The following is a 71,284-nucleotide window of genomic DNA, read 5'->3' as shown; positions in this document are numbered from 1 at the left end:
TTATATGAACTAGAAGATTCTAACAAGGAACAACAGTTAACTAATATCAAATTGATAAGACCAATACGAACTGATGATCATTTCTATACGATCAATTCAAATCCTGGTATCCCTACTTAGCTGATTTTTCGCATTGATGGCACACCAAACTCTACCATTCCAATCATTAGTGAAAACAGATAATTTGTTTGGTAGACATGTTTAAAATGGTGGTAGTGGTAATGAATTTTTATACCAAGTACATATGATAGTCTAATAAGTCCGTAAATTTTCATTACCATCTATTACCACTTTAAAAGATGGTGGAGATTTAAAAATTACAAGTTACAAGATATCGTGACAAAAAATTCTTACAAAATCAAATATATTCTTAGTATCATTCATTAAAGTCTACCAAAATTGAAAGTTACAATTAAAATTCACATCTTCAAAATTAACAAAAGTGGTCAATAATATAAAATTAGTTATAGAAGAAGATTAAACATAGAATTTAAACGAGAATATAATTATTAATGAGAAAAAGTAACAAAGTTGAGAAACAAACCTTGAGGCCAGGTAGGCAATGGAGCTGGCAATAAGAAACTAGTGAAAGAAGGAGAAAGATTGATTGAATAATTCCCATTCATGCGCTGACATCCAAACATCTTCACAAATTTATCTTCAAGATTTCACCTTTAGATCATACCCCATTTTTCCCTAGCATTTTAATTAGGTTCTAAATCTTTGATTTTGCGCTACTTTTCTAGGAGTTTATTGTAGGAAATTCCATGAATTTGGAATGTAGGGTTTAATTTTATTCCTTTCAAATTGGGCTTGTTTGATAAAAGTATGATTTTTGTTGTTCATAGTTTTTTTTAGGTTTATTCAATTGCACTTGGGAGATGGTTAAGGAGGATCGAAATGGTTAATTATCTAATTCTCTTGACATTTTAATGTACTTTTTTTGTATGCGGATTAAATATTTTTTTTTGTGACGAGGAGAGATCATAGAGTTATGAGGATATGATAAAGATAGAAAATTGATGAATGAGTTGGATGTCGAAAATGAATGAGAAGTTTTTAGAATATCCTTACTAAGCAATTTCATCCTTCTTTCATCTACATTTGTATTCCCTTTTGTACCACCTATGTGATGAATGATGATATGTGGAATATGTAAGGGATTTTAAATTTTTAATCACTTTATCCCTAACTCCATCCTTAGTTCAATATAGTTCTAGAAAACATCCCTAAATCCATCCCAAGTGAGAATTTCTACAACTATATTAAAAAGAAAAAAAAAAAAAATACTATTTGAATTATAATTGAACAAATTATAACAACCTATGCTCAAAGTGTGCTTCAAAAACTTTGGCATCCCACCAGGGAAACACCAAGTGGTATACCATTGAGTTCCAGATATGAAGTTTTGTTGCATTTGAATTATTATTGTATGTATCGTTTAGGTACTTCATAACATATTCGGGCTTGTTCTCATACGAATTTTCAATTCAGTTCAGCTCAACTCTAATAAGTTCAGTTCCTCCGCTCCTAATTTCCTTCTCTTATAAAATATTCATTTCAATTCAGCTCTAATAAGTTCAGTTCAGTTCAGCTCTAATAAATCCAGTTCAGCTGAGTTCAATCAATGAGAACAAGCCCGAAGTAGATAAAGGCAACAAAATTAGAGCAAAGAAATTTTGTATTGTGCATCCAAGATTGTATAACATAATATGGTGCATACGAGACCACAATAGGGCTTGCTCCCACCACTATATATTGAGCTCATAAACCTAGGTGCACATTGCCAACATATATGGGGCATAAATTCGTAAACCTAAGTGCACAATGTCAACATGGGTGCTACCGTGCTAGATGCATTCGATTTTGCCACAAACAAAAAATGGATACTTACCATAATTTCTTTTATAATTACCATACATCAAACCTCTAACAAAATAAAACCACACTAGTACAAGAAGTGCTCTTTATTGAAATCCCAGACAATAGTTTACACCCTTGCATGATTACAATGGCGTTTTCATGAGTTGCCAAATCAAGATAAGATAATGTACAGGATTGACCAAAATCTATAGTACATTGGTCTTCATCAGAAAAGCAAAGGGACTGAAGCTAAATATCAAAGCCTACCCATGAAAAGAATGATCACACGCACAACTGTATACAAACGGAGCCTATGCTTCCCTATTTACAGAGATTCATATAAATCACTTAAATTCCCCAATCACTTAACTTAAGCTGCTAACCTAACAAAACTGAGCCACGGCTAGCTAAGTTCCCCAGCTCAAGTGGGAGATTCGGCTAGTAAGAGTGTATGCCACCAGCCACAAGCCGCGTTTTTTGCCACACAACCGTCAATCTTTACTTGGGATGGAATGTTGCGATCAATTGCATCCCCCAATCCAAGCTACATAACATTATCAAGAAGTTAATTTAAGGAGTAAGTGATGGCCAGTGTTCATCCTATGGTAAGCTACAATGACAAGATTTCCTACCTGTCCATACTTGTTCCAGCCCCAACAGAAAACTTTCCCGTCCTCTAAACAAAAGAAGCATAATATTAGCAATTATAATTATCAGTAACTATATCAAAACTGTTACTATACCACTAGAAACATATACAGCCCCTTGGTCTTATAACTCTTATAGTCTTATTATTTCATTCCAAGATATAAATGCAGCATGGGTAAACAATAAACGCATAGGCAGCTTGACCAAGTCACTCTTGACTAGCCATCCCAGATGAAACAGATCAAAATAAATGTTCAAGAAGTCCTTGTGAACAGGGTATGCAAAAAAAGGCATTAGATCTTTACGGATTTTTTCTACAGAAATTTCCTACAGGCGTCCAAGCTATAACATAAATAATGTTCCAAAATTCACAACTTTCTGGTACCTTAAGAGCTATAAACATCGCATCGCTGACTATAAGCTAATGAATAAATGCAAATTGGCATGCGGCAAGACTGACAGTAGAGATGCAAAAAAATAGACACCAACTTGATAAATACCTGTAACTACGGCACTATGACGTGCCCCACAAGATACTATTTTTGCATTAACACTTTCTATGCTTGGTGCATCCAACAGCCTTGGGAGAGTCTGAAAGAAACAAATGCTATCATAAGAAACATGCTAAACAAACAGGTTCAGAAGAGATGTTAAATAGATACAGAATCTTGCGGCATAGCACATCTGAAAGGAATGAATATATTGAACATGAAGAAATATATCATCAATCTGAGAAGGATATACCTCAGCTTGGTCAGAACCAGTTCCCAGCTGCCCAAATTGGTTCCCTCCAAAGGCATAAACATCGCCCTCTGTAGATATACAGAGTGTGTGCCATAATCCTGCCGCAGCTGCCTCAATTCGAATACCAAGCAACGAGGATACACAAGTAGGGCTTAGCACATCATCAGTGGCACCTTGCCCACACTGCAATAGCACAGTCATGATTTGTTAAGAATGTCTCGAGAGAGGCAGTCGATTATTCCATTGACTTCCCTTCCCTTTAACAATAAATACAAAGGTAAAGCAATAAAGTTAGAAGAATATAATCATCTGATCCCTTGCTAGAGAGTGCTTCATCTTGAACATCTACTTTGCTTTTTTCTCCACCAAATCTATTTACCTACATAATCATACAAAATGCAGTTGATGCAACGGATAATAAAAAATGAAAGCAAAACTTGATACGTTATATGCTTTCTTGAATTAACAAAGAGTTGATAACCATTAACAAAATGACACATTAATTACCCACTTAACTATTTAAGATTACAGTTCTGTAGCTTTTGTTCAGGCAAGGCTTAGCTAGTCAAATTGGATTCAAGGCGACAGTTTTAGAACATTAGTTTTTCAAGAATAACCAGGATCTAACTTTCAACTGGTGACTACAAGTTTGATAACAAATAAAGTATCTGTTTGTAACAGATTCCAAAGTGGTTTCCCCATTCTTAGTTTCTTTCGCAACGCTTATTTTTTTTATATATCTCCAAAGCATATTTGTTACTATCCCTCATAACTCTAAAACAATCACATCTAATACTTAAACCAAAATCTATTCAGTTCATTTCATAGAGCATTTAATTCTAATTGTTACTTATTCCACAACTACATTCTACACCAAACATGCTCATAAATGTACAAGAGCTTTGTAAGGTTTCTATCGCTCCACTAATCAAAGCAATATCTTGACAGCTAAAATGAATTATCGAACTAACAAACCATAATCTTTCTAGAGAAGTTAAAGAATAGTATGCCCTACTACAAGAAGGCACCAACACAAGGGCTTTCAAAATAAGTAAAACTCTAATTTTCACCATAGCAACTTTCAAAATTGAGCTTTTTGACGCTAGGTACATGTACATCACCCCAACATAAAATCCAAATAATTCAACGCTTCTGAAGAAAAAATTCTAACCCAGTAACAAGCATAAGGAAAATAGTAGGCGTCTTTTACATACCTGTCCATAGAGGCCCCAACCAAAGGCTAGGATTGCTCCAGCATCTATTCAACATAACCGGAAAAAAAATATTCAGTACATAGCTAGAAAACGAAACTATACAGATAAACTGCTGCTCTCCACTGTGCAGTTCGGCTAGAAATAATGTTTAAAAAGTTACAAGACTAGATATGTAAATATGAAATTAGTAGAACGCTTATGTCATTGTATAGACATTGACTTATACACTCATTGCATATTTATGATGACAATAATTGTGAATTATATGACCCTCACCTGTTATTGCCGCACTGTGTCGTCCCCCACAAGCAATTCCCTTGATGTAAGATCCAGGAACTCTAAATCCATGGCCATCCGAGTTTAAGCCACCTTGAGAAAACCCTGAATGTCTGTCCTTCCTATATGAAGACTCTATACATGGTACAGGGTGTGGAGATGATACCATTCGAATCCTTGAACCCAAGCCCAGTTGTCCTTCTCCTCCATAGCCCCAACCCCACACTTGTCCTACATCTGAAGCTTCAGGGAAATAAGATCCATCAGCAGTCTCATCACATAGCATACTTTGAGGTATAAGTTTGAAAAGGTATAAAACTAACAACAAGCAAAGTGCCTAACTAGTCGATCATCATTCAATCCGGTTACATCAGTATATTTATCTATATTCGAAGACTGAAATGAACAAAAACAAGCTAACTTTTCAATTTTGGTTACTGTAATGACACCCAAAAATGTAGAAGCAAGATCAAGCTCGAATTTTACCTGACAATGCTAGAGTATGCCTGCCCCCAGCAGCAACAGTTGATATTCTCACTCCTGGGCTAAGTGTAACTAGACAGGGCAATGCCGAGAGAGTTTCTTCACTAGTTGTGGAGCTTTCAGCAGCTTGTTTAGCTGATGAAACTCGTCTTCGCTTTGCAGTTTCTTCTCCTGCTCCTTTATTGTCAAAACCGGTTCCTGACCCACTACCACTAGCATTTTTTGACCCTCGGGGGCTAACTGCCAAAAATCATCTATGAAGCAAATCTGATAATTCAACCAGCAAAAGAGCATGATCTCTTCTTTACACTATAAATAATTGAACCATCCATAGTTACCTTGTTCGGGAAACATCGAAACTTGTTTTTCAAGTGCATCCTTCTCTAAACTTCCTCCAGAAGAAGAATCTCCAAAAACCTTCCCCGAGGGAACACACTCCTTCCATCCCCAAGTATAAACTTCTCCGCCGTCTGAAAATCCATTAAGGCCAAAACTTAAACAACAATCTATTCAATAAGAGATTCAACAAGAACCCGAAAACACGAATGAATAGTAATACCTGTAATTGAAACACAATGTGCCCAACCAGCAGCTGCCCTTACAATGGGAGCTTCTGTAGGAAGTGGAAAAGCCTCTGGCGTTTCCTTGAAAAATACATTTTTACACCCATTTAATACAAATTCTTAATCTTAATAGAAAATGTAGCATTTAGGGCATCAGAAACTTGTGCATTACCCCATGTTTTCCAGAAGTCACATAACTCTGCCCTAAATCATCAGTAGATCCCCAAGTTATCAGCTTCCCAGTATCTGGATTCAATACACAGCTCAACAGTTAAAATGAAACATACAATTACCTACATTGCCAAATTAAACCATCAAGATATGCTATTTAACTTTATTGCATCTCAAATCAAATCTCATTTTTCCCCCCCTTAAAACATCAAATTCACTTAACCATTCGCCAATCACAATCAAAATTAACTAACCCAAATCAAATAAATGATTCCTCACTAACCCAGAAGCTAAATTTGATCATATAAAGTCTATTATAATAACCCAAATGATCAATCCTATCATTTTCCCACCATCTTAAATCACATTTTACCCAAAACCAGAACAAATTCAAACTCAAAAACCCTAACTCTACAATCGAGATCAAAATAGAGTGGCTCAACATCATCAGAAAGCAGAATCACTCAACTTCAATCAAATCCAATCACATCAAATTCCAACAAAGAAAAAACAGAGAAAGAAAGAAGAGAGAGAAAAGTGCACCAGAAATGGCCATAGCGAAACCACAACCACCACCACAAACATCCTTCCAGAAAGTTCCAATCGACGGCGGAAGCTTCACAATAGTCGGAGACTGTAACGGTGTTCTCTGCGGCAATGCTCCCGGTAAATACCCCCACATATACACCCTTCTTTCTCTCTCCTCCTCCCCCATTTCTACCTCCATTTGCATCTCACTTTCTCCTCCTTCTCCCTCCCCACCATTCATGGCACCCTTCCTCCTCCTTCCCTCAAATCGATAACAGAGAAAATCCCAACTAAAAAAATTTATAAACAGAATATCCAGCCAAAAATCAAATTAAAAAAACCCCAAAAAAATTAAGCAAAACCCCACCAAAAATCCAGCAAAAACCTCAGTTTCTTTGTAGTTTGCGATTTACAGGAGCAAAAATAAATATTTCAGACGAGAGAGAAAGTGTGCCCTAATTTAGGAGAAATTGAAATTGGGGGTGGGGGAGACGAATTAAAAGGGGGGCGTATCATTATCGGAGCAACCCGTGTGCCACGTAGGATAGTGATGTGGAATATTAGGACAAGTGGCAAAATCTGAGCCACTACATTGTTCGATGAATAATAGCCAGGAGTTTCCCAGAAGTTTCTGGAAGAGTGGGTGGAGTACCTTCTAGAGTTACTACTACTTTACTGACTGCCGACCTGCTTAGTTTAGCTAAGATCTTGACACGTGTCGAATGTTCACAAGCTGATTCCAATCATTATTTTTGTTTAATGTGCTTTTTGTTGTGTTATTTACTGTTATTTTTTGAAATTAGTTAATTTGCTAAATTGGAGGGCTCAACAATCGACACGTGTAAAATGATGGATTAATTGGTCAATTGATGAGTTGGTGGTGGTGAATTAATCTTGTTTTTGGGTAAGACTTTGATGGGTTTTTGGGGTATAAAGACTTTTGTGGGTGTGACACCTTGCTCTTACAAAGTTATTCTTTTGCCCAATTTGGTGATGGGAAAAAGTACAATAGTAAGAAATTATATTCTCAATTAGATAAGCTAAATTCCATGGTCAAATAATTAAATGTGAGTTAGATTCATAATACTAGACAGTAGATAAGATGTGGGCTGAACATATATGTTACTATAAAGCTAATATTTACGGAGTAAACAAAATATGTGTAGGACATCTTTAAAATGTATAGTAATTAAAACACAATGTTTAAGAAAATTAACTTGACTAGAACATAGTCACATGTTCTTTGTTTTAGATGAGTATCTTGTTAAGATTATATATGATAATTTTCTTTTAGTAAGCATTCTTTAGAGTTGAAAATTGATACTTGTTACTTGTTGTGAAGGGTCAAGTAAGTTTTGTATTATCTTAGACCAATGAGTTATCCTTTAAAATAAGGGCATGTTCACATTTACGGAGCTAAACTGAACTAATTATATTGGAGCTAAACTGAACTGAATAGAGTTGAAATGAATATTTTATGAGAGAAGAAAATTGGGAGCTGAACTGAACTGAACTAAACTGATTGGAGATGAATTGAACTGAACTAAATTGATTGGAGCTAAACTGAACTGAAATCAAGCTTAAGTGAGCAGACTCTAAAAGGAAAAATCTTTTATATACCCTATTATATCCATTTTTCTTATCTTACTTCTTATAACTCAATAATTATACATTTGCACCCTTTTTGAAAATATTTTGTTTACCTTTTTTTTAATATATATATATTGAACCTCCTTTTAATTTTTTTCTTACTTTATCCTATCATATCTTATACTCACTCACTTTTTTATAAAATTTTAAATTATGTGTCTATGGTAAATTGGTAATCAATCAAGGCATAAACCTAGAGGGAGTTTTTTTTTTTTTTTTTTTTTTTTTTTTTTTTGACACAGACAATTGTTCTTAAAGCAAGGGAATTTACCACTTTTACTAAAAAAAATAAATAAATAAATAAATAAATAAATAATAAAAATAAAACCTAATTGAGAAATGATGGTCCAAGACCATACAATAACTTCTTGTGTAGCAGTGTATAAATGTGCCTGTAATTGGGATTTTGGCAAGGCTATATCACTCCAAAAGAGACAGAAATTTACTCCAAAAGGGGAGTATATCAAACAACAAATCTTCATAGATAATCAAAGTACCAGAAGTAGCCAGAAGTCTTAAATAGTGAGAAAAAGATATCATATATTCATATGTACTTAGTAAATAACATTATTAGTAGCCCAGTAGTCCAATATCATCACACACACATAAGTATCACCCTTAAAAGTTTAACCTCCTAAGATAATTGACCTTCTCTTTTTAAACTAATTTTAGTACTTGTTTGATTTGGAGACTTGACTTAGAATATTTTCTTAAAAGGGGTAAAATATACACACCCTAAACTTGGATGTACTACTAATAATGCAACATAATTTCAAAATAGCCAAATAAATGAACAAAACTCATCATTTGAACCCCAAAATTAGGCATCCTTTACGACCTCGATATTTTTTGTTAGCAGGTCTCATAACTTTTGTAATTGGTCTAATTTTGAGTATTATAAATTTTAGACAATTTTAGACATTTCTGAACCTTTAACACCTCGAGTGGTCAAATTAAATCATCCGCTTTGCATTTAAATCGTCAATTTAGTCATTTTCGTACACACCTTCTTTACTCTTATCTAAGTTAAAGGCACCAAATGCCAATATATGACAAACTACTGTCCATATATAGTTTTAAACAACATTATATGACCATAGGATGTATTCCCTGTAATGCTGAGATTATTTGACAACGGGTCACAAAACCTCCGAAATTAGTCCAAACGTATGGATTATTACCTTATTTTTAGGCTTTATATCACCAATTTGATTGGTCTTTATCCAACTCTTCTAACAACCTAAATGGGTCCCTTTAGCCCAACCTGAAAAGTTTGTAGTCACATTCACTAACTTATTTATGCATTCAATCATTTCCATGGATCATCATCAACCCACAAAAATATGGAATTAGTTAATTGAAATTGAGAGAGTGGGGACTAGAAAAAAAAAAAAAAAAAAGTGAACCACACCTTAAAGCTAAAGTCTGAAATTTGCACAGTTAGACCTCGAGAAACATGTAAATATATTGGGAGCCACTCATTATCAAGTGGTTACCTTTGGTAACAAAAGTAGAACCATTTAGCCACTTATTTTCACAACTTCCTGTTTTTCCGACGCGTTTGTGTCTTTCATACCGTTTAACCCTCAACTAAAAGGCCAACCATTAAAAGTACAGAGTAGTATTATTCTGATTCGTATTATTATTGAATGGAGTTGCAACAATAGCAAAGCACAATAATCTAAAAGAGATTCAGAGTTCCCAGTGTTCTCCTCCTTAGATTTGTAGCAAAGTATTATATGGGGATTAAATTTCATGGGGCTCATTTACAGGATTTTCCTTAGCTCCACATTTAGAATCGGCAAACTAAACATAAGTTTATCTAATCAGACCCCTCTCGATCATTCATACATTACCAATATCTTTAATTATGATCATAGAGTAAATTATTTGCAAACTCATGCATAAATTAATAAATATTACGACCAATATTAACATAATATAAGAAAAGTAAAATATTCGCTTTGTTGTATTCTCTATTTTGACCAACACATATGCTAACATAAAATTTTGATCAATAATATATCTAATTATCAATAAATTTAAGTTATAAAAAATTATATTCGGAAACTATATATTGAAACGAATTTTACAAGTAACCATACGATTAAGTGTAATTTTATGGATGAACTACAAACATTGATTAAAGTGATGTATGCCAACTCTCCAAATTTGAACTATTTTTACAAAAACCGAGAGAGTACTTTTTTAGATAATAAATTGACCCTAATCATTACATGAAGGGTTACCTAATTTTGCATTTTACGTACATGCTTGTACGAATAATTTCCTTAGGCCCATGCATACATGGTTTGGTAAAGAGATCATGTACGTGGCTCAAATATTTTGGTACAAGAATGTGTACGAACAATTTCAATAACTAACAGTACTATAGCCCCTTAAAACATAACGTGTTCATAAATTTTATCATTCGATTTCAAGGAAGCATTTCTTTGGCCCATATATAATTTGGTAAAGAGTTCTTGTGGTTCAAATAAGGGTTTCAATGATTGAAAGTTCTAACTAAATTTCAAGCAATGTAACATTATTTTTTGTGGTGAAATAACATAACATATAGTTTATGGCTCTCAATTCTCATATTTCATGTATGTCCATGTTTGGAACAGTTATTTTATCTTGTCCATTTATATACTGAAGAAATAAGCTAAGGTCCCATATAATTATTATTAATCATGCAATAATAATAAATTTCTTGTCTATTTTCTATGATGATGTAATTTTCTCATATAACATTGTTGTCATCAAATATGAATTATATGATATATGATTATGAATTGCCAAATTTCTGTTAAATTTGTGATGGAAACACCACGATAATGCAGGCATTAAGTGGCGACGTTTTGTACCTCTCTGTTTGATACTTCGTAATGAATTTTGTAGGTCATGTTGTGATGCTTACTATTGCATAAATTATTGTAGGACACAAATTATTGTGTGACTCATATTAAGATGGAGTAGGAGTTGTATAACTTGTGTGTTAGAGATAATGTGATGTATTCAATACCCAAAAATATTCAATAATAGAGGGTTCAAATATTAATTTATTTTCTTTTTTTAAAAAAATAGGTGGAAGGGAGAGATGAAGAATTGTGTTTTCGAACCAGAAATCTATTTGCAAAATATTTTATCAGGCAAGAACCCTTAGAGGAGAGGGGTCGGAGAATAAGAGAATTATTTCCACTCCAAAGCGCATTTGTTAAGGTATGAGTTGTAGTGTTGTACACACAACGTTACTACTAGAAACGCTTATGGAACCTACCAATCTAAATCTACTATATAGCTTAGTACAAGTATGTAGCCGTATGTTGTATAAGTGCATGTAATACGTACTGATTGTGTGTACTTTTGTTGATGTATGTTGCACAGACAACTGTAGTTAAACTTGAAATATTCAATCCAAATTTCAAAATATTAAAAATAATTAAATATATATATATAAAATAAACCTAGTTGGTACTAACTGGATCAAAGAAGATTAGAAATGGTCCAAACCGTCCAATCTAAAGGTTGCCGATATACAACATTCAAATTTTGGAAAGAAGATCAAACTCAATATTTATAGGCAATAATGCACAAGTTTGATGAGTATTACCTCAATATCACATTAAAAAAGCTTAAACAAAAGACTAAGTACATGATTGTCCTAGAAAATCAAATGAATACTACGTAAGACTTATATTTCCCACACACAAATGTACACTTCTTCTCTCGCTCCAAATGTTACGTGCATGTGTGTGTTCGAGAAGGTAACAAAACATAAAATTTGCATGAAATGGTACAACACATGTAGCACCTAAGAGCTAGGTAGAGATATATGGTACACCACCCATTCTTTGTGACAAAACTTCATGCATTTTGAGCCTTTTACACATTCGTTCATGCATGGTTATAGAGACCAATAAACCACTTTATTATATATAATAATTATCAATAAGCTGACTAATGATAATTTAAATTGTGATCATTTCATAAACAAAAGAGAGAAAGGGGGAAAAAAATTAAGGCGGTAAGCTGAAATTGAGAAGAGAACATGGAAAGCAAAAGGCAGAAGAATAATGGGGTAAAGAACTACTTCTTCCAAATGCCACTTCACTACCCAAGGTACACCAAAGATGACTACCAACACATGCCTGAAACAACTCTTGATCGGCTTTTTGCTGAGTATGGACTCTCCGTGAAAGGCGATGTCGCTTTTAAGAGAGAGTTTGCAATGGGCACCTTCCTTTGGTCTAACTATGGCGAAAGCAAGAAATACAACTAGCTAGGTAGCTTTGGCAAAATGTGTTGCATCATTGTGTGTATTCCATAATCTCCATGGAAAGACATCAAAAAGGTTTTTTTTTTTTTTTTTTTTTTTTTGGTTCATCTGTATTTACTTATATAAACATGGCGGAATATAATAGGTTATGGTTCAACTTCCTTGCCAATGCTGGTTCTTTTCAATTAACATGTTGCCATTGCTACAAGTACTTGAACATTTACATTCATCAAGTCACTGGCAAAAAAGGGTTAGTCGAGTCATCGTTGATATGTTCCATTGATAACATTAGTAAGAACAACAAAAAGAGGAGATGATAATAGTAAAAATATTTGACAGAACCAAAAGTATTCATATATGGTAAACAGAGAAGCTGCGAGCAATATTTTCTCATCTATGCTTCATCAAGTCAACAGTCAGAAACCGTCATCTTTGCTATCTACAACAAAAATATAAAACATTATCCTACTTTTACCCAAGGAACAAAAAAAAAAAAAAAAAAAAAAAACTGCAACAAAATAAAATAAAAAAGAAGAAACATCTATACTGAAACCAGGGCACTGGGTAAATTAGTGACCCCATGCATTAACATGACATCATCCAAGTTAACCTGCTATTAACACCACCTTAATTTTCATTGCTATAGATGGTAAGGAAAGCACTAAAAGTTACTAAAATATGTGCCCTATTACGACAGGGTTTGTACTACAGGCGTCTCCTGAAACGTCTGCCATTCACTGATTCTGCAGGAATTCCTCTATCTGCAGCAGCTAGATCTAGCGCGAACACGCTGCTGATGCTCCTTTTCTTGCTCAAGGGCAAACCAGTATCATCCACGTAGGCGACGGTCTGCAACAGTTCTGAAAGCAGTGAAGGACAGCTCTCCTCCAGATACCTGAACCCTTCTGAATGCATCACCGCTGAAAAAAGACAAAATATATAAACAGCATGTTTGAAAATAATACTAGGGCCTTTAAAAAGAAAGAAACAGTAGGAACACAACTTAAGGCTCTGTACCACTCTCCTTATTTTTAATAATTTTAGGTCTTAACTATTCAAATCATATTAGTTTGGGGCAGTAGGCTTAGGGCTAACCACTTCACAACTCCATTCTCCACACCTTATTTTCACTTACTTCAGATAACTGCGGCTTCTATGCAAAAAAAAATTCTTAATGAAAAAGTCTATTGAACCCTAAATGATCACCAAGTTCCCCACCACACCTTATCTTCTTCCAGCAGAGCTCCATCTCCAACCATTATAACAAACCTAAATGATTTCACAGTTCTATATTCCCACAAATAAGCAACCTCTAAATCAAAATATCCATGGAACCTTAAATAATCACCCCCAGCCCCTGCCCTGTCATCCCCTCTCATCTGTCAGCTGAGCACCATCTCCAAATAATATAACAACCAATATGAGCAAAACTTCAAAAAGTAGCACTTGGTCTCTTTGAAGCAGCATTCCTCAATTTGAACTGATCCAGGCAAGTATAATGACAAAGAAATGAGAACCACATTCAGAGAGCACTGCACAAAGCTTAGATATATTATCAAAACCATCATGACAAAAGGTGTTTTACCATAGTTTCCAGCTTGGCTTGTTCAGTTCAAAATAATCAGAAGACTAGGGGGCACCTTCCCAAGCCAGGAAGCTCCCAGTATTAAATATGGGCTGCTAAGTTACAAACAAGAGCTACTTCACTAGCTCAATTCTCCTTTCTTTGAGGAGGGGGGGGGGGGGGGGGGGGGGGGGGGGATGTACTATAAACTCTTCACTGAATGAGCATATTCAGCCACCAAACCCCTCTGACCACAATTCCACCAGGCATTCGAACTCATAAATCAATACAACCCCTGACTTTAGAGGGGTTGATAACATCAATTCCCAGGCTCCAGCACTACAATATCAAATAAAAGAAGTAAAAAAGAAAAATAAAGAACTACGCCGTTGGAAGACTTGTAGGAGAACCAGTTAAACAGCTTCAGGGGCCAGCTGAGAAGAATACAAGGTCATTTCAATCCAACAATGGAGAATTCACACATTAATAGCATGGTCCTAATATCTAGCATCACTTATACACATAACTCTTCACCACTAATGGCAACCATATCCTAGTTTGAATGCCACTCAATCATAATGTGCCAACCAGCCAACCACCATCCTTATCTTCTATTTTTCACATCCTCCAACATGACATCTCCCCTGCCGTTGGATTTGGCATTTCAAAATATCTACCCAGTTACATCAACTCAGAATTGATAAAATTATATCAACCTTTGTAGAACTTGTTTACTGATCCAAGAGAAACCTAACATCTGGATGAATATACTGCCAACAGCCTATTATACTTCTATTGTACTCTCAAGGAACAGGAACTCTAGCTAGTAAAAAAAAACCTGGAACCGTGATTGTTTACCTGTACAGGATCCCAGGGCAATTCACAACCACACTATATAAACCCAATGGAAATCCAAAAATCCAACCTCTCTAGTGCAATTCAGTTTCCTTTACAGGATGTATTACAGTAAACCATCACCGAATATTAACGTTGAAAATCTTCACTCAGATCTGTTTGTTCACTTTGGTGCAAACCATTGAATAAATAATTAAAGCAATCTAAAAAGATTTAACCTGACACAAGATCATCAGATTCTACAGGGTAGACGCACCATTCAAATTTGCTGCAGCAAATTTTAAACAGGCTCTCTTCAGCTGCACACATCTGTGCTGCTCCGCCAGCGATAGAGTTGTAGTCACTGTTTCAACAGTAATTTCATCAGATAATTTGTGTTCACATAACATTTTCAATCTGTCTAGACCAAAACGATCAGCAGCAGCCAACAAATGTTGCACCATGATGGCAAACGAGCAAGATGAATTTGAGCCCATTATATCAAAAACATCAGGAAGGCAGTCAGAGTATATGTACATAAGCATGGCCTGCAAAACAGATGACGAATCAAGTTAAAGAGAGTTAAATGGACCAGTTTCAAGATGGCACAGCCCTGGGAAAAAAAATTATGTGCACAATAAACACAAAATAAGAATAATTGACATTTCAAAATAAAACAAAAAAAAAGGGATATCTTAGCTCAGTCATCCATGGCATTTTCCCCCTACCAATTCAAGTCCATATTAATCATTTCCTTTCTATATGAGGCTACAAATAATTCAATTAAAAAAACACATGAATAACTACACATACAATCCTGATAACAGAGGCTCAATTCCACATCCACCAAAAGCAAATTCCTAAGAACATCATTATCAGCACTAATTTCTTCTATTTCATACTCTCCATATCCATTCCATGATATTAAAATTCAACAAAACCACATTATGTTTCTAAAGCCGAAAAGCATAGTAATACTGGGAACACACGCGCCGCGCGCACACACACGCACACACACATTGTACTGACATAAGTCAAAATTGACACTTCATCATCACCATTGACCTACTTAGGCAACAATGTGGCGCAACATAGCTACTACCAAACAGCCCCCAGATGAGGAATATAGTAAGGCCTTCCTGTGTAGTAAATACAGAGTAATAATCTTAGTATCTTACCTTACTTTTGCAAGTTCTAAAAATACTTGAAGGAAAACTAAAGTAGGCAGATTAAGCACTGAAGCTGCCGATCACATATTCCCTCATTTTGTTTTAAATGGAAATAAATCTGAATGACTGTTAACAACTATACAATTTAGATTTAAATGTGAGCCATACTTAACAAGATAAAAAGAAGTGAAAGTAAAAGTAAGAGTCAGGCTACCCAAAAATTGAGTGTGAAGAAAAGTTGAACTTGTGCAAAATGTACATTGGCTTGTGTTTTAGTAAAGATATGCAAATCCCACATAAGTACTTAATGTTCAAATTTTATAAACAAATTTTGATTACACATCGAGTCCATATCAAGTTCGATACCTATACTACTAAGCTGACAAAAAAACATTCCACACACGCATTAATTTAATGCTAAAGAGCAAGATACGATTCGGCAACCAACATGATAGAAACAAAAATGCACTAACTTTTGCACGCGGCAATAAAGAAAACAAAAGGGCTTATACAGTACACGTGCTTTTACTTTTTTGAAACATTGAAATGAAAATGATACACAAACATACCTTAAATATAGAAGGCTCAACATCTTCCACCTCCACTGTATCCATCTTTGGGTTCCCAACAAGTCCAAAAAACTGAGCTCTAAACACAGGAGAACGAGCAGCAAGCACCAATTTATGGGCATTGAATTTCTCATCCCCAACTTTGAAAACAATGTCACACCCAATTTCATTATCGAGTAAATCCTTAAAAGAACTACCCATATCAGATGGGGGCATGTTTATGCTATACTGTTTGGGTCTCTCCATCCGGCTTCTAACAACTCCAACAGTGCACTCCAATATCAGGCAATCTTCCAGCAAAAACTCAGACTGCTCTAAGGCAGCTCTCCTGAAGAAACGCTTGTACCCCCTGAAAATTGTGAAAATCCCACGACTGGTCAGGCAAGAAAACATGCCTCTGAACTGAGAGAAGGTATAAGCAGGACCCTATCATCAAGGTTCGAAATATTACAACCACAGGATTATTTGTTCATTTCCTAACTTTTGTAATCAAATTCAAAACAAACCCCACTCATCAAGCCACACATACAGATAATAAAACAATGCACCTACCAATCATCTTGAAGTGCAATAAGCTGTACATTAAACCAAAATTGAATTTATATATTGTTACTTGTTATGTCCATATTACTGCACCATACTTCCAAACATTATCTAATTCTCTACTCTAAATATTCAAAATTTTAGTGTAATGGGGCAACTAAGCAACTACTTGCAAAATTTCAGACCAACATTGTTTTGCCAAATATCAATCTTTCACAATCTTGACATCCAAGAACCAAAATTTCAGATTATACAACATTTTCTTCAATTTCCCACATCAATAGTAAACAATTTCCAAATTTGCAAAACTCGAAACACTAACAGAACAACTAAACCAAGAAAAGCCCAAAAACTAAAAAAATATAGCTAAGAATCAAGAGCAAACATACCACATACTCCCTTTATACTTCAAGGTATAAGGCCCGCCTTCGAGAGCACGATGAAAATGACTATGAACCTTGTGTTTCTTATTCCCACTTTGATCCTGCAATGTCAATTCAAACAACGCCCTAACATCCGTCCCTTCACTCGCTAACGCTATAAAAACCGAAACATAGGTTGAGCTATCTTCTGGGTTTTTCCCATCTGGGTAGAAATAAATCGCCCAATCATACCCACCAACCGTAAAAATGTCGCTCGAAACGTATTTTCCAGCACCCATGCCTTTGGCAAGAGAATACCCCTTGATTTCGAAACGATGGGAGCCATTAACGGTTTCAATTACCGACTTAGAGGAAGAGAGATCGGAGCTTTCCGTTCGTTTAAGGTCTGTAGGAGTAGTAACTTCGCCGGCATCAAAATTAACCATAATTTCATGGAAATTCTAGGGTTTCGATGGTAAAACCCTTTGATCAAACCCTAGCATACGAAATTGGGGAAAAGGGGGGAAAACAATTAAGGGTTTCTAGGGTTTAAGGAAGAAGATTGAATTGAAATCGTTGAATTGAGGAGAAATTAGGTGATCGACGGTGAATCGGATGAGAGAGAGGGAGAATTTGGGGGTTTTTGAAAAAGGTTGGAAAATGTGAATATATAACGAAAAAAGTAATCTAGAAAATACGAAAATTGTATTGTGAAAAATGTTGTTGTATTTATAGAAGAGAGAGGGGGCAGATGAGAATGAGATGAGATGATCCTGTGGGATTTATATACTACTCGTATTTGCATCCGCGTTGGTGTGGTGGGCACGATCCGTCGAACAATTATCTAATGGCTGTCCAAGTTCACATTATACATTTGGCAATGATGTACACGAGATTTGTAATTTGATTTTGTATTTTGTATCATTTCTTACCAATTAAGTATTAAATTAATTGACCTTCATTATTTATTTGTCTTTTGATTTGATTAATGTAATTATGATAGGAGTATTAAAGACAATGTTACTCCCTCCGTCTCTAAAACTTCGACCATTTTGAGTTGATTTTGCAGTTATTAAGAAACTTAAATAAAAAGAAATAAAAATCATATTAAAAAGATAAATTTACATGAGGTTTGTAAAAAAATAGAGAGATAAAGTATTAAATGAAAAAAAAAATAAAAAATTACATGGGTCGATCATTTTAATGCAAATGAGTCGATCATTTTGAAACTAAAATTAGGCCAAAATGGTCAAAATGTTGGGGACAAAGGGAGTATATATAATCTTTAGGGCTATATATAAGCATTAATTTAGGAAATCACGACAAAAATACACTGATTTACGTGTATTTTTGTCGTGAATTTCTAATTTATATAGTTTTTAGTTTTCAGGTTGAGCAATTTATTTTGAGTGAGGGTTATAAACGAAATTATTTTTTAAGAAGAATGCCCATTGTAGAAGGGATATGAGAGGGACATCCCTTTTACAATATACTCCGTATTTAGTGAGATTCGACCTCCGAACCTCTGGTCTCAAGACTAAAAGTCAGAAAACTAGCCAAATACTCTAGCACCTCAGTACTCCGCTTAGATTTCAGCGGTGCTTTTAAAAACACCACGTGCACGTGCCAGCATCATCTCTCCCAACTCCCAAGTCCCTCATTTTCTCTCTCCTCTTTGTTTATTAACTCTCCCACACTCTATTTGCCGTATAAATCAGATATAGAGTAGATCACACTCTTCTCTCCATCTCCAAACCTTTAACCATGAAAGGACCTCTTAACAATGGCGGCGACCTTCTCAAATCTCCATTATGCGTCAAGATCTCTGCTCTCTTCTTCATCTCCATCGCTTTCTTCTACATCGGTAAGCACTACTCTGATGTCGGCTACAATCAGCTTCTCTTCTTCTCTTCCACTTCTTCGTCTTCTCCTTCTGTTTCTCTCTCTCCTAATTTCAACAAATCGTTCGATGTTGTTTCCCTAATTAACTCGTCTTCTCCGTCTCCTTCCGCCGATTCGACGACGGTTCGCGGCGGTTCTGAGTCTCCGCCATTGTTGTTGCCTCCGCCGCCGCCGCCGGCGGAGGAGCCGGTGAAGAGGTTCGGGATCGTTGATGAGAATGGGACAATGACGGAGGATTTTGAGATCGGAGAGTATGATCCGAGTGTGGTTGAGAGTTGGGGGAATTCTAGTGATTCTGAGGTTGTGAAATCGGAAACTAGGGTTAGAGTTTCCAAGTTTCCGATTTGTAATGATAAACTGAAAGAATATATACCTTGTATGGATAATGAAGAGGCGATTAAACGATTGGTTTCGACGGAGAAAGGTGAGAAGTTTGAGCGGCATTGTCCGGAGAAAGGTAAGGAGTTGAATTGTTTGATTCCGGCGCCGAAGAATTACAAGATTCCGATCCCTTGGCCGAGAAGCCGTGATGAGGTTCGGTTTTTATCTCATTCAAATTCCGAAGATTTGCTTTTTTGATTAGTATTAAATTTATGTAGATTGCTGTTGTTAATTTGATTAGTCTACATTGCAATTTTGTTTGATGATATGCTTTAGGAATATCTAATTGCAGACTTGTGTTATTATGTCTTGGAATTTTAGTTGCAATTGATACAACTAGAAAACAGATTACAACGAATCATGTTTACGCGATATATCTTCTAAAGAATGCTGCGTCAGCTATTTGGTTCAAGTTTAGGATTAGGAAAAACATATTTGCAGCTTGTGTTTAGTCTGACTGAGTGAATAGAGATCGTCGGACTCGTTGGGAAGAACCAAACAAAGGTGATTAGACAGAAGAGTATGTTGTTATAAACTTCTATTTCTGAGCAGATATGATATGAGTACTTTTTTGGGGTGAATTAGGGTAGAAGACTAGAAGTGGTGGCATTCTCTACTGGAGGAAGGAAGAATGACGAGGGGATAATTGGATTAATTAGGTCATCTCAAGTGAGAATGGATTTTAGAAATTAAAAACCATGAAGGAAGGCTTATGATTAAAAGAGCTAGGAATTGTATTCTTTATGGATTCTGACATTATACCATGACTTACGACCAGTGTAGGCCTGTAGGGTGTGTTTGGGATACGATGGATTCAATCTTGTTGAAATATAGAATGCAATACTTAAACCTTACCTCTTTAGCTCATAGGGAGTCTCATGGCCCTGCTGAAAATAAAGCTCTGGCTCTTTCTCGCTGAAAATTACAACCCTCTTTTAGGGCCGTCCAATTGCTAATTGCTCTTGACCAATCAAGATAGTTTCTCAAGTAATATCTACCTTGATATTGACTTCATTAGCTTGAAGGGGTCTTGTGAAGAATTTTCTTAGGTTGCATTTGGTGTTGGTATCTAGGAATGCATAGAAATCATCAAGATTCAATTCCTTCAACACCTCTCATCTTATGTTAACTGATCTAATGATGGGTTGAATAAATAATCTATTTAGGAGAATACAAATAATAGATGGATACAGTAATTTTTTTTATTGAATATAACTAAGCCCTAAAGACTGTTAAAATGGAGTAACATATATAATCCGAAACTCCTAACTTTGATAGACTCTTGGTGTATCTGTTCATGGAGAAGGTACATTAGCGAAATAAATGTTTTCTAAGCACACTATGGACTTATTGTTTCCCGTCCATTCATCAAGTTTTATTTAGCGAGTCATTGATGCTTAATGGCTTGTTAATAAGCTCATAGGTACTTTTCTTCTTTTCTCTGAAACTTTAGGAGTTCTGATGTCTTATAATGAAGTCGTGCGTTACAATGCAGGTGTGGTATTTTAATGTTCCTCATACACGTCTTGTCGAAGATAAAGGCGGTCAAAACTGGATGATTAGAGATAAGGACAAATTTAAGTTTCCTGGAGGTGGAACACAATTTATACATGGTGCTGATCAATACTTGGATCAGATTTCTCAGGTGCTTTACTAGTCAGTTTTTGACATCCATTTGATGTAGTACAGTAGTGCTTTATTTAAACTAAAATTTAAAATTTCTCAGGTGCTTTACTTGTCAGTTTTTGACATCCATTTGATGTAGTACAGTAGTGCTTTATTTAAACTAAAATTTTAAAATAAAATAAAAATTCTGTCTTTTTGGTCTGATTCGGACTATGTACATGTAGATGATCCCTGAAATTACATTTGGCCAACATACCCGTGTTGTACTGGATGTTGGATGCGGTGTTGCAAGCTTTGGTGCTTACCTAATGTCACGAAATGTGACCACTTTATCAATTGCTCCTAAGGATGTCCACGAGAATCAAATTCAGTTTGCACTTGAGCGAGGAGTACCAGCAATGGTGGCTGCCTTTACTACTCGTCGCCTACCATATCCAAGTCAAGCTTATGATATGATACATTGCTCAAGATGCAGAATCAATTGGACTCGTGATGGTAATCTCTTTCCTCTCAGTACCTGGTTGACAGTTTTATGATCCATTACAAATACATTGCTTATGATTAGTTTTGCTGATTATCTGTCAAGCACACTAAGCCTTTAGTGACATGTTTTACACTGCTTGTATACAGTTTCATGGAATTCTTATAGGTGGTGCCATTCCCTAGTACCATTATGTGTAATGTCTCTGTGGCTACTTAGCCGTCAATGTGCAGCTTTTGTGAATCGTGTTAACTATTTTTCAAAAAATGCGACCTGCTTAGAATTTAAATGTGTCTGGCCCGGAACTTACCTGACCAACCTGTTTGGCAGGCCCACTGGGAAGTGTTTATATATGATTAGTTACGCAGTGCTGCAGCTGGTGCAATTGTGCAGATAGTATTGTGTTTCAATTGATTGTTTGGAAGAAGGCTTCAGGAAATTTCTAAGAATTGTCAATATGTAGTGGTTTTCTGGAAAGAAAATCTTTAATTGGATATATTTATGCTACTTGTATTTGAAATATTATGCATTCCTGATCAAAATATTAGACTGTGATTTTAAATAACTATTTACTACATCCCTTTTATATTTCCCCGTCACCCTCTTATTACTTGGAAATGTTGCCAACTTTTAGGGACAAACTAAAATGGAAAATGGATCAGTATTCTAGGCTAGTATTTTGAATGCATGACTACAATCACAAATATGCTGCAATCTTTATGTATATGTAATGTGTCAGCATGTTTGTGTGGGAGGTAGTCTTGTATGAAAGCATGATGGTATGCATTTCAGAAAATTTATATGCAACTATGGCTTATGACTCTTGTTGCAAAAGATTTTCCGTATGCAAGGACTTGCTTGAAGGCATGATGACATCATAGACCATTGAAGTGCTATTTTGGGTTATGGAGTATGACTCTTGTTGCAAAAGGTTTTCCAGGTTTGGATCCTCTTGGATGTTGAAATGCATTCTTTAACACAATGCTAATTGTTAGGAGAGGAGAAATGCGTGAACACTTTTGCATGGAAGTTGATAATTTAGTTTTACGTGAAACTGTTTCATGTAACATTTGATACTTTTGAATTTTGTCTCTAATTAGCCTGATTTTCTGTCAATGTGTGTGTTACAGATGGAATTCTTCTAATTGAAGTCAATAGGTTGTTGCGGGCTGGAGGCTACTTTGCATGGGCAGCACAACCGGTTTATAAGCATGAACCGATTTTAGAAGAACAATGGAAAGGTATAAGGCCTAAGGACCTAGAAATCCTTGTCTCTACAACGGTTCGAAATTTGCTGTTGTTGGTAAATAATTCATTGTATTCCGATGTCAGTGAGGCTTTCTATCAGTTAGATGGCACGAGGGTTTTATCTGATACAAATTAATACCAATCTCATCCAAAATAGTTTGTCTGACAGATGGAACTTTGTGTCTTATATCTATAGCAGTAATTTAGAATTGTACTCCTGAAAGTAGGAATCTGATATGACTGACAAAGTGGTCAAAATAATCATCATTATATATAACCTTTTTGTTAAATAATGCATGAGCAGCTTGCCTTTTAAATACACCTTATGTTTGCATTTTTACTATAGGAATGAGTCCCTTATTTCCATGAACTGAAGCCATTTTTTCCTTTTCCCCTTTCTCCAGAAATGGTTAACCTTACTACTCGTCTTTGCTGGGAGCTGGTGAAGAAGGAAGGATATATTGCAATATGGCAAAAGCCCTTGAACAACAGTTGCTATCTGAGCCGTGAAGTTGGAACTCTCCCTCCTCTCTGTGACAAAGATGATGATCCAGATAATGTTTGGTATGTACGGTTTAAATGGGATTTTGGTTTGATAATTTAGATAACGTTTGGTTCACTATTTCTAATGTGCAAATATAAGAGTTGTGGTTATTGTGGCATCTATACTGGCTCAACTGATGCTTTAGCCCCATCTCTAGGTCTTCTGTCAAATTCGTCAAAATGATGTACAAGAAATTTGTGGTTGACATCTGCAATATGTTTTGCATCTTGATTAAATGAATGAATGTTACCCCCTAGGCTACCTAGGCTATGAGACTTTACTTTATTCTTGAATCAGACTTTTTTGGCATGTTGCTTAGTCTATGATCAACAGGACAATTGGAGGGGCTCTCCAAGAATATTTTTACAAGTGAAACTCTTGATATCCTCGATATTGCCTGAAATGGGGTATATTGAGGAGCTCTTACAAAGACTCAGTGGTTTGAAGACAATTGTTATTTGTTCATTTGTCAAAATATTCTTGATGGTTAGATTGTTGTTTAGTTTTATTAGTATTCTGTGTCTGCATAACTTGCCAAATAAAAGTTGTATTATCTCTGTAGCCTTTTTTTTTTTTTTTTTTTTTTTTTTTTTTTTTTTTTTGTATCCTCCTCATATGGTATCCCCTGTAACCACTATTTGACAATGGTTCTTGTGATCATACTAGGTATGTAAATCTACAGCCATGCATCACTCGTCTTCCAGAGAATGGTTATGGTGGAAATGTAACTAACTGGCCTGAAAGATTGCACACCCCACCTGATAGACTGCAGAGTATCCAAATTGATGCCTACATATCTAGGAAAGAGCTCTTCAAGGCTGAATCAAAATATTGGAATGAAATTATAGGAAGCTATGTTCGTGCTTGGCATTGGAAGAGTTTGAAATTTAGAAATGTTTTGGACATGAGGGCCGGCTATGGAGGGTATCATCTCTCTCTCTCTCTCTCTCTCTAGGAACCCTAATCAACCTTTTGCTCTTTTTGATCTTAGATTGTAGCAATTTGATTCATATTGCATTTTCCTCTAATTTTTTCTCTTTTCTATGATTCTGGCAGATTTGCAGCTGCATTGATTGATTTTGGTATAGATTGCTGGGTTATGAATGTGATTCCTGTCAGTGGACCAAATACGTTGCCTGTTATCAATGACCGTGGACTGATTGGAGTCATGCATGACTGGTATGTATTATCGTTGCCGTTTGTATGTTATTGGTCCTAAAACTTCTAATGGGTATCTTAGTGCCAATGGCAATTTTGCTCCTTGTGGTACAAAAATAGAGTATGTTCTGGCCCTATTTCTGCGATTTTATGATTGTAATTTGCCATGTATAGATTTTCAGCTAGGAATAAATGGTTGCATTTTCTTAATTACATCCCCTTTTTATGAGGGGCAAAAGACTGTAGCACTGGTTATTAGCATTACTGGATCTGACATATCAGTGATGATACTGATACATAATGACTTGCATGATTCTTCTGCAGGTGTGAACCCTTTGACACATATCCAAGAACTTATGATCTACTACATGCCTCTGGTCTCTTTGCCATTGAACGGAAAAGGTATGCCCCATTTCCATCAGTTATTGGTCATTTGCTCAACTAGTACTGTAATTTGCTGTCGGCAATGAAACATATGCCCCAAATTCCTTTGCTTTCTAAGGCTCCTTACCTTTACAGCTCGTTTGGTACATGGACATAGATGAAAATGAATTTCGGCATATATTTTTCATTGTCCTGTGGTATAGTGTCCCTAGTGCCGAGTACCAAGTATGCATCTGTATTAATTGTTTTCTTATCAACAGTAATCACCCCAAGTAGTTGCATATCAATTACCCATCATATGATACCACTTATTCAATTTATGATATTGTGCCAAGCGAGCTGTTAAGATTCTTTAGACTTTCCAGCATGCAAGTAATTATTTTTCCTATGCAAGCAAATTGTTTCACCTCTTGCTTCTTTTTGTCTGATGGCTGTTAATATTCCCTTCTCAGCAGTTTTTGAGATCAATGCTTGTGTAGTTTATGTAGCTATGAGTTTGTCTGGTTTTCTCAGCCAATTGTTTGTTAAATGTCAGATGCAACGTTTCGAGCATCATGCTTGAGATGGATCGTATTCTAAGGCCTGGTGGTCGTGTATATATTCGTGACACTATCTCTGTTGTCCAAGAACTTCAAGAAATTGCTAAGGCAATGGGATGGCGAGCAGCTATCCATGACACGTCTGAAGGACCTCATGCTAGCTATAAGGTCTTGGCATGTGATAAGCAGCTGTTGCGCAGATAGCCAGCTGTGTAGGATGTTTAAATTATCACTAGTAAATTTTGTCTGTAAAAGGAAAAATTTGATAGCTCTGTTAATTGTCATGCTTGTCTATGAGACCCAATGAGGGGTTGCTGCGGGCTGTTGAGGAATTATACTGGGAGACTGCTGACAAATGATCAGAAATAGAGATAAAAGAGGCAAAGGATTCATTGTATTAGCTAGTGTATATGAGTTAATTTATATAGGGATGTTCTTTGTAATTGGTGAGGGAATGATTACACTCAGAAGCCCAAAGGGTGACAGGCCAGGCGTTATCGTGTAACTATGGATAACCTGTACCTCAATTTAAATTCTTCTAATCATGTATTTATTTTTAGCATTGAGTATTAGAAATACCTTGTATAAATATTCGCGAGCCACTACTTTATGCCTGAAATGAATTCGATACTATTAATTTTATTCTTGCCATTTGTCTACTTGTGTTATGGTCTATTTTATCTAACATTAATAATACATGGATGCTATTGTTATTAAACCAATGGCTTTACAAGTACTTCAACATTGATACATACTGTAAAATTTGGGGAAATTAAAATGGTTTTCACAATAACAATTTTAGGCAAAAATACTTTGTATATTCAAAATTTCCAACACTAAGATTTCACGAGTACAAAATAAAAGTTTCTGAACCTTAACACTGCCACACTGATATATTCCAATTACTGTTATTGGGAATTTTTCCAAATAACACTGGTATGTTTGACCCCTCTCTATGAACTATTATTGGGAAGATTTCCCAAAAGTTGATATTCCATCAGTTCACTGTAGTTCCGTATGAACACTAGTCATTCCTAATTGCAATAAATGAGATTCTTCACTGTGGAATGCAAATTTGATGATGCCATTGATAGCCTGATAAACCAAATCAAACTGAAGAGTGTTCCGACTTGCTAACTATCAGATTGTTTAGGCCGCCAAATTTGCTGGGTTTGCCGTTGAGTTACCTTAGCAGGTTGCTGCGTAGCCACATTATTTACTTGGCCAGGCGGTGGTGTGTGTGGTTGAGCAAGTCCTTCAGATGGCATAGCAGCTTCTCTGACCACTCTTTTAGGCTGACTTCGAGGGCTATTCCTTGGAAACCGTTGGATGTTTGCAGATGCTTGTCCTTGAAATACTTGATTAGATTTTTGTGGAGCCATTTTGTTGGGGTGACTCAGTTGCCTTGTCCTCTGAAATGGATGCTGAAACTGCAGGGATGAGTTGCTGCTACTGCTATAGCGTGTATTCTGATTCGTCCTTGGATAAGTCCTACCGTTGGCCATTGGACTTGCAAATGCCGCTCCAGGGAAGAAATGGGAAATTTCATACCTTACTAAACTGGGGATAAGAGTATTTCGAGTCTGATTCGGAGCAATAACCCTGTGGTAGGTGTTTGTGAACGCTTCACCTATTCTTGTCAGCTGAGTGTTGGTAACAGCTCTTGCAGTATTCTCGGGTTGCTCAAAAGGATCTTCAATCTGTGATCAGAAATAAGGACAATAAATTTAAGCCCCTCTTGATTGAGCTGAACAAGAAGAAAGAGAAAAGGGAAATAACAGAGAGCATACAAAAATGGCAAATGTTTTGGGAAGCCATCTTGTAGTTGTATTTATGTCTTCCCAATGGCCTGTGTATGTAGAAATGCCTAGCTCTGTTGCCCTCGTACTAATGTCAGAAAACTGCACACCAATGCCAGATAATCATATATCAACGAAAAAACATACCAAAGTTTTTCTCATTAACCTCAAATGAAACATACCAATGGCTTCAATTAAAAATCAAGATCATAGAACAGATGCAAGTCTAAATTTCAAGTTTGTGTATGCTTCTCCCAAGGCCTGATACAGAAATGACTAACAAGAACTGCTCAAAACAGAGCAAAAAGGGATTGCCTCCCTTAGAAATCCAAATTATGTAGGTATGAATAAATCAGTGAATCTTCCAACAGGTCCAAAGAAGCAGAGGCACAAATAAGTGACATATCATACCTTTGCCAGAAAAGAGGTAAATAGCTCAGATAAACTGCTGCGGTTAATTCTTCTCTCTTTTCTAAATTTGGAAATATTACTTAAAGATATTTCTTCAATACGCCTTTCTACATCAGCCTTTATTCCTGCAGAAAGATAAATACATGCCCTCAGGGACTTATAGAAAAAATTATGGGTGAATGTATATTCCAGGACAAACTTAAAATGGAACATTACTAATTGAGCTATGGTTTTAAAAAGGACACTAGTACGTTTAAAAAATCTAGAGAGAAAGAGATAGCTAAAAAAATTGTTCTTTGTACCCTTTTCGTTTATAGGGAGAAGACAACAGGGTTATGCAAATAGGTTCAAAACATATCACAAAAACCATAAACCCCTAACAAACTAAGTCGCCCCCCATCCGAAAAATCATCACCCATTTTAGAGTATCTCAAAAAACAAAATTACAATTTCTGTGTATCACTATAAGTCTACAAGGGTCATACGGAAACCACTTGATCATCATTGCAAAGATAAGGTTGTTTAACCTATCCAAGACAACAGCCGTAGAAGGTACTGGAATTTGGTCTTCACGCTGTTGACTTTATACTTAGAAAAGACACAGAATTCTTATTAACATCCGGAAATATAAAACAACCATCAAGCCATAGATACTTGAGAAATAACTCAATAGTCTATACATCAACATGACAGTGATTTCATTAAGTCCATTCTGCTCCCTTCTTTTCTTCACTTAAAAAAGTATGTCTACTAAAAAAGAAGTGAAAGGGTCTCGATACTCTATATCATAGTTTGCTTTTGTTTCCAAGAAAACCAATAACTACGTAGCAAGGGAGGGAAATCAGTTTTCTAAGATGATAGTATGACTGGAAAACTTTCAAGGTGCTGGAAGGGGTTCGGGTGAGGGTTTCAATAATTAAAATACCAGACAGACACTATTTAGCACCTATAAGTTCATCTGCCATGTTTCCAGGGTACAGGTCTTTGAGTGGAGGCAAAATTGCTGGAAGACAAGTCTGCACAAAAAGGGCACAACAATAAATTACAAGGTCTGCTGAATACTGTAATGCCCATATATGATAGTTAATTACTAGACAAGACAGTCAAACACAGTAATATAAAGTCATGCATGAAGTAATTGTCATTGTGCATAAAAGATATGAAGGTTAAAACCTCAAGACCAAAGACCTATTCATGCAATTTAATAAAACAGCATACCTGAAAATGGAAGATAACAAGTAAGGACAGTGAATATGAGTTAAAAGTCCCAGTTTTTGGACTATTGATATCGTTTGCTTTTGCCCACTCCTTGACCTACAAGAAAAGGTCTTATGCCTGTAACTAAGGTTCTTTCCTTGAATAAAACAGCTATCAAGTAGTTAACTTTTAACAACCATACCAGTAAAACCATATTCCTGAAACGCTGATCTATAAGACTGATCCATAACAAAAATTTAGATTTCATCTTCCCTGACATGTTATTAATTGAAATATCACAAGAGATGTTCTGATATTTGCTTTCAAGTTTCAGAATAGGAACTCTGGCATGAGATACAGACTGCAATCTTTTAAAGCTGCCTGCAAAACAACATTTCCTATAAGAAAAAAGGTGGTAAAAAAAACAAGCAGCTTACACTGACAATATTCTCACATATTCTATATTACTAAGATACACAATAGGCAGTACTCAGCTACTCACAGCCTAACCTGCCATGGCATAAAAAGTCAAGAGCCAAAGTCACAAGTTCTCTATATCAATCTCATACGTGTTGACTACATTTCTTCAGGTTCTAGATATCAATCTCATACATGTTGATTATATTTTTTCAGGTTACTCAAATGGGCAAATTTGCCCAAACACCTGGCGGCTGGTGTAAATTCAGCGTAAGATAATTTTTAAGAGGAGAGCCAATTATCACTTTTTGTACAGTACACTATGAGATTTTCTGATTTTGTATAGCATGTTCATGATCATCTATCAATGGCCAACTTTCAGACAAACTTAATTTTCCCCATAGGACAGGGTTGCTTGCCTTAAGGCTACATCACATAGGTTTTTTTTTTTTGTTTTTTTTTTAAACCAGGCTTCATCACACAGATCAGAGTTAGTTTGACAACAGAAACCCAATATGATCCCAATTCCCAAGTGATGCCAAGGTCAGAATATTATAAAACCCATCGCCAAACAGCCAAAAATACGAGTAGCATTTATATATTAGCACTTAGTAAAGCAACAACCAAAAATCCTTCCCAAATGGAACTCATAGCTAACTATCACAGAAAACAAAAAACAGTCCACGTGTAAGCATTATATATGTCAGCACGTAGCATAACAATTGTCAAAATTATAATGCTAGCAATTAGCTTATTTTTCATAAATAAAATGTTGGCCGTGAAATATGAGTTCAATATTAAGACCATCCCAAAGATCCAAACTCATCAGACAATTTACTTGTCCACAAACTTTGCACAAGGCTAATATGAAGTAATATTCATTTCACATCTCAAAGAAACACTCTATTCCCCTGAACAATCCTATATCGTCAATTACGGAGTACTAAACAGCAAACTCATATAATTAAAGTAACTAACAAGCCTCTTCCTTTTATCATGAGTAACATATACTCTGGACAACAAGCCTCGAGTTTTAATTTAACAGATGCGTTGTCTTTTAAGAGATCTTGGCAACGCTTCCATCACATAATGAATAATTAGGTGTTCTTGCATTGACTTAATTTTTCTCATTTGAACTCAAAACTACAACAATCAATCAATCAATCAATCAATCAAAGCCTTAATCCCAAAAGTGGGGTCGGCTAACATGAACCAAATTTGATTATTCCGTGTAGTCATCAACATAAATCTTTCTCCTCCATCCCTTACGATCCAAAACTTCATCCTCACGTAAATCCATGCACTTCATATCCTTCCTCACTCCTTCCAACCAAGTCATCTTTGGTCTCCCTCTTCCTCGTTTAATCCCTCCATGGTCCCACTCTTCCACTCTTCGCACCGGTGCACCCTCGGGTCTCCGTCTTACATGTCCAAACCAACGCAGACGATTTTCCCTTAATTTATCTACAATGCCCGCCACACCTACTTTCTTGCGAATAACCTCAAAACTACAACATAGTTTCAAATCTATTTCCTTTTAGTGACAGGCTGTTGATTCCATTGTTAGTTATTGACTAAGGCTATGTTTAGTTCACTTTATTTAAGGACTTGTTACTTATTTCATATCAAACCAAAAAACAAAATTCAAAAGATCAAATTAGGAAAAAGAAAAAAAGTTCAGATCTACTTTATCATTTTGTGGGCGATTATTCTTGCTAAATATCTTTTATTCCATGATTTTTTTTTAAAAAAAAAAAGAAAAAACATATTTAAAAAATACACATTAATACAGATCTAATAAGACCCTATTTGATAAAAGAAAAGTTCTTATAGATTAGCGTACATATAAAGTCAGATTTAGTCAAATCAAGCGATCACATCAGAAAAAAAAGAAAAAATAAGGTGAACTAAACATAACCTAAGTTTCTACAGATTGCCCACTATGCAACTATTGCATCCAATAATTAGAGAGATACGTATGCCTATATGCAGATGTTCACTATCAGCGACAAAGACATGAAGATGAAGATGATCAAGTATGATTTACAGAAAATAACCTGCCCTCCGTAATGCTTTAAGTACATCCCCTAATAAAGCCTGCTTGTGCTTCCTGGCAGCAACTGCAATGTATAATCCATTGGATAGCTCAATTGATATATCTAGATCTCCCCAACGAGAAAATAGCTGAGACACAAAAGACCCAAATGGTTCCACAGTAGCACCTAAAAGCAGGAATTCAGCCCAAATCAGTAAAACTAAAAAAAAAATGCATATGTACTTAAGAATGATAAAGAACAACTCATGCGAAAATGATTTAAAGATTATTGTCAACCACTATTTTCTGACTTCTGAGCAGCTCATTCAAAAACCTAATCGCCCAAACAAAACCAGAAAACTTTACCATTGTTACAGCACAAGGATCTTAAAGTCCAAAAAGGCAAGCAAGGATCATGAAATAAGGCGAGTACAGAAGAAAGGGGAAGGCAGAACAATTCCGAGCATAAGAAAACATTGTGTTAGCTACACAGATAAGTATAGAAGCAGAATGGATACAACCCTTCTACATTCCAAGACTTACCTCTCAAACTTTCAATTGTGCTGATAGCAACCCGTAACTCCTCAATTATCTGCATTCTTGTTTCCAAATCCTCTCGCAAGGGGTTGATGACATGAAGGATCTCATTGAAAGTAAGCTCCAACATACTTTGTGAGCCCATTTCAAAGGACTAAAAGCTACTGAAACTATAGGTGATACATAAGGCTATTTAGAAATTCAAGCATTATAACCTTTAAGCATGTCAAACATGAGAATATAATCATTGCAATCTCATTACAAGCAACACATAATTGTAGCCTGCTTCCATTATCAAATCTCCCGATTCCAAATGCATTCAATAATTACAAAATCCAATCAAGCAAATCAAATTTCAAATAGCATTTTCTCTCCCAAGGACACAATATTAGTGGATGAATATATTTCATTTCAGATAAAGTCAAAAGCTAATCATCTTCAGCAGTTGAATGTCTTGATTTGATACTAGTGAGAGACCCCAACCATATAGGACCTAAAAGCACGCAAAGCTGCTAGACTGATCTAGATGAAAAGAGGATGATACCAGATTACCAGGTGACAGCTGAGCTTCGAATACTTCACTACAAAAAGACACAGGAATGGTTGAACACCATCAAACTTGTGGATAGAAAGCACCCTAATGCACTAAGTACACTTGACTTCAGTACCATATGACACACAATGATGACACAAATATGATATGTAGAATATCCAAGCCCGCCAACTGGCTCAGGAATCCATAACTCTGCATTATGGATAATTCCACCTAAGATCAATGTATCAAACAGAACAACACTATTAACTTTCACAATAAATTGTAGAGAGAAAACTATTGAGAGTGCCAATAAGGTCTTGGTTCATGATTAAGACTAAGGTTTGGAGCCATATGTAGGTCTCGCAATCAGATTCCCCCAACCCCCTCTCCCCTATTTATGTTCTCTCTAACCTTGCTTTTGCATCTCCTATGAACTAAATAGAAGTGTTTACTTTTCATTTATCCTCGAGAAAATATCTAGTACTCATTTTTCAAAATAAAAATGTAGGACTTTATACGGAGTAAAATTATGATTCTGCTTTCTCAAACAGCAACAATTCCCATCTCATACCCTAAAACGAGGCAATACATTCAAGTAATTTGAAGTCAACTTTAACCCATATAAAAAGATTTATAACAAAAACCAATAAAATAAAATAACAAAAAAACGATTCCAAACTATGGGTAGTTTCTAAATTGAGTCGAAATTGCATAAATTTGGACAATCAATCAAACAAAGAAGTTGGCAGCAATCAGAAAAACCCAGAATTGATTAGTTGGAAACACTGTTCAACTAAGCAATAAGAACATAATTTAAAATCCCGCAATAATAAAAATCAAAAATTGAATCAAAATGGGTACATCCAAATTGAGAAATTCACACAAACAATTCATCGAACACTTAATGGGCAATAGCAAAATTGCATGCATCGAAGTTTCAATCAAAACCCAGAAGTTAAAAAACTTACAGAGAGATTTTGTTAGGGTTAGATTGATCGTAGTAGCGCCATTGAGAGTGGGTCACTGCGTCTCTTTCTCTCTCCTCCTCCCTGAAAGTGTGAACTCTGAACACACTACGAGTAGTACACCCAAAAAAAATGGGACTTGTATATACCAGTAATTTTAAAGGAAAATTAAAGTTTTTTTTTATGTGGGGCGGGAAAAAGATGATAAATTTTGCTTCTTTTTTCTCAGGTTAAGTAAAGTGATTACTCAACTCTTAAGAAATGTTCAACAGATTGTGAGGAGAAAGAGAGGGGAAATCAGTGTGATTTTTTTTTTTACTTTGACCTAAACAGATGAAGTATTTGTGTATTGGCACTTTGGAAAACAAAAGTTTTGGATGGTAACCCAAAAATTTGCACCTACAATCAAGTTTAGATCGATGGATCGTTTTGTTACTAAAATGAGAATTTCAGGAATGAAGGAAGAGAAATGGTGCTTGGAATTTTTGAATATGTAATGCATTTTGTGATTTAATTAATAAGAGAAATGTTTTGTTCACTTCACTCGTATTATGGTGGTTGACATATTGTTTCTCTAGTATAGTTTAAATAAAATATTAGAAATAATAATCTCAACTTTTTGCTACAATAATCTCAACTTTAGATTATTCTGGAATAATTCGAATTTTGGAGAACTTCTCTTTCTTCAATCCTTAACCGGTCAACAAAAATCAATGACTTACTATACCAAGTCACTTAACACGTGTCAAACCCTAATTGGTCCAAATATTTAAAAAAAAAAAAAAACAAAATAACCTAGCCAGCCTCTACTCCCCAATCGTTCCACCCTAACCTCCACCACCACTGCCAGTCCGCTACTCCTCCCCTCGTTGGAACGCCGCGTCTCCCCCATCCCTTGCGTCGTCGTTTTCCCCCCTCCCCGTAACCCCTCTTATTCCCCCACGCAGCCATCGAAACCCCGAAAATCAGTAGTATTCTGGGAAAGAACGGCGCTCACTAAACCATCCAAAACGCTCAATTTCCAACCGAAACCTCTGATTTCTCTGACCCATTAATCAAATTTGAAAAACTAGGTTCTAGGTTTTCTCTCTCATCACAATATTTAGCGAATTGTTCTGAAAATCCTTGAAATTTCAAGAGTTCATCTGTAATGGCTAAATAATCTTCTAAGGTTGGTCTTAAGTGAGATGGGTATGGTTCAATTGCATGTATTTTTGGGTTTTTCTTAGTTTTATTTGGGCCAATTGACCAGATTGGTAAATAAAAAAGACCTCTAGCCGCAATTTGGTAAAAAAAACTTACTCCGACGACAGTTTGGTAAAAAAAGCTAACAATATGCGACAATTTGGTAAAAATAATAAACTCTGGCGACATTTTGACAAAAAAATCTATTTTTTTTTCCCGACAAACTCTTTAAAAATCCTATTTTAATTTGTTTTTGTGTTCTTAAATTTATTTTTTTCATTTACAATATTGAATTTACATATCATTCCTTTTTATTTCCAACCCCTTTTTTAAAAAATTTCGTTAACAAGGGGTATGAAACTTAAGTGAAAATTGATACTTAACGTTTTTTTTCTTCAAATTGTTATTTCCGTAAAAAAGGGTTGGTAAAATAACAAGAAAAACGAACTATATTAAGCATTCGCGAGTAATTTATCGAAAATTTTTGTATTTTTTGGGTTAAGTGTCGCCTGAGATTATTTTATTTACCAAATTGTCGCTTAAGGTTAGTTTTTTTACCAATTTGTCGCCGGAGTAATTTTTTTACCAAATTGTTGCTAAGGGTCTTTTTTATTTACCAATCTGGTCAATTGGCCGTTTTATTTGTTTTGATTTTCGTAGTTGTGATTTCTAAATGTAGTATGTTGTTTTTGGGGGAAATTTGCTTCCTTTTCTTGGTGGTCTGCCTTTTTTCCAACTGGGTTTAGGTTTGCAATTGAGGAGGAGATTTTAAAAAAAAAATGACTAGATTAGAGATTTACTTCCAAAATCGCAGCCACGAAATCCATAATCAAAGCCACAAAGCCCCAAATTTACAGCCACGAAACCCACAATCACATCCACGAATCTACAAAATTGCAGCCACGAAAACGAAGGTTTCAGGGGAGGTTTAGGTGTTTTCGAGAGCAGGGGAGAGGTTTCAAGGGAGGTTCACAACCGGGCGGCGTATAGGTGGCTGGATTTCGTGGTTGGGGTCAATTGAGTTGGAGACGGTGGCGAGAGGAGGGGTAACAATGGGCGGCGTTCAGGCGAGGGTAGGGGAAACCGGTGGAGTTAGGGCGACTGCCGGCGTTGAGGGGTGGCAGATTATATTATTGGCGTCAAGTCGTCAAGAGTTTGGGTGGGATCATTGTTTTTTTTTATTTAACCAATTAACATGTGGCACGTGTCATTTTTAAAAAAATTAATCTATTCAATCGGTCACAGACTTTTGGGATTGAAGAAAAAGAGGAACCCTCAAAGTTCGGATTATTCTAGCAAAAATCTTCAAATTTGGGATTATTATTTCTTATTTTTCCTAGTTTTAATTATGAGTTTATTAGTTATACTTATTACCTTTTTAGTGGATGGTAAGACCGCATAATACTCTGTATTTGATTATAATAATCTATACCTATTATTTAAAAACACTAACCACAAATTCATACTAAGCCACTTGTCACCATAATCACTCATATGTCACATGTCACCTCCCTTAATCTTTTAATAGAGTAAAATCTATACCTATTATTTAAAAACACTAACCACAAATTCATACTAAGCCACTTGTCACCATAATCACTCATATGTCACATGTCACCTCCCTTAATCTTTTAATAGAGTAAAATCTATACCTATTATTTAAAAACACTAACCACAAATTCATACTAAGCCACTTGTCACCATAATCACTCATATGTCACATGTCACCTCCCTTAATCTTTTAATAGAGTAAAATAAATAATGTTTTAATAAGAAAATGAAGAGTTTCATTTCTAACTTAAATCAATAAGTCATTTCATACCACGCAATATCTATGTATATATATCTAATTAAAATCAAAAACAACATCGACACATATAACACAAATATATATGCAACACATTTCAACAAAAAAAGGGGCCAAAATACTAGTTAACAATGACAAACAAAAATAATAATAATATTTTCTTAAAAAAAAAAAAAAAACAATTCTCTTATGGAAATTACTAAATTAGCCTTCATCTAATTAATTTTAAGAGATATTAATGTGACAAATGCTTTTCAATTGAAACTTTCCTCCGTTTTTTTCAAACTACATCAGCCCCACTTCTTAACATAGGTGAGATCGTAGTTAGAGAATGAAAATGATTTATTGTTTTATTTAAAGGTTTTTAATTTACAGCTACAAGTATTAGTTGTTCAACCGTTTACAAATGCGATAATAATATGATTTTGTGAAATGCAAATGTGTTACTTTAATTTTGTCAATTGATTAAATAGTGGCATGTCATCAGCTACAATATTTCAATAAACAAATAATTGAATCGTAGAAAATCTAATAATTGAACCTCCTATTCCGAACAGGTAAAACACTTCCTATAATTGGGTTCCAGAACATTAAACTCGTTAAAATTGAATATGATAGTCTTTTGTACAAATATATTTGAATGATCTGTAAAATAAAAAAAAGATATTGGAAATAATGTAAATGTAAAAAAAGTTTTAATGAATTTCAATGGAAGATTTTGCAACAACAAGGGGATTTCGTATTGGTATAAACAGGGTTTTTCCAAATTATTTGAGCACATCATAATATTGAAATTCAACTTTGATACCGAGTAGTTTAGGGTTAATGTGTTGCCAGAATTTAGGGTTCATAAGAGATTCAAATCCTTGTTCTTTCTTGGTATATCTATGACAGTTTTTGAGTTTGAGTTTCGAGATGAAACTTGGTTGATATGGATGTTAAATAAGGATGAAGATGTTATTGAAAGGTGGGTTGAGTAATTAAATAGAGAATTCAATTGGGTTGATGCTGATTTCTTCCGAAAGAACAGATTATGTAAACGGTTGTATGATAAATTTGATATGCTATATGGAGTTGCTTTTCTGGATGATAATATTAAATTAATGGATTTTTGCACGATAAATTTTCTTAATCTTATTGAAGGAGATTTTGAAAGGTTAGGGGTGTTTAGATTTCGGGCAAGAGGGTATGCAGATGAATTCTAATTATTTTTTGATTTAATAAATGGACATACTCCAATCCCATATACATGTTAACACATTACACCAATTATAAGTATTTGTTATTAGTTGTTTCGTAATAATACAAGATTATGTTGATTAGTGGTTATTTCTTAATGCCGGAATTAATGACTTCTTTAACATCAAGGGTTATTGTATAATAATCTGGATAACCTGATTTTTGTAAATTGATTGGATAAAAATAAATAGTAAAGATGGAATCTTAAATGTTGTATGACAATGGAAGCCAGGGTTACAAATGATAGGGTTAATGACTTTAGGCTAAATAGGAGAGAAATGAAGAATAGTCTGATTTGAAAAAATTGTATTAGGTTAGCCTGCATTTCATTAGAATTTGTGATGGATTGTTTGGGTTTAAAATTAAAAAGGTTATGCTTGGCCCTAGTGCATTGCATTGATCCAGACTAGTTTTTGGATTAGGTAAATAAGAGATTTATCTTGAGATAAAATGTTAGGGTTAGTGAGTGTACAGCGGAAATTGATAATTGGCAAGATAAGTAGTGAAAAATGAACTTACGATTTTATGTAATGACGAACACTTTTATTCTATTATTTCTTAAAAGGTTTATATTATTCTCTATATTACTCTTTAAAGAGTATTACAAAGTAGGTATGGCTTCTTGTGTTGTATTTAGTGATTGAATGCCCATGACCTATATTTATAGGTGGTGTAGATGGAGCTTGGAAGATCTAGCCGAAATATTCTAGAAATTCCTCTATCATTCTTGTATCCATATTCTAGAATATTCATGAATCATGTATTACATTCTAACTAACAGCTTCCAATGTCAATAATGCTCTAGAACATTCAAGTAGGATATTATTCTAGGGATTTCAAAAGCCTCTAAAATATACACAATACTTCACCAAAATAATGGGCTTATAAAATTTGGGCTATATTCAACGCAAAAAGTAAAATGTCTTTATGCATAAATTTTGTCAATGGTAATAAAATTAGATTTTGGCTAATAAAAAGTAAGGTAAGTTGAGAATCTTGAGATAAGAGTCCAGGAGTAAGGTGTTTTACTTGTAGTGGATATTTTCTCAGTTTCGAGGGAGGGGAATCAAAGTCTGGCCTTGGGATCCTTTGTGAAGCACCAAGCTCTCCTCATAACTAAAGCACATTGGAGTATTACTCCTACGGGTAATCGGTTGTAATTGCTGATTTTTGATGTCATAAGAGTATATCATATCGGAGATTCCTAACAAAAGCGTACAAGTAGGGGTGTTCGTAGTGCGGTTTGGATCATAAAATACTCTGACACCATAACATCAACCCTTTACAACCTCCAACATATTCGTAACAAGTGAGACTTGTATACAGATTATCAACATATATCTCAAAACTGTAATCATAAAGTAGACCGAACTTGCATCCTCTATCAATATCATTAGCAGGGTCGACATCTTCTATGGTTAATACAAGAGTTTTGTCGTGATTGTTGTTGTAACATTCAACATGTTTAGACATGAAATCTGGGGAATCAATTAAAGAACACCCTGTTTTGCACACACACCTGAATCGTAAAAGGCTTTTCACCGGCAGCCTCGCCATCATTATTTTTTCAATTTTTCTTGTGTTTTACGTTGTCATTGTGGCTGTCCAATGTAGAAGATGGTGGTTGTGGGTTGTGACTGTCGACGTGGTGGCGTAGGTCGTATCGGTGTCGTGTCGTCGTGATTACCAATTGCCGCTAATCGAAGTTACATGTAACCGGTTTCTTTTACTTTCCACTTTTAAAATGTAACAATAAACTCAAAGCAAATCACAAAAAACTGAAATTACATTATTCAATTTTAGGGGGGAAAGTAGTAAATTACACTTGCCTCATATATGAGTAATATGACTGATTTTCGTGAGAATTAATTACTAACTAGTTTTTTGGCCCGGGCGCTGCCCCGGGTCATTGTATGCATATAAAAATACTATATTAAAAAGAAAAATTAGAAAAAATAATCCCAACTTTCATTTATTCTGGAATAATCCGAACTTTGGGGGGTCTTCTTTTTCTTCAATCCCAAATACCGGTTACCGGTTGAATGAGTTATTTATTTATTTTTTTAATTAAAGTGACACGTGTCACGAATCAATTGGCTAAAAAATTAAAAAAAAAAATTAAAAAAAAATTAAGAACAAAACCCACCAGCCAAAGCCCAACCACCTAGCCAATCCGGCAACCGCCCATGCCAGCCACCTACATACATTGGTGGTTTTATAAAAACAATATCGACCATTTGTTAATTATTAATTAATATGAAGTAACTAAATATTATATCGTATCATTAAAATTTCTTCTAGTAACAAATTTCTTAGTTAAAAAAAAAACCTTTATTTAAATTTGGGTTACACATTTTAATACTTAAATATAAGTGTATAACTTATACTAAAGGTTGAGTAATGGAAAAAAATGAAATTAATTTTATAATTATATTGTTGTCAAAATATACACATATAAGTTGGCTATTAAAATTTTTGTATTTATGAACATGAATAACTCTTTTTAATACAACTTTATTATCATAAGATTTGTTGTTGGAGTAATGGTTAGAGTTTAATTTTAATGAAGATGAGGTCATGGGTTCAAATACTATTGCTCACAAATTATTAATTTTTGTGTGGAAACATTGATGATTGGTAATAGTATGTGACATGAGCAGAATAGCGGATGAATTTAGAGAATCACGAGTAATTTGACGCTTAATATTGCCGCACAAACACTTTTTTTTTAACAAAGCTGGGCTCTAAGTGGAATTGGGCCCTCAAGTTTGTGTTAAAATGGATATAATCATCCTGAGTAGGCCAATTTGCATTGCGGTTAAAAAATTTACCAAACTTTTAGAATTGAGACAATTAGATATTTTTTGAGCCTTTACTACCTCGAATCTATTCTTGTATATTAAATACAATTTGCACTTATGTTATTTTTTTGCCATTTTCGAACTCAATTCGGCTCCTTAAAACTTAAAATGACCCCTAAAACCTTAAATGAACATTTTTTAGCATGTAAATCGATGAAAAAATTGAATTAGGCTGCAATTTACAATTTATAACAACTTATGGGCTGTAATTTGCAATTTTTTTCAAATGACTGCAATATGCAAAATACAAGTTTTAAATGGCCGCAATAATTTGCAATTCTTCCAAACTATTAAGTATAATAGGGCAATTATGTATACGAGTCTTAACTATCACCCTCAATACTTTAACCATATTTGACATCCCCTCTGTTTGAGTCATTAATAGGAGGAAAATCAATTTTGTGATGGAACTCAAAATGGTTTATTCAAGTATAAAATAATTGAGATAAAACCCAAAAACCAAAATGTTCAACATTTCATAATTAAAGCCAAGAATAATTAGTCATCCCATGACCCATCTAGCCTACCATTACAAATTTTAATTTACAATGGATAACATTATACAAGTAGCTAGTTTACCATTCCATGGAAGTATAATGGACCTTATTGCCCTTTCAATTTCTTTAATCATAAACCCAACTGACCAATCAGTACGTAACATCTTTTGTTTTATTTACCAATTTTACCCTCATTGTTTTCCATTGTGATGCATACGTGTATTATCTTCTAATAATAATAAATAATATGGGAATATATAGGATAATATTAGGACAAAGTTGTAGCTCTTCAAACCTTTGAAAGGCCTTTCAACTTGGAATCATAATCTTCCCATATCTTGTCATTAATTATCTCCCAACTTTTTTCTCCTGGAAAAAAGATAAGTTGATAGCCCTACTTCCATTTTCTTCCATCCACTCAAAAAAAAAGCAAAACAAACATCTTACAGTATTGTTCTTCTCTTGAATGATTCTGTTTTTCATTCAACAAAAGTTGTAGTTTTTACTGTTATCAAATCGCTATATAGTACTCTTTTGACTAATTACTAGTTGAACAAACAAACTAAGATTTAGTTTTTTTTTTTACTATTATATTATGGTCAAAGTTTAATACTGTACTTCAAGTATACATTATTCTTCAAGTTTAATAAACAAACATATAAATTGGTGGATACAATTCCCTCTTTTTTATTTTATTTTATTTATCTTACATTTTTATAACAAAGATGCAATCACCGATTATTTTTGTGGTGGAGTAGATACATAAGAAAACTAGTTTGATTTTCCATTGGATATTAAATTTGTTTTGTATGATCTATTAGATATATAACACATCCATGAAGGTCAGTATCGACTTGCACAGTTACCAAATTCTTGTGAATACAATCTTCAATACACTTAGGGCCTATTCTCATTGACTAAACTCAGCTGAACTGAACTGAACTGAACTGAATATTTTATAAGAGAAGGAAATTAGGAGCTGAGCTGAACTGAACTGAACTGAGCTGAACTGAACTGAACTGAGCTAAGCTGAACTGAACTGGACTGAATTGAATTTCAACATAACAGAACATGCCCTTATTTGTTATAACTCTTGTATCTGGTAGTCGGGTACCCCTCATTAAAGTTACTCCGTATCAAAGCCCAAATATCATTAGGGATCTTTTGAATTCTCCGTACTGTATATCATATCTTTGGTGCTATCAGCCAGCTGCATATAATAAATCTAGCACAATCTTACTACAAGTAGACCTAACAAAGTAGCACTATTTGTTTCTGTTACATCAACCTCAGCTCAAAGCTGTCAAATAAAGGAAACTCAAAGAAAAGTGTTGTACGTTTCATCAATTAATCCTTAGTACAAGGACAAGATGCAATCTAACCTTACATCAAGGGTAAGATTGAAATCATTTATCATTTTAGCCTTCATCAAAGGATAAGATGCAATTAACCATAAACCAAGAACAAGACGGAAATCATTGATCAATAGCTTTGATCCAAGCATTATCCAAGGATTAAATGGAAATCAATGATATATACTAATAAACTTAAAGCTTATGATGGACCATGCTAGGCCTACAATCGCCCACAAACCAAGTCAATCGGTTTCGAAGCAAGACCGAAGATGATCAACTTAGAGCTTATTATGGACCATGCTAGGCCTACAATCACCCACAAACCAAGTCACTTGGGTTTCGAAGCAAGGCCGAACCAAAACATGCAACCCGTAACCATAAGACATTGTGATGATGGATCGAGTACCGATGATGATGATGTTGCAATTAAGACAAGCAAGCTAGTTGATATGTCTTGAGGAACACTAATTAAATCCCCCAACACACCACAGATTAATAGGATATGTACCCTTCACGAAATTAAGACCAAGTCTTACTTTCAAATCACGCTTATGATTACACTATTTTCATATCAAATTCACCATAAATTATAACCATGTTAGTGGGCCTCTCTAAATATCTCCTCTATTATTCTTCTATCTTTGAGCATCCCCTTTCACTAATTTCATAATTAAAATAATAATAACAATAATACTCGAAATAAGTTAATTGGGAATTAAAATATCGACTAATAGATACAATTAATTAGTTTAATATAGACATAGTACAAATTAATTACCACGATTTTCTTTTTTTACAATTTGATGAATCTAACATCATCGTGGATGATTCCTCCTATACCCAAAGTTGCCCTTCCTTCCATACATTTGGCCATTTTTTTTAACCATCAATATTAGGAAACCTTCCTACAAAGAAACGCTAATAAAATTAAAAAAATAAAAATCTAAAAATTCCCAACCTACTAACAACAAAACTAGCTCAAAATTTCAATCATTCTTTTTTATTGTAATTTCATTCATTTCCTAAGATCAACTACAACAACACTGACATTATCAGCGCTTTGCCTCGCCAAAGCCAACTTCGTCAGCAAAATCGAAGCATCCGAACACGCCTTATCGGAACTATCCTTTGTAGCCGCGACCACCGCTTCGTTCCCAGGGGAACGAGGCGGCGATGCCGGCTTTTCGGCATTAATCAAGCACATCCTCGCCACGGCCGCAGCCGTTTCGTTCGATACAACATCCCATAGTCCATCACTAGCTAAAATCAAACACTCGTCATCTGAGGTCCGATCCGTAACCGTTACTTCCGGGTCGGGTATTACATACGGTTTTAGATAATTATCTCCAATTGCTCTGGACATTGCTAACATTCCCAGCACTCTTGCACCGTCCCAATATATTACTCGACCACCCGCTTCTTCAATCCGGGTCAACTCATCGGGTCTATCCGGCTGCAAAAACAAATTCAAATAAATATCAATTCTCCACCTTTGAATAATAATAAAATCGTAATTATGACGTCATAATGGACCGGTGAAATTACCTTATGATCGTTGGATAAAGGGATGGCGACGCCTTTACGGCAAAGCACGGCGCGTGAATCACCACAGTTTGAAACAACGATTTTTTCCGGCGTTACGACGGAGACAACGGCGGTAGATCCGACGGCGTCGCACTGCGGTGTTTGCAGCTCACATCGACAGCTCGTCGATGTTGAAGCACCGGCGTTGTTCTTCGCTCTATCTCCTACTTCCTTATCCATTCTAGTAAAGCTCTGAGACAACGCTTGAGTCCAGTCATCGTCTTCGTTTTTCTCGATCTCTTCCTTAACAATCGCATGCATCCGCTCTTTACATCTTTTCGCAACCTATAATAACAAGCAAAAATCAATCAGCACCAAAAAATAAAATCAACTCACGCGCTCAAATTTTTCGAATCGGATAAGAAAAAATGAGATTGATTCTCAAAGTTGTCGAGTAATTACATGAGAGCAGCCATGGCCGTCGTAGACACCGTAGAAATGAAATCCGGGTTGATTTTTGGAGTCATCTTTTTTGCAGAAAGAAGGACGAATGGTAACCGCATCTTCCATATCTCTTCTCCGACCACAAACAGAAGTGTAACCGAACTTAGGAAAGTCATTCTCAAGCGTAGATTCCTTAGGTTTTTCGCCGGGAAATTTCAAGGTCAAAAACTTCTCACACTCACGCGCCGCCGGTAGAATCAACGTCGGCTGTTGTTGTTGTGGTTGTTGATCTTGATCTTCGATTTTGCGGCGTTTGAAGCGAGTAGTATCAGCAATATCGGTGATAAACTTGATCTGACGGAGTTCCATTCTCCTCCGACGAGCAGTTCGTGAGGCCGGTTCGACCGGACTGGTAGGTTCATTCTCACCAACGTTAATACCACAACACATTCCCGCCATTTGATCCGAAAAAGTAATAGTAGTAGCAATGATGAATAGTAGAAAGAATAAAACCGGGTTTAGACCGGAGTATAAAATTTGAGAGAGAGAGAGAGAGAGAGAGAGAGAAAGGTAGAAGTGAGGAAATAATGGAGAGAGAGAAATGGGAGAGGGGAAGAGGGGTCTTTAAAAAAAGAAGGGAAAAGACGGGCAGAGGAAAAGGGGTGCCCGTGAATGAAGCGGGCAGGGGGAGACACGTCGAGTTGGAGTGACGTAGAGTAAAGAAAGGTGGAAGGAGAGCCGTTGGATTAGAGAGGAGAGATGAATGGAGTTTGAGAAGAGAAAGAACACGTGGAGATAGGTTTTGACGGGTGGGAGGTGGGGAATTAGGAAGGATACGTGGACCAATTAGGGAATAACACGAACTGTTCAACCGGCCTTTCTTTTCTGACACGCATGTGGTCCTTTTGTTGCACCACCCGTACCCAACCTCGCGCCCAACACACTCACCCTTCTTTTTTTATTATTTTTTATTTTTTGGTTTCCTATGTTTTTTTTTTTACCGTTTCTTTTTTTGAAATAACCATGTTACCTTGCTATTTTATTTTATTTTTAAAATCCAAATATGGTACACACTTCACAGGTAGTGATAGACCACTACCAGGTATGGACTCATTGGGTCCATATCAGGGACAAATATGTAATTTTGCGCAATATTTCCATGGTAAGTCATCAGATTGTACTATGGTGTAAAAAAAATATTCTCTCTCCTCTTATAATTCTACAGTAACAGTATTCAACTCTAAGATAACTGTATTAAAATTAACCATAACAGTATACAATTCAATAATAACAGTATACAAGTCAATAATAACGCAGCACCGACAACCAACCTCTACCCCCTCATATCCAAAATCTTTCGATCTCTGAGAATTGAACCCACCGTTTTTCATGGCTGCAATTGTAAGTATAGACCTTGAACATTCTTCGTCAACCTTCGACTATCATCTTTCATCAACCAAATTTCGAATAACTCCTTTAATTTGAATCAGCCACAAAATTCTCACCTTCAGTACATCGAGCACCGCTCCTTGAAGGGAAGATTACTGCAACTTTGATGGGGTTTTTGTGGGACTGATTTTCCGACCACCGGAGCTTTTTCTCGTGAGTGGTAGTTTTTTGAGTTCCTGTTTTTTTCACCCTCTAATCCTTCTTCCTTTTCCATTTTGTTTTAGCTTTTTAAATTTTACAATTTTTTTACGTTTTTTTTTTTTTTTTTTATTGTGGTATGGACTCCAACTATCCATACCTGGTAGTGGTCTATACTTACTCCGCACTTCACACATATGGAATTTATTTACTGCTAAGCTGGCAAGGGTTGAATTTGTTGGGTCCAATTTTGGATTTTTGATTGGGAAAGCTTTGATCCTCTAATAAGCTGTTATGAAATATATAGAAATTAGAGGATTAAGAGAAGAAGGTAAAAAGAGAAGTATTACTACTTTTATATATTACTCTTGGTAATATTTTTTGTGTGTCATACAAGTGAAATTACATGGCTATTTATAGTAGTAAAAACCACTATTACATTGTGGGCTATAACCTTAGAGGGTGGCAATTAGGGTTGGCTACTACATTAAATGTAATGAAGAAATTGGAGTGTGGACATTCACACCTTGACTAAATTAATTAACTCTTAACACTCCCCCTTGAATGTCCATACAGAATAGGGTATATGTTGCCTCGTTAAAACCTTGCTAGGTAAAACCCTTTAGGATAAAAGCCATAGCTAAGGGAAAAGAGTACAACAATATATTACTATATGCTTTAGTGTACTGCCTCATTAAAAACCTTGTCAGGAAAAACCCATTGGGATAAAAACCTAATCGAAGGGAAAAAGAGTGCAGTGCATATAATGCTCCCCCTGATTTTAACATAGTTTATGAAGACGACGCATCCCAATCTTGTGGACCAACCGCTCAACACTCTTCGAAGGTAGGGACTTTGTAAACAAGTCTGCAAGATTATCAGATGATTGGATCTGTTGGACATTTATCTTCCCTTCCTTCTGCAAATCGTGTGTAAAGAACAGTTTTGGGGATATATGTTTAGTCCTATCACCTTTAATATATCCTTCAGTTACTTGTGCGATACATGCAGTATTATCTTCATAAATGATGGTTGGACTTTCAGTTACTTCTTTCATCCCACATTCTTCTTGGATATTGCCGATCATTGACCTTAGCCATACACACTCACGTCCTGCTTCATAAAGGGCAATCAACTCAGCATGATTTGATGATGTCGCAGTTAAGGTTTGCTTTGTTGATTTCCAAGAAATTGCAGTTCCACCATAGGTGAACAGATATCCAGTTTGTGACTTGGCGTTTTGTGGGTCTGATAGATATCCAGCATCTGCATATCCGATGAGGGTGGCATCTTGCCTTGATTGATAAAACAAACCAAGATCTTTTGTTCCTCGTAGATATCGTAGTAAGTGTCTTACTCCTTTCCAGTGTCTCTTCGTTGGTGTGTTGCTAAACCTGGCTAACAAATTCACAGAAAAAGCTATGTCTGGTCTAGTATTGTTAGCTAGATACATTAGAGCCCCAATTGCACTTAGATATGGTACTTCAGGACCAAGGACATCCTCGTTTTCCTCTCGAGGTCTAAATGGATCATATTTCATAGTCAAAGACCGAACAATCATCGGGGTGTTTGTTGGGGTCGCTTTGTCCATGAAAAAACGTTTTAACACTCTTTCGGTGTAGTTAGACTGATGGACGAAAATACCATTATTTAAGTGCTCAATTTGCAATCCAAGGCAAAATTTAGTTTGTCCAAGGTCTTTCATCTCAAATTCTTTCATCAAGTATTTTGCAGTTATTTCAAGTTCATTTGGGGTTCCAATGATATTCAAGTCATCAACATAAACTGCAACAATTGCAAACCCTGATTGTGATCTCTTAATGAAAACACAAGGACTGATTTGATTATTCTTGAACCCTTCTTTCATAAGGTATTCACTAAGACGATTATACCACATCCTCCCAGACTGTTTCAATCCATAAAGTGACCTTTTTAATTTTATGGAAAGTTTATGTCTAGGCTTGTGGTTTTCTGGTAATTTTAGTCCATCTGGGACTTTCATATAAATATCTGTATCGAGTGACCCATATAAATATGCGGTCACTACATCCATCAATCGCATCTTTAGTCCTTCTGAGACTGTCAAGCTTACCAGAAATCTTAACGTAGTTGCATCAACTACGGGAGAATATGTCTCCTCATAATCAATCCCTGGAATTTGAGAAAAACCTTGGGCTACAAGTCTTGCCTTGTATCTAACAATTTCATTTTTCTCATTTCGTTTTCTCACAAATACCCACTTGTATCCAACTGGCTTTACACCTTCTGGTGTAAGGGTTATTTTTCCAAACACTTCTCGTTTTTCGAGTGACTTTAACTCTGTCTGCATTGCCTCTTTCCATTTTGGCCAATCATGCCTGCAACGACATTCTTCCACTGTTCTTGGTTCACTATCATTTTCGTCAGATGCCATTTCAATTGCAATGGAATATGCAAATATTTCATTTACGATAACATCATTTCTATTCCAATAATTCCTGGTAGAAACAAAGTTTATTGAAGTTTCATTGTTATCGATGTCATGGTCATCTTGTTCATCCCCTTTCGGATTATCATCTTTTTCTCTATTCTCATCTGTACTTTGTCTTTCTTGACCTTCCGTAAGGGGAATGTTGTTGATCTCATCAGGTCTTTTTAATTTTCTTGGTTTAGAGTCTTTTGAACCAAGTGGTCTTCCACGCTTTCGGCGTGCTAGAGATTCATTTTCAATGATCTTATCACCAGATGGAATTTCAATTCGTGCAGGGGCATTTTCAGCTGGTATATGTGATTTTGTCACTTTCTTTGCATCTATAAATGCATCAGGCAGCTGATTTGCAATGCTTTGTAAATGAACAATTTTCTGAACTTCTTGTTCACACATATTTGTTCGTGGATCAAACATTGACAATTGTGTTGCATTCCAAATGATTTCTATTTCTTTCTTTCGTGGGTCCACTTTCTCTCCCCCTAAGGCTGGGAATACTGTCTCATTGAAATGACAGTCGGCAAATCTGGCCGTAAATAAATCACCGGTCATTGGTTCAAGATATTTAATTATGAAGGGTGATTCAAACCCAACATAAATTCCCAGCCTTCTTTGTGGACCCATCTTTGTTCGTTGGGGTGGAGCAATAGGAACATACACCGCACAACCAAAAATTTTTAGATGTGAGACATTAGGTTCTCGACCAAAAACTAATTGTAGTGGTGAGAACTTATGATATGCAGTTGGTCTCAACCTAATTAGAGTTGCCGCATATATTATGGCATGACCCCAAGCAGATGAAGGCAATTTTGATCTCATCAATAATGGCCTTGCAATCAATTGTAGTCTCTTAATTAATGACTCAGCAAGTCCATTTTGTGTATGAACATGAGCTACTGGATGTTCTACAACAATTCCAATCGACATACAATAATCATTAAATGTTTGGGATGTAAATTCCCCAGCATTGTCAAGCCTTATTCTTTTTATTGTATGGTCTAGAAATTGTGCTCTTAGTTTAATAATTTGAGCAAGGAGTTTTGCAAAAGCAACATTTCTACTGGATAAGAGACTTACATGTGACCATCGAGTTGAGGCATCAATTAATACCATAAAATATCGGAATGGTCCACATGCAGGATTAATTGGTCCACAAATGTCTCCTTGAATCCTCTCTAAAAATGTTGGAGATTCAGTAGCAATTTTGTTCATAGATGGTCTTATTATTAATTTGCCAAGTGAACATGCAGAGCATGTTAATTCATCTGATCGAGGGATTTTAACATTCCTAATTGAATGTCCTACTGAATTTGCTATAATCTTGTGCATCATTCCTGTACCAGGATGACCCAAACGATCATGCCATAAATTTAGCAGATTCTTATTATCTAACTTCTGGTTAGATATCGAATTTATTTCAACTGGTCGTATATCTATATGATATAACCCTGAAGAATATGCTGGCAATTTCTCATACACATGTTTCTTGCCATGTTTTTCTGCCGTGAGGCATAAATATTCCTTTTGATCCACTATCATTGTTTCTAAATGAAAACCATTTTGACGCACATCTTTAAAACTTATAAGATTTCTTCGAGATTTACTCGAATATAAAGCGTCAATAATGATTAATTTTGTTCCATTTGGGAGTATTATGCAAGCTTTTCCAGAACCTTCTATTAGCTTGGCTGACCCAGAAATGGTATTAACATTTGCTTGAAATAATTTTAACTTTAAAAAATATTTTCTATCCTTCAGAATAGTGTGTGTTGTTCCACTGTCCAAAAGGCATTGAAATTTGGAACCAACTTCGGGCAGATCCATATCTTCATAAAATAATAAGTATAAGATTAGTTTAAGATAATTTAACTGGACTTACTTTATTAATGATGAAAAATTAAGAGTACATAACTTGAACATGAAAAAAAAACATACAAGAAAAGTACATAATGAAAACATAATACATATCATAGTAATTGATGAATTATCTAAACATGATTATTCTCTCCAAAGATAAATTCACCACCAGCTTCACCATTGTCTATGTGGAAATCAGACACATCAAGGCTAATTCCAGGGACATTTTCTTCATTAACATAATTTGTTTCGGCATGTTTTTCTTTCCCTTTAATGGAAGTCTGGTATAGTTCTACCAGATGTTTGGCCGTACGACAAGTACGTCCCCAATGTCCAGTCATGCCACATCTATAACATGTGTCTTTTCCTTTTGTGGTGGCTTGATTTTTGTTTCCTTGTTGATGCCCCCTTTGAGTGTTGTTTCTAGGGGGAAATTGGCCTCTACCACGGCCATAACCACGTCCACGGCCACGTCCACGGAAATTTCCACGACCTCTGCCACGGTTATTATATTTTCCACGTCCACCTCTATGGGCAACATTTGTCTCGGGTGGATTTGAGCTTTCTACAGCATTTGTTTCATTGAATGCTTGAGACCCAGTTGGTCTTAGGTTGTGATTCTTCAACAGAAGATCATTATTCTTTTCAGCAACCAATAATGTAGAAATAAGCTCAGAATATTTTGCAAAACCTCTTTCACGGTATTGCTGTTGCAATACAATGTTGTTAGCATGGAATGTAGAGAGTGTTTTCTCTATCATTTGCACTTCAGTGACTGGTTGATCACAATATCTCAATATTGATACGATTTTATATAGTGATGAATTATAATCACTGACAGATTTAAAGTCCTGAAATCTCAGGTTTGTCCATTCAAACTGTGCTGAAGGAAGGAGTACCCTTTTGTGGTGGTCATACCTTCCTTTCAGGCTATCCCATAGTTCTTTGGGATTTTCCACCATTAAATACTCAGTTTTTAAACTGTTATGTAAATGATGCCTTAAGAGAACTATAGCTTTTGCTTTCTCTTGATCAGTAGGAACTTTAATTTGAGCAGGGGCATCTTTTTCGCTTCCTGGGATGGTAATTTCTTTGATTGTATGTTCCAATCCCTGAGCCTTTAAATTCATTTGGGCATCAACTGTCCATTCAAGATAATTATGTCCAGACAAGTCTAATACGTCAAATTGTCTTTTCATCAAGTCTCCCATTTTAACTACAATCAAATAGGTAATTATTATTAAGCCAATTAAGCAAGTGATAATTAAAGTAATCAAATTATAATCATAATAATAATCCATTTAAAACATATTTGCTTCTCCCCCTTGGGTTATTATTATGATTTACATAAAGTTAAGCTAAAATTAAACATGATAATTACTTTAGTTAAACAACGACAACAACAAATATAACAATAACAATGATAATAATAACAATAACAATAAATACTACTACTATTACTATATCACCGACAACAACAACAACAACAACAATAATAATAATAATATTAATGACATACATTAATGATAAGACAAAAGGAACATTTATTATAACAAAATGCACTTATAATCTACCTAGAAGACAAAAAAAAACTTGAAGTACTACGGAGATTACATGCATGAATTCCCTTTGTCGAAAAACCGAGCGCTACTTATGTAAAATGATGAAAATCATCATTGCCATTAATAAAACTACTAGGGCCATAATTAAAACTAAATATAGTTTTAATTTCCTTAAATCTTCTTCAAAGGTAAAGGGGTGTGGTGGTTGTCGGTTGTCGACGGGGAACATGGTGTGTGACCGGTGTAGATGGAGGAAGAAGAAGAGGAGATAATTTGGGTAAAGTTTAAGGGGGGGATAAGGTTTGTATGGTGAAATAAGGGGGTGTAATCCGCCTTTTATAGGGGGGTAAATTATCCGTTTCAGCTTTACACTACTGTAAAAATATCATACAATGTTCTAGTAGACTGGTAAAATAATCGTAATCAAACTATTAATATTTACAAACGTAAATAAGTATCACACTGGGATGCAAGCCGTAGTGGTCCGAGAACCCTAATCTATTCTTGAGGTCAAGGGTTCGAAAACTGAAAGAAACATAAAAGTGTGTAATCTAAAAATTAAATAAATATAAAGGCTGCATCATTTTTTTTCATTTTAGTAATTATGCACAAGTAAGTAAGTATAAACATGATTTGTGTGACCATGAAATTTACTTTATTAACATGCATACAACAAATATTTCCACATGCAAAAGTAATTATATATTACTTTCTATAACCATGCATGAGAGTTACTAAACTAAATATCATAAATAAGGTATGTATTGATATCCTCATTTTTATTAACATGGCTAATTATGTAGAGTAATTTTGTGGAGAAATATATTATGAGTTTCTGGTATAGAGGATCCCATATGGGCAACTATAGAGCATACTCCTCAAAATATATTTTGTGAAAGAAATTGAATCTTTGTAAAAATTGGATAATCGGTATAAGTATACCTGATTGAAGATGGTGCTGATAACGTGTTATGAAATATATAGAAATTAGAGGATTAAGAGAAGAAGGTAAAAAGAGAAGTATTACTACTTTTATATATTACTCTTGGTAATATTTTTTGTGTGTCATACAAGTGAAATTACATGGCTATTTATAGTAGTAAAAACCACTATTACATTGTGGGCTATAACCTTAGAGGGTGGCAATTAGGGTTGGCTACTACATTAAATGTAATGAAGAAATTGGAGTGTGGACATTCACACCTTGACTAAATTAATTAACTCTTAACATAAGCCATTTAATTAGAGGGTTTTTTATTAAAAAAATTTCATCCATCAAATATCTTTAGGGTAAGTTTATCCCCCAAACTGAGACTCTTAATTCAGACTCTACCATGTCAGCTTTCCACTAAGATTAAATTATTTTTTAATTATAAGACTCATACTAGACTTTCTCCACTTTTAATATATTATCCCAAGATTCACTCCAGATTCACTATTTATATATCTATTTCTTTTATAAAAATCAACAACTTTTTTTAGCTGATGAGTTGGCAGCTCTTTATTGGCCAACAAAAAAAAATTAGATTGTTTTTTGTAAATTTGTAGAGTCTTAAGATGAGTTTTAGAATCCAAAACTCATCTCAAGACTCCCCATAATCTTGCACCACTTTATTGCAAAAATTATATAGTCTTGTATGTGAGTCTTGAGTTAAGACTCTACTCAAGACTCACCAATAAACTCACCCTTATATTCCATTGTTAAATGCGACAATATTTACGTCATTAACTCTATAATTAACAAGTAATTAATTTTTTTTTTAATATTTGATGTAATTATTTCTAATGTAGTAATGTGCATATGAGTTGTGTAAAGAAGTGGTCTCTTTGTCTCTATTGTTTTAGGAAGGTAAATACGTAATAGATTTTATAATTAATTACGATCAAGACGATTCATCATTGTTTTCATAATTTACATAGGAATAACTTGGTTTCTTCAACTATTGAAAATGTTGAGGTTAGTCAAGTTCCCTTTAGAAGAACAATGGCCTTGTTTGGAAATTAAGGCGAATAGTTGATAAGAGTTGATTGCATTAACTTGTTTGACAACTAATTTATATTGGTTGTCGGCATAATAGTGTTTTGTAAAAAATATTTAATAAGTTTTAGCTATGTTTACGAAATTTGAAATTAGGGTTAGAATATGGCAATCGATTAAATTGGTGAAATGTAGCTTTGAATAACTTGAGGATAGAGTTGTTATTTGGTTATATTTTCACAAACATCTAACCTAAACCGACTCTTATTTCCAGTAACTTTTTTTGCAATTAATGGATCTCAATCAGCTAATTGTTCTTTATGTTGTTAAAGTCAATCCCGCTAATAGAGCAAATGAACTAACTTGCTGGCGAGTCGTTGTTACTACTCCGTAATTTACATACGTTTCAAATACTAAACTTTTTAAGTATTAACAAATGTGTATTTCGTCAAAAATCGCAAGTAATATGAGTTTGAGAGGAGTAAAACTCAAAAAAAAAGAAGGTTTTTGAAAATGAGCATAATCATGATTAGGTTTTCCAAATCTACAATATAATAAAGCAGAAGAGGAAAGAAAAAGGTGGAAGGGGGTGGGTAGAGGAAATAGATGGAAAATGTGAAGAGGCAACAGATGTTTAAAAAGAGGTGTCCTTCTCAAAGGCAAAGGGAAAAGGCAGAAATTCAGAAAACAAAAAAAATGTAAGGGGTGAATGATCTGAGTGGTAATGCATGGGACCACCAACAAAATACAAACGCCACATCTCATAAATCCAGAATATTAACTTTTTTTAATTTTCTTGGGGAGTCTTTGTTTCTTCAGCATTTTACTCTCTCCTTTCGACACCTGTCTCTTGCTTGACGTGGCTCTGAAGCCGCTTTTTTTGGATTTTGCTGCATTTGTATTTATTGCCTTATAGTCTTATACTCTGCTTCTACCCTTCCTTTTTTATGCTCCATTTTTAGATGATTTTATGAATATTGTGCTTTACAATACGAGTACCTTTTTTTTTTATTATTGAGGAGTGGGAATGACGGGTGACAAAAATTGTGGACACTAAAATCAGTGTCTATTCTAATTGACTGAACTGAACTTATTAGAACTGAACTAAATTGCATATTTTATGAGGAAAAAACTTAAGATAAGAATTGAATGGAACTTATTGGAGCCGAACTGAACTGGACTGAGCTGAACTGAACTGAAAAGAATATGCCCTTATTGTGTGTTCTACGCAGCTCATTTTCACTGATCTGAACTTATCTGTATTTATTAAACAATTTTTTTAAAGGGAAACCAAAAGCTTTAATTAAATTTATCTATACTCAACGGTAACTTGCTTTTTACTACGGAGTATTTGACAAAAGTGAAGATAACATGGCACATTTTTTCACTACGGGGGTGTATTTTTTTTTTTTTTTTTTGTTTTGACAAAAGATACTATTAAAGAAAAACAGAATTACAACCTAATACTAACTAAAACAAGAACACTCAACAACCTACACGCACTATGTACTATTACAGGAAGATCGAAGAGAACCAAACACTAATAGGGTCTTGCAACAAACCAATAATTGCGGAGCCCAAACAACCATAAAAACCGAACCACATCCAAAATGTGGACCAAGAAAAGCCAAATGAACCGAAGTAGTCGAGATGGACCAAACGAGCAGAACACTAACATTGAAGAGAACCCGAGCTGGCACTGAAAGCAAAGGGAACTCATGATGGAAATTGTTGGGAGACGAACGAACCCGAAGTATGCACCCTGTTGCTGAGGACCGGACCTGAAACACCATTCCACTCCTGGGGAACAAAAAACATAACTGCATCCTAGGAGTCTGGGAACAAAATCTATATAGTCATATACCTCAATGACTCTATGAGAAACCGTGCATCCAAATGCAGGTTCTCCTCTTGTAATTCTACCAACAGAGAATGCAAGAAAGTGGAGGACTTTGCTTAACCCAAACATTAAAGATGGGTAGCCTACTTCAAGATATTGATTAACAGCGATGACTGACTTTGTCATCACCCAAATTAACAAAGGGTTGATAGCAATTGACTAAATGCCCATATCATCCCACAAACGAGCAACAAGACCTGCAAACCAAACTCCTCCCTCAAAACCACCCTCCTCTTGCAAATTCCATATGCAGGAAACTCTATCCAATCGCGCAAATAACTTCCCCCCTTGGAGTACCGTATGCATGGTACTCCAGGAGTATGCTAGAAATTGCGCTTTTTTCAACTTTTTTTTTCCAACGCTTAAAATTTAAATAAAAGTATTACAAACTAACATGAGTTTGTATATACAAATACACTACGGGGGTGTATTTGTATATACATGGAAGGGGAAAATTGTTCGAGCCACGATAAAATATATTCTTAATTCTGTTTACTATTCCGTACTAATTCAAGAGACAATTGACAAATTATTCACTAACTTATTTAAATTTATGTGAATTAGTCTATACGAGTATCAACATTTAGAGATGACTTTTGCATTATTTTAGTATTTATTTTTATGCCAATCAATAAGTTTATGTTGAACCATTTCAATGTTCTACCTAAATATTACCTTATGACTATGTGTTACGCCCCTACTCTCCACGTAAAAGGTATACATAATTTAATACAGTAAGCATGTCAAAAATAAAAAATAAAATTATGCATATTTATTGGAACATATATAAGGTTCGTTTACTTTAACGATTACTAAATATATGGTCTTTGCCGTCCATAATAAAGTAAATGCTTTCTCTAATTTGGCTTTTTCATGCAAATGGCGCTGACTGATGTTTAATTACATTAATTAAACATCTAATGTTTCACTGTCACCTTCCCATATTTTGTTAATTAAAGAGGGTACTATATGCTAATGTCAGAGTTGGCTAACCTATGCTACTTATAAATTTAATTATGGTTTGATTAGTTATTTAGTCGTTAATATAATAAGGTTGATCCAATCTAATTTAGACACTCCAATAACAATCATCCTCTACTTTTTTACTTTTTTTTTTTTTTTAATTTATTAATTTTTGCCTTTAATGGGAATCAACCTCTATTATGAAAATATGGTATGAAAAATTACTACTCTGGGAATTTTAAATTGAAAAAAAAAAAGAGAACGTAAACTTCGCAACTGTGTACCTGTATCTTTGTACGTGTCTTCTAAGAAGTAGTCATCCTAAATTTATTTAACATTATTCATGTTAATTAAATTGCTGACATGTGTATAATTTTCAATTTAATTATTAGGATTAGAATATTTATTTGATGAGTTTAAAATCACGAGATTTAAAGAAAAGATTATACCATTCATGTGACTCAGCTCCCACTAGTTGTATCATAATTCACTCCAATAAATTAATAATTTTAATTTGGACCAATATAATTTTATTCCATTACTTTTTATTAAGTGTTTAAGTTTGATTGGTATATATGTAATAGTTTAAGTTTGATCGGTATACATGTAATACATAAATATAGAATTTTTTAACTAATTAACAATGTTTTTAATTAACATTAACAATAAACTACTCAAAAACTATAATCGACATAATACGTATAAATCACTAACATTGTTAAAAATCTATTGTTATTCATAAATATTACTACAGTCAAAGTGAAACACTCAAACGGTATTAAAAGGTGTGCATAATATAGAGTACTCTGTATGTATAATATACAAGTATATATGACGGATTGTATTTTTGGAGGTGAATTAATAAAACCGTAGAATATTGCTGAACTAGATTCTTGGGATATAAGGAGTATTACATTACTTTATTATTGGGATATCATATTATTACGTTGGCTACATGTAAAAATCAAGAAATGAGTGGTTAAGAATGCATTAAATTGCATGCATGGATTAATTATATATATATATATGGATTACATGTCGCTTGAGAAAGGGCGGCATTTTCAATTTCACAGCAAATAATCAACCAAGAGTCACCAAGACTCACCACGTACTACGAGTATAAGATTTTTTTTTTTTTTTTTTTGGCAGCGTCATATAATATGTTTAGTCATATATTCAAATTCTCATATTCTACAACGGAGTAGTATTCTCATAATTCCCATAAGTAATTAATTAAACAATAACCCGTTTGTTATAAATAAACAATCTTATTAGATTATACGGAGTATAATCTATAGAGGCATCGCTTTCTTAAACTTATTTAGTAAACTTATTGTTAATTCATCATGTAAGAAGGAAAGCCTTGGACAATGTAAAAGAGAAGATACATCATATGAGATATTTGATTTTAAAATTACTTATATATATTGGTCCAGTCTCCGGCTCTGTGAATTCATTTTTCTAGGCGTCGGTTCGGTTCGGTCCAAAATCCTATAAAACCCAATTGTGGACCGGACCGATTCTTTGATTTAAAATATGCATGAAACCTTACATAATGTTAAAAATAATTAAATTATCTTTAATATGGATGAGCAAAAGTTGTAACTTGATTTATAATGAAGGTTGTTAATAATAAATTATGAGACGAATCTAACAAGTTATATTTGACTAAATAATACAAAGTGGTATGCGCTAGTGAAAAAGACCCTGCTTGGGAGAAAGCTGAAGCTGATTTTGACTAGCTGATTTTATTAACTGATTTGACTAACTTATTGTATTAACTGATTATATAAAAGTGTTTGGTAAATAGCTGATAGCTTTAAGGTGATTGAGTATGTGAAATGACCAATAAGCTAATTTTGGGGTAGGTAGTTTTGATAGAATTTTAAATTAAATGAGGTTATAAGTGTCATTTCACAATAATTAATGAATAAGCTAATTGAAAAAACTCCTTTAATTGAAAAAGCTTCTAAAATGAGCTTTTTCAAAAAGAGCTTATTTAGTGGAATAAGCTCTTTTAATAAGCTTACTACCAAACACTTGTATTAGCTTGTTTGACTAGTCAATTAGCTAAAGTTAATCAAATAAGCTAATATACCCCCAATAAGCTTACTACCAAGCATGGCCAAAATAAGGTCGAAATTAAATTAGGTGAAATAAAACTTTAATAAAATGAAAACAAAATATCATGTTTTTTGTTTTTTTGAAGAATGAAAAAAAAAAAAAAAAAAAAAAGGAAAGTGTAACAGTAAAATTAGGAAAAGTTGATGATCATGTTGCATATAGAGTAAAGTTGCAATTGCTATTTGAGTATGTTGCTTGGAAACGCCGGAATAAAAAAAGTCCGAAGATAGATTGACCTAAAAGGAAAGGGCGAGTTGTAAAGTGACACGTGTAGGGTCATTTTTAGAGAGAATTGGGAACAATTGTGGGACCCAAAGGAAGATCACACGAATCCTAAAACAGACCTAACATGAAACCTACATTTTCCACTTATACTTTGCCACGTATTTTTTCTATAAGCTGGCAACTGTCAACCATTATTTATCAACCTTAACGCCTCCCACTGCCACGTGACGACTGTCCAAATTTTTAATTCTATTTGTGGTAAATCACTCTTTTTTTTACTGATGGTTTTTTTTTTTGAAACAAAGCTGCGAATTCTCATTAAAGGAGGTCGATTTCCGTCAAAGTTATCAAGCTTTGGAGGAAAGGACCAAGAGAAACACGTCCATTACATTCCCTAGTATCCCATCGTGCAACACTATGAAGTAGGGTATTACCCGCACGCTTAACAATTCATGGAGTGTTTAATTTGTACACAATATTCCGTTTTTTAGTTTCTTATACATTATATGGCTATGCTTAGTATTTTTAAAGACAAGAGACGACGAAGAATTGTTTTATTGACACAATACAATCAAAATAATTCAGGTTAGTGGATTATTCATATACTCCGTATTTGTTTAGGAAAACTCAAAGGAAGGAAAACATTCAAGAGATCCTTAGTTACTCACCCCTAAAAGTATAAAATATAAAAGTACTTTTATAAAATACGAGCAGGTTTTAGGATTTTAGGATATAAAATCATGATGTCAAACACTCGTATATCAAGTTAGATATAGTAGAAAGTATTAAACTTTAATTATACATTTAACAACACTAATTGGCTTAATGATTTGTCAAAGTTATATTTTAATTATGAAGTAGCTAAAATTGTACTCTCCTTGAATCAAGGAATTTTTAGTTAACTAACTACTGACATTTGAGTTAGATCTTACATTCTTCCTTCAAAAAAAAAAAAAAAAAAAAAAAAGTTAGATCTTACATTCTTATGACTCTATGTGGCAGTATGTGCTATTAATCCTATCATTAGTACTTCCTAATAATAAAAAGTAGCATGCATGCAGTAATTGACAAAATATGTTTAAATGGCACCCAATGTCTTTGCAGTTGATTATTTAGCAACACACATGAAATTACGTACCAAATATATTTTTTGTTGCATTTTATTAGGAATAGGATATTCCATTCCCTAAGAAATTATTTGTTGCAACAAGAAATACTTCGTATAATGTACTGTACTAATTACACTAAAGTAAAAATTGTAAAATGATCTCATCCACACAAAAAAATAAGTAAAATGACAGTAATTAGTTAATTACTGTACAAAGGAATGAATAAATAAATGGGCCTTGGAAACACTGGAATGAGCAGGGCCCACTGGCTTTAGGGCACAAAAGTAATGTTGCATCGTGTCTGATTTGATGCTGTCCCGTTTCTATTCTCTTATGAAACGTTTCCTTTTAAGGTGTTGTGTCAAGTTTTTCTAAGGCTGGCCCACTTTTATAGGGAGTAGGAATATAAAGTAATTCAGAGTAAAAGTATTGCTAATTTGCTATTGTGGTTTACCTGATCATTCAACAAATTCTGAATTTTTTCAACTCCCTATTAATTTTGGTTTAGAAATATGGAGTACAGAATTGCAGTGAGTATTTAAATTGATTTATTTATCCATTATCACGTTTGGTAGTGTACAACTTTAACCTTCAATTAGTTGATTTATCTATAAGTAAAAATTATAATAATACAGAGTACAATACTATTGAACATGACGATTCTAATAGGATTTCATAAATACGGAGTATATTTTTTCTTTACATATAACTCACAAAAAATCATTAAAGATAAAATCGTAAATAGTGTAAAAGTCAAATTGAATCTTTAAAAAAAACACTGAGATAATACAATTTAGGTTAAAATATTTTATTTTAAATATTAATAAAAAAATTGTGACAACCTAAAATAAAAACGTGGTTCCATTTACTAGTATAATTGTCTTTTTCGGATGAAATTAGCGACATTTTAGTGCTTTTTAGTATTTTGTATTACAAATTTTTTGTTCGTAAGTTGTCGAAGGAGTCGATTACTTGTGTCTTTCTTAGTCATAAAATGACTCAATAAGGCAAGACTATGAATCATGAAATCACACTCTTGCCTTAACCGCACACAACAATGTGGAATTAAGATTAAATTAAAGCTTCAGCAGAAGAGCCACACCATTTTATAATATATAGTCTTCAATTTAATTATTCTATACAAGTCTATCAACAATACTGCACATCAAAGACAATGTAATGTGTCGTAAATTAAGTAAACTCAATAGATCCTTAGTCTAACTTTTGATGAACCAATCCCTAGAAAATAGATCTTTGTTACTAGAATTTGTTATGTACACCCGGATGTACCATACATCCGGATCATTTGCTCATTTAAAGAGTTAAATGATCCCGGATGTACGGAACACCCGGATGTACGTAATAGGCTCTTCTGTGTTTCCCTTGTCAAATTAATGTTAATTAAAGTCTTGGATTATGTTTCTTTTACTGACTTTTTTTTAACAAAATAAAACCCTCTCTAGGCTCTCTTATAGAGAACATAAAAATTTGATGATTTAAAGAAACCTTATTGAAAATTATACACGAGAAGTTGGGTTGGTGCGGTGCATACAACAGCTAGTTGTTGGACATATTGTGACTACATTAAGATTTGTAACCACGTGTCACGCTGATGATTATAATATAATTATAAAAACGATTAATAATGCTAATGTAAATACTAAGGGCTATGTATAGCATACAAATTCTTAAATGGACCTGGTTCACACTAATTTATTGTGGACCACTAACATAAGAGAAACTATGGTTGTTTTATTAATATAAAAAGAGAATCTATAATAATAAAAAATGTCACGATGTTGAAATAAAAGTCATTTTGGTAATATATAGGCTATAAGAGGTTAATTTTTTTGATGAAATATTTTATATACTCGTCAATGTGAATAATAAAGGTCACTATGTTAATATTAGGGTCATAACGTTGTATTTTAAATTCACAATACCATTAAACATTATACAAGTTTTAATAAAGGTTACTATGTTGAAAATAAGGTTACTATGTCCAAAATAAGGGTAATTATGTTCAATATAATGTCAGTTGCGTGTGTATAAACCTCGGGTCAACAATAATATTGTGGACCAGGTCCACGCAAGTTTTTCTGTGTATAGCATTACCCTACTAAAAGGAAAATGCTATACATAGCCCTTAGGGCTACATATAAGCATTAAAAATACTCTTGAAAACTGTTTAAATTTAGAAAAACATGACAAATTCATACTAATTACACTGATCTACGCGTGTTTTTGTCATGAATTCCTAATTTTATACAATTTCCAAGAGTGTTTTTAATGCTTATATATAGCCCTAAGGGCGATGTATAGCATTACCCATATTAAAATATAAAATAAGAAAATAATACTACTAATAAGGTGGCAAAATTAATAATATTAAATAACAAATAAAATTGACGATTAAGTGAAAAAAAAAATAAAAAAATTGACGATTTAAAAATTAAAATGTTAGAAAGTTAGATATTAGGCTCACCTCAATGAAAAAAAAATAAAAAAAATATAAAACACAGATATTTAATCAAACATCACAGGTAATGAGGTCCAAGATGATGACGCACATTAATTACTAATATAATTGATGAACACGTGGCTTTTCCTTTTTTATTTAAATAAAAAAACTTAAATTAATTTTGATGAGAATAGATTTGTCTAACATGAGTATTATTTGATGTTGGACCAAACTAAGGCCCAAGGGACCAAATCATCAATAATATATATTCTGAAAAAGAAGAGAGTAAAAAGAAACGAAACGTTTTATTGTAAAAACCGGACATTGGTATCAATCAAATGAGATATGGCATCATATGAATGATATAATGCACACATTACTTTTCACTCCATACGTCTCCAAACATTTATTCCAAAAGCAAATTATTGATAATGCGGGTGTAGATTACTACTCCCTAGCTTATGGTTTGATCTAAGTAGTCACGAGCGAAATCAGCAACCAACACCTTACACGGTTAAATAGAAGTACCTAGTTCACTAGAAGGCGTTGAGACTGATGAGGATGAACTAATAACTAGAAAAGCCCGGAGTTAAAACTATTAACGGTCATTCCACCATCTACACAAATAATTTGACCTGTGATGTAAGAAGCAGCAGGAAGGCAGAGAAATGCCACAATTGATGATACCTCCTCTGGTTCTCCTACGCGGCCAAGAGGTGTGCGTGAAATGGTTTTCTCTAAGAAGCTCTTGTCAGCAAGCAACTGAAATTAAAACCAAACAAAGAAAATTTAAGCAAGGTTACCTCAGCATTGGAGGCGCCTAGATAAGTTGTATATTACGTAAAAGAAAATAGAACCAAATTCAATGTACATATGATAAAGAGGAGAAATAAAAGATACCCAGCCTTTCTCAAAGTCCTGTATTTTACTACACCAATTTTGACATTTATCTTTTATTTTTATCATAAATCTTATACAATCGTATAATGTAGATGTTGGGATAAGATGCATTTTCATATTGAAACATAGTATTACAGGTTGTGGAAAAAAATAAAAAGGATTCATATTTCAATTAAAAGAAATGATCTAGAACTAAAGCACATATGTTGAACATGAGTCAGCATGATAGGAAGTTTGAGTAGGGTAGTTATTTGGATAACTCTCAAGCCTGTTATAGTGTTACTAGTTATAACATTGGTCCCAAAAGAGTAGGAGAGAAATGTCAAAGATGGTAAGATAAAGTGGAAGAAGCAAAAAAGGGTCACAGTGGGTCAAAAGACACCGAGACAAATCAGACAACAACATTGGAAGGTTACATACAAGGATCTATAAACCTTAACTATATAGCTCGTTATTGCGCACCCCCCCCCCCCCCCCCTCTTTTTCTGAGGGCAGGGGATGCCACCAGGCCGGGGACTTGATGCCGTAACCCAAACCCTCCCTCAATTGGTGAGCACAATAGAGCATGTGATTCATTTAATTGATGGAGGATTGGCTACCATTTTGTTAACTCTAGCAGATCAGGTGGTTGGTTCATTATGGAGGATTACATGGTTATTCTAAATACTTGAAAAAATACTAACCATCAGCATCATGGGCCAAGCTCCACTAACTTACATTCAATAATGATGCTACTTTTCCAACAAGAAAAAAATAGATAAGGATCACCTTAGTCCTTAGATCTGTAAAAGTCCTATAGTCTTCTTTAAGGGTGGGATTGGGGTTTCAAGGGGTTATGAATCTCACTGAATTTACCTCGACAATGACCACCTATTTGGCATGTGGAGCTGGGAATGATTTAGTAAAGAAACCATTTTTTAATATATATTTCCATACATGTATTGTACGGAGTAAGAGTAAGAGTAGTAGTGGAGTTGAAAGTGGGAATGAAAGGGAAGACTCACAATTTCACTGAAAAAGCGAGCAGTGACAGAAACTCAGCAATACTTGCAGTCATCAAATCAATTCAAGCTATGCAGCTTCAAGGAAATTCATCACTCCTATATTCCTACTAACCTACTGTTTAGTGAGAGTTTTGCATTCTCAAATATTCCTTAATGCATTTCCTTTGCAAATAAATAAGATAAAGAGGGAGAGACATTTAGAAATCTTTAAGTTTTAGAAAAATGAAGAGTGCCTGATGGTCTAAATAGTGAACTTATTCATCTTTGTGTGAGTCAGGAACTTGCGCTCCTAGTATACTTATTCATCTTTGGTGGTACTAACACAAGGATTATTACACTAGTTAATCTCAGAAATGAGAAAAAGCAGGTTCTCATAAAACCACCAAGACATGAACAACATAAGCAATAGAAGTTGTACATCATAAATATATGTTCTAGCAATGCGTACTGCAGAATTCAAAAAAATTGATCCAAAGTACCATGCATATTTTATATTCCTCCCAAACCATAGCTAACCATCTACAAGTCTCAAAAGAAGGCAATGTAGAGTAAATTATGCCCAGTAATGGTCGGTTGAGAAAAAAGATCCAATTTTTTTTTACATAGGGCGTGTTCGGCAAAATATAGCTGTGAAGGTAGATGTAGCTGTGGAGGTAGCTGTTAGCTGTCAACAAGCTGTTAGCTGTGAAGATAAATAATTTAGATATGAGTGTTCGGTAAAGTAGTGGTTGACTAGCTGTTACATATAAAAATCAATTTTTTATTTTTAAAACTATAGATTAAATTTTCAACGGCTACTTGAAAAGCTACCTCTAATTTCAAAAGCTAATGTTTCTAACTTTTCACAAAATCTACCTCCACCACTAAAAGCTACCCTAACCACTACTTTGCCAAACACTCACATTTCTTGTTGAGTAGTGGTTTGACTTGGTCAAACCACTAAAAGCTACCTAAAAGCTACTCAAAAGCTAACGCCGAACACGCCCATAAGCAACCGGATAAAAATTTGCCACCTTGGGGAAAGACAGATGATTTCATCTTCGTAAAAATATAGTACGCATCCCCCCCCCCCCCCCCCCACCCCCAACACCAACACCCTCTCTTCAAAATAGTAGCATCATGTAAATGAAAGTGCTTCCATCTAAGTGGAATAAGAATTTAAACAAATAAAATTACTCTCCATCCAACAATATTGTGTACCCTTGTCTTTGGGGCAGAGGTTAAAAATAGTGGATATAGAGATATAAATAAGGGACAAACCAATGAAGGCAAGAGTGCAAAATAATATGGGGCGGGGGGGAAGGAATAGATTAGTGCTCATAGGAGTATTAGCAATATATTCTGTACAGCCCATACTTTTTTCCAAAAATGGTAGAAACACAGAGGATACATCAGTGTTCAGCTACCCTTCCCTTTTAAAATGAAAGTCTCTCATCTGTGATTTGTTCCTAAATTAAGATTTAAGAATATGGCACATTAGGACATTGTCAAAGGCTGATCATCAGAACTTCAAAGCATAGTATTTTAGCAACTGACTGAGTGTTCTTTCCCTGAGCTGTATATTACGACTCTCATTGGTTTCATATCTATCCTTAACATGGAATATGTACTGAAAGGTGAAACAAGAAACACTTTTGATTAACTGGCAAAGACTTGCAAGTAGAAGCTTTGTAGAATATGAATATATAGAAGGGCCTTACATGCTCTACAAGTGAGGTTCTGGTATACCAAGGTGCAACAGTATTGGTCCTAATATTGTCTTTTGCCCATTCACATGCCAGGTTTTTGGTCAGCTGATTAATTGCAGCTGAAAATGAGAAACAGGATATAGCTATCAAGAATCTTCATTATTTCAGATGAACAGAAGGCGAGAAAAAGAGCCTTTAGTAAGTAGTAACGCACCTTTAGTAGCCGCATAAACAGTACCAGTACCTATAGATGTAACTCCTGCAACAGATGATATGAAGACAATGCTTCCAGCTCCAGAATCTTTTAAAAGAGGGTGTGCAAGCTGACAGAGATGATAAGCAGATTCCAAATTGGTGGTCATTAATGTTGCATAATCTTCAGCAGAGACCTCAGTAGTTGCTTGTCTTTTATTTGTACCGACATTATTTACCTGGAAGCAAAGAAAATATTACCAAGATAGCACATGACAGTTTCTCAATACCTTAAAAAACCCACAAGCATTTTTAAAAAAAAAAAAAAATGTAGGGACTTCCCAGTTCCAATTGTACAGAGCAGGAGACAGATCTGATTGCAATGCCTGAATGTAGAGCCTTCAAACATATTAAAGCCAGCAGAAAGACTAAGACTATCTCTTTGAGGACTTGGTACTAATGTAGATGGTGGCACTATTGGCATATACCTTATAACATGCACGCACAAATGATGACAAGGAAAGGCATATAAGAACAACCAGCAGCCCAGTGCGCTTGTAGAGTTGTAGATACCAAGGGGAAAAAAAAACACATCATACTGCATAAGAGATACTTCACACATAAAAATCAATCGATTAATCTACTGCTTCAAGGGAAAATAAGTTTGGTAGTCGAAAGGCTCTTCAACTGGAAGATTTTCTTTCAATGTCCAACAAATCGCTGAATGTATTTTGAAGGTAAGGCAGTGCCATGTTGCTTGGGTAAGGGACAAGAATCAATAAGGGTGTGCAGTCCAACTCATACAGGGCTTGGACTTATCTAAATCCAGGGATTTCTATAAACACAATGGGATGTAAACCTTTGCAAGTCTTCTGTTAACATCTTGGCAAGTCAGTTAGCTAAGTGTGAAACCAAAAGGTAAAATGCTAAATTACTAAGCTGAAGTATCTATACACCTTCAAGAGTGTAAAGTATAGATGGAGAAGTATATATACAGCTCCATTCATTATTGTTGCAATTTCAATTTATAATTCTACAGCATTGACATGTTTATTTTTCTATATCCATAATTTGACACCTAAGTAGGTTTGACTAATCCGAATATAAATGGAGAAGTATATATATTGTCACGTTTGTGCATGAAGAATCATCACAATATAGCTGAAGACTATAGTCAAAACACTATCAAGAATAAGATTATAAGAGTATCTCAAAGAACCCATCCTCTCCTAACCATTCCAATAAACTTCATGATCATGAAAAACAATTAACCTAAAATTCAATGACACCAAAACTTATCATTTCAATTCAAATATTCAATACACGTCAAAGATACGATTCTTGTAACAAGATGTAATATTTGTTCCAATTGATCAAACCCCACATAAGAAATCATTTAAAAAAAATAAAAAAATCTGCAAATTCTCAAAAAATCCGGTAAAAAACATAATTTCAAGCGAAAAATAAAGATCTTACAAGAATGTTGAGTTTTCCATTGAAAATGGAAGAAACATCTTGCATGAGTTTCTGTCGTTGTTCCCGAGAAGAAACATCACAAACAGAACCACTCACTTCAAAACCTTTCACCTTCCATTCATCCAAACACTTGTTTAATTCCTCTTCATTTCTTGAACAAAGATGAATTTTTGCTCCAAAACCACCTAATTCTTCAACCACTGCATTCCTATAAACCAGAATCCCAGATATAAATTCACATTGAAACCTTAAATTATAGAATACCCAGAAAAATTAATCATAAACCCAGAAAATTAAACACAGAAAAGTTGATACATTTAACATTTAGAAGAGAGAAAGAGAGAGACCCAATTCCACGAGTGCCGCCAGTGACAAGAGCAGTCATTCCAGAGAGAGACCATCGTTGAGAAGTAGTGCCACTATATTGTGGTTTTGCCATTTTGTTCTTCAATTTTTTATGATTTTGGATATCTTATTTGATTAAACGATGAAAAGGGACTTTAATTCATGAGCCAACTTTGGTTTAGAATAAGTAAATCCGATGATTAGCAGTCAAATTGGTTGATTTATACGGAGTATTTTACTTGACAACAAGCTCTTCGTACAACAAGAATATATGTGGGGTCCATTAAATGAGATAAATTAATTAAATATTGTAAAAGCTTTTCAAATAAGGAAATAAAACAAGTATTTAAAAACGGTCAGAAAAAAAAAGTGGAGCAAGTATTTAAAAACAAAGGAAGTAAATAATTTAGTACGAAGTACTTCGTATTAGGTTGTTGGTACAATAGTATTTAGTACTCCGTACTATGTATTTTATTTGTGGCTCACTTGATATTACATCTAGGGGTCTTCAAAATTTCGGCCCGATCGAAAAAATGAACCGGACCTGACCGGATCGATTCGGTCGGTTCTTTGGGCTGAGAAATTCATTTCTTCGGTCCGATTCGGTCCAAAACTTTATAAGAATTTCAAGAACTGATTAAATGTAGATCTACATACAACAGTATAATCAGGTATTACGATAATCTAAATTATCTAATGTGCTTTTATTGTGTAATTACATGTTATTTTTTTTAATTTTAATATACAACAGAGGACAAATTACTTATAATTGGTGTTTTTACGCTTTTATATTATCACAAATGTACTTTTATAATAATCATTGTGCTTTTGTTCAACGCGCATGCGCTTTTATCACAAAGATACCAATACTACCTCGACTGTATGTAAAACAGTAAAAGCGTATGTTCTAATGTGTAAAGAATGACAAATTTGAGTACCCAATTTTTTTTTTTGAAGACCCTAATTTTATCTAATTTTTTACTATGTACTTTGATACGGAGTACAATTCATAGTCTCGACATGTGTTATGCTCCTTTCTTCGATCATTAAAAAAAAAAAAATCAGTAATGTACAAGTTTAAGCAATATAGGGCAAAATAATGCATGTGACAAGGACAACCATAAAATCATATAAATAATATTGCAAACTAATTTATTACAATCATTTTATAATTTATTGATTTTTTACTTACATATTAAAATACTCTGTATTTTTACTAATCAAAATTAGAGAGTCGATCTCAAGTATACCAGATTTTTAAACGTCGGCTACCTTTATATTCTGTCTGACCGTCCATACTGTGTCAACTTAGTAAACCTAACTTTTTTATGGAGTAAGTGTACGTTGTACAAGTAACAAGTCAAGTGTCTAACAACTAACAACCAAAAACAATGATAACATGAGAGTACATGATTCTCCCTATGTATCAAAAATTGCTCTTTCAAGATTCCACTATATAAAATTTGTAAATTACCCAAAGTTTCAAGAGAAGGTATAAACTCTCAATAACAAAGTCCAAAGACAAAACATTGCATCACATCAAAAATTCAAAACCATAGACGATCGATTCTCAAAGCAATCCAATTATAGTAACCATCCACATTATTTGAAAGATAATTCAAATTCATGCACTTGCTTTCTGAAACCTACATTAAATTTTAAATCCCTCCGAAATTGTGTACCTCATACATGCATGCATGTTAATACACCCATGTGCTAACTCCTGTCTCCCTTTCTTCATCACTTTCACCTAGTAAAACTATATACGGAGTCGTATGTTTTTTAAGTTGCAATGTTTTGATTTTTGCAATATTTACCGAATCTATTATGGTTGTATTCGGTGATTTAGTCATGTAGGATCATTTTAGATGCGGCTCATCACTGTATATCTTCAGTACATCATGTAGGTTCGTTTGACATTGTTGCGGCTTTTAGTTTTTTGGTTTTTTGTATTTTAAAAGTGTATGACATATGTCATATAATGAATAAAAAATTAGTCAAACTTATTAAAATCATGCTAATTTTTAAAACTGACAACAGAAAAGTGAAAACACCTTTTTCTTGTTTTCTGTTTTTGGTTTTTTGTTTTCAAAAAAACTGAAAACTGAAAACCAAAAACAATGCAAAACAAGCCTAATTATCAAATTTATGTATCAGCAGTAGAGAAACTTCCTAGAAAATAGAAATCTACTCTCTGTATTTTGCTCTGTTCTCTTACAGACCTGTCACAATTTCTCCTAGAAAATCAAGATCCCACGTACTAGTAAACTGAGTTTTCATGTCTCAGACAATTCTTTGTTTCTCAGTTTAATTGCAGTAAATAAATGAGGGAATTGTATATATTATATAATATATAAATTTCTTTTAAAAAAAGGTGTAGAAAAAGTAAATAATTAATGGGCAAAAGCGATGTTACATGAATATAATGGGATACTTGTTTGTTGTTTACAGCATGAACAATCTTTGTCAACTACCGCTGCCTTTGCTTCTTGTTAGTGGTTGCATGTATTGTTATTGGTACTAGGTTTAATTATATTAGTACATCCTTTTTCTCACTAGTTGTACATTTTCTTCTTTCTTGACTTTCTATGGACTTTCAGTTCAAAAGCTAACCTTTTGGTGAAATGATTGTCATTTGTCAATTCCAAGTTATTGCAATTGTGTTATCTAGGTATAATCAAGTGTATAATAAAATTTGTAGAATCAATGCTATATACTAATCAACAAAATTTAACTTTGATCATGCTTTTGATTACACATGTAGTCATGTATAGCCATATTATATTACCTAAATGCAGAGTAACGAACTTGACTTATATAGATTATGAAAAATTAACAGTAACATCGTGAGCATGAGTAGGACAAATGGAAAATCCAAAAATAATGTCATTGATGCGAAGTATTATTGTAATTTA

General features: G+C 34.5%; 7 protein-coding genes across 9 annotated transcripts in view; 1 reads left to right on the top strand and 6 right to left on the bottom strand.

The window, feature by feature from the left end:
* The window catches only part of LOC145556625 (hypothetical protein At1g04090-like), a 2,345-nt gene extending 1,633 nt beyond the window's left edge, over positions 1–712 (bottom strand). The window contains exon 1 of the mRNA XM_081618276.1: positions 545–712. Coding sequence (XP_081474402.1) covers positions 545–644 — 100 coding nt within the window. The 5' untranslated portion in view covers positions 645–712. The remainder of the gene's footprint in view (positions 1–544) is intronic.
* A 1,240-nt stretch (positions 713–1,952) lies between these two features.
* Positions 1,953–6,975, bottom strand: LOC145642369 (uncharacterized). Of its 2 annotated transcripts, none has more exons than XM_081693525.1 (11): positions 6,506–6,975; positions 5,964–6,037; positions 5,788–5,872; positions 5,567–5,698; positions 5,232–5,468; positions 4,746–4,988; positions 4,470–4,513; positions 3,256–3,438; positions 3,012–3,102; positions 2,496–2,539; positions 1,953–2,407 (listed from the first exon to the last, which is right to left on the bottom strand). In XM_081693525.1, the coding sequence occupies exons 1-11, from the start codon at positions 6,729–6,731 to the stop codon at positions 2,285–2,287; spliced, it is 1,482 nt and encodes a 493-aa protein (XP_081549651.1). In that variant the 5' UTR covers positions 6,732–6,975; the 3' UTR covers positions 1,953–2,284. The 2 variants fall into 2 exon arrangements, with proteins under 2 accessions (XP_081549651.1, XP_081549652.1); XM_081693526.1 differs by having other exon boundaries at positions 4,746–4,982.
* A 5,758-nt stretch (positions 6,976–12,733) lies between these two features.
* LOC145642368 (BTB/POZ and MATH domain-containing protein 3-like) lies at positions 12,734–18,200 on the bottom strand. 2 transcript variants are annotated; one of them, XM_081693523.1, is made up of 4 exons: positions 17,488–18,197; positions 16,556–16,904; positions 15,095–15,365; positions 12,734–13,339 (listed from the first exon to the last, which is right to left on the bottom strand). In XM_081693523.1, exons 1-4 carry the CDS (start codon positions 17,904–17,906, stop codon positions 13,125–13,127), a joined length of 1,254 nt encoding a protein of 417 aa, XP_081549649.1. In that variant the 5' UTR covers positions 17,907–18,197; the 3' UTR covers positions 12,734–13,124. The 2 variants fall into 2 exon arrangements, with proteins under 2 accessions (XP_081549649.1, XP_081549650.1); XM_081693524.1 differs by having other exon boundaries at positions 13,207–13,339; positions 15,057–15,365; positions 17,488–18,200.
* Positions 18,201–19,098: 898 nt separating this feature from the next.
* LOC145642366 (putative methyltransferase PMT11) lies at positions 19,099–26,382 on the top strand. Its single transcript, XM_081693520.1, has 9 exons — positions 19,099–19,896; positions 21,239–21,388; positions 21,594–21,864; positions 22,981–23,091; positions 23,503–23,662; positions 24,309–24,566; positions 24,699–24,821; positions 25,125–25,202; positions 25,720–26,382. Exons 1-9 carry the CDS (start codon positions 19,225–19,227, stop codon positions 25,925–25,927), a joined length of 2,031 nt encoding a protein of 676 aa, XP_081549646.1. The 5' UTR covers positions 19,099–19,224; the 3' UTR covers positions 25,928–26,382.
* Positions 26,383–26,438: 56 nt separating this feature from the next.
* On the bottom strand, positions 26,439–34,025 carry LOC145642367 (protein HESO1-like). Its single transcript, XM_081693521.1, has 9 exons — positions 33,623–34,025; positions 32,126–32,289; positions 31,605–31,769; positions 29,333–29,511; positions 29,152–29,247; positions 28,880–28,949; positions 27,934–28,058; positions 27,514–27,624; positions 26,439–27,423 (listed from the first exon to the last, which is right to left on the bottom strand). Exons 2-9 carry the CDS (start codon positions 32,262–32,264, stop codon positions 26,857–26,859), a joined length of 1,452 nt encoding a protein of 483 aa, XP_081549647.1. The 5' UTR covers positions 32,265–32,289; positions 33,623–34,025; the 3' UTR covers positions 26,439–26,856.
* A 9,242-nt stretch (positions 34,026–43,267) lies between these two features.
* On the bottom strand, positions 43,268–45,107 carry LOC145642365 (protein phosphatase 2C 37-like). The gene is made up of 3 exons (XM_081693519.1): positions 44,550–45,107; positions 44,109–44,432; positions 43,268–44,016 (listed from the first exon to the last, which is right to left on the bottom strand). The coding sequence occupies exons 1-3, from the start codon at positions 44,988–44,990 to the stop codon at positions 43,579–43,581; spliced, it is 1,203 nt and encodes a 400-aa protein (XP_081549645.1). The 5' UTR covers positions 44,991–45,107; the 3' UTR covers positions 43,268–43,578.
* Positions 45,108–63,050: 17,943 nt separating this feature from the next.
* LOC145642364 (tropinone reductase homolog At5g06060-like) lies at positions 63,051–68,578 on the bottom strand. The gene is made up of 5 exons (XM_081693518.1): positions 68,372–68,578; positions 68,025–68,232; positions 66,571–66,787; positions 66,369–66,475; positions 63,051–63,526 (listed from the first exon to the last, which is right to left on the bottom strand). The coding sequence occupies exons 1-5, from the start codon at positions 68,461–68,463 to the stop codon at positions 63,338–63,340; spliced, it is 813 nt and encodes a 270-aa protein (XP_081549644.1). The 5' UTR covers positions 68,464–68,578; the 3' UTR covers positions 63,051–63,337.
* Positions 68,579–71,284: the final 2,706 nt, after the last annotated feature.

This window comes from Chenopodium album, chromosome 8 (genome assembly GCF_948465745.1).
Source record: "Chenopodium album chromosome 8, dcCheAlbu1.1, whole genome shotgun sequence".
NCBI lineage: Eukaryota > Viridiplantae > Streptophyta > Magnoliopsida > Caryophyllales > Amaranthaceae > Chenopodium > Chenopodium album.
Note: the sequence above shows the minus strand (reverse complement) of the source record. Positions and strands in the feature narration are given on the sequence as shown.

Coding starts and splice junctions, on each gene's coding strand:
- LOC145642369 (XM_081693525.1), bottom strand. CDS start 6,731: ATGAATGGTGGGGAGGGAGAAGGAGGAGAAAGTGAGATGCAAATGGAG. Junction 3,439..4,469: donor GTTGGGGCCTCTATGGACAG/GTATGTAAAAGA, acceptor GTGCTATTGCAG/TGTGGGCAAGGTGCCACTGA. Junction 3,103..3,255: donor CTGGTTCTGACCAAGCTGAG/GTATATCCTTCT, acceptor TGTTTCTTTCAG/ACTCTCCCAAGGCTGTTGGA.
- LOC145642368 (XM_081693523.1), bottom strand. CDS start 17,906: ATGGTTAATTTTGATGCCGGCGAAGTTACTACTCCTACAGACCTTAAA. Junction 16,905..17,487: donor AAGTATAAAGGGAGTATGTG/GTATGTTTGCTC, acceptor CACAATTTTCAG/GGGGTACAAGCGTTTCTTCA. Junction 13,340..15,094: donor TGCTGCAGCAAATTTGAATG/GTGCGTCTACCC, acceptor GTCTTTTTTCAG/CGGTGATGCATTCAGAAGGG.
- LOC145642366 (XM_081693520.1), top strand. CDS start 19,225: ATGAAAGGACCTCTTAACAATGGCGGCGACCTTCTCAAATCTCCATTA. Junction 19,897..21,238: donor GGCCGAGAAGCCGTGATGAG/GTTCGGTTTTTA, acceptor GTTACAATGCAG/GTGTGGTATTTTAATGTTCC. Junction 24,567..24,698: donor ATGAGGGCCGGCTATGGAGG/GTATCATCTCTC, acceptor TGATTCTGGCAG/ATTTGCAGCTGCATTGATTG.
- LOC145642367 (XM_081693521.1), bottom strand. CDS start 32,264: ATGGGCTCACAAAGTATGTTGGAGCTTACTTTCAATGAGATCCTTCAT. Junction 31,770..32,125: donor CACAATTGAAAGTTTGAGAG/GTAAGTCTTGGA, acceptor TCCTGCTTTTAG/GTGCTACTGTGGAACCATTT. Junction 27,625..27,933: donor TTACCTCTTTTCTGGCAAAG/GTATGATATGTC, acceptor ATTGGTGTGCAG/TTTTCTGACATTAGTACGAG.
- LOC145642365 (XM_081693519.1), bottom strand. CDS start 44,990: ATGGCGGGAATGTGTTGTGGTATTAACGTTGGTGAGAATGAACCTACC. Junction 44,433..44,549: donor ACGGCCATGGCTGCTCTCAT/GTAATTACTCGA, acceptor TTGTTATTATAG/GTTGCGAAAAGATGTAAAGA. Junction 44,017..44,108: donor CTTTATCCAACGATCATAAG/GTAATTTCACCG, acceptor TTGTTTTTGCAG/CCGGATAGACCCGATGAGTT.
- LOC145642364 (XM_081693518.1), bottom strand. CDS start 68,463: ATGGCAAAACCACAATATAGTGGCACTACTTCTCAACGATGGTCTCTC. Junction 66,788..68,024: donor ATGGAAAACTCAACATTCTT/GTAAGATCTTTA, acceptor CTTTGCTTCCAG/GTAAATAATGTCGGTACAAA. Junction 66,476..66,570: donor TGTTTATGCGGCTACTAAAG/GTGCGTTACTAC, acceptor TCTCATTTTCAG/CTGCAATTAATCAGCTGACC.